The 68555-nt window shown below is 42.5% G+C and overlaps 1 protein-coding gene and 2 pseudogenes across 2 annotated transcripts; all 3 read right to left on the reverse strand.

Annotated features, from left to right (window-relative positions):
* Window positions 1-8417: 8417 nt before the first annotated feature.
* KIR3DL3 (killer cell immunoglobulin like receptor, three Ig domains and long cytoplasmic tail 3) lies at window positions 8418-24407 on the reverse strand. The gene is given in 10 exon segments (XM_087422273.1): window positions 8418-9374; window positions 9377-9443; window positions 9542-9594; window positions 10059-10163; window positions 12837-12887; window positions 13493-13792; window positions 15153-15452; window positions 16687-16971; window positions 24061-24096; window positions 24336-24407. Coding segments are annotated over 10 exon segments (1341 nt in total). The 5' UTR covers window positions 24370-24407; the 3' UTR covers window positions 8418-9264.
* Window positions 24408-39115: 14708 nt separating this feature from the next.
* On the reverse strand, window positions 39116-51313 carry LOC147912717 (leukocyte immunoglobulin-like receptor subfamily A member 6; annotated as a pseudogene).
* A 5098-nt stretch (window positions 51314-56411) lies between these two features.
* Window positions 56412-59644, reverse strand: LOC101408763 (leukocyte immunoglobulin-like receptor subfamily A member 6; annotated as a pseudogene). The gene is made up of 8 exons (XR_015549614.1): window positions 59453-59644; window positions 59290-59325; window positions 58815-59099; window positions 58364-58666; window positions 57848-58136; window positions 57294-57597; window positions 56742-56792; window positions 56412-56595 (listed from the first exon to the last, which is right to left on the reverse strand). The product of XR_015549614.1 is annotated as a leukocyte immunoglobulin-like receptor subfamily A member 6 (transcript).
* Window positions 59645-68555: the final 8911 nt, after the last annotated feature.

A 68555-nucleotide genomic window follows, 5' to 3' on the forward strand; every position in this document is an offset into this window, starting at 1 on the left:
ATTTTTGAGCCACACCGAAGGTCCCACCTGGTTCCCATACCCAAGTGTCTTTCAAAGCCCATGTCTGGACCAACCCTCTAAATCCATAGTGTGGTATTTGTTTATGGGGGTGGTTCAGCAGACAGCAAGTGGATGGGCTTAGGAGTCTTCTAATTGGATCCCCATAATGGTCAACCACCCTGCCATGTTGTGTAGTCTTTGACAAGACACTTAATCTCTTTGAATTTCCCTACTTTGCAAAGTGGAGATAATAAAGAGCTCTGATAAGTTTTACATAAAGATCTGACAAGGAAATATATGTAAAACCATTTCACAAAGTGAGTGCTCAAAGCTGTGAATTCCTGCCATTGCTCCATACAAACTTATCATTTTCATTGTTGTTCACTAAAAATTCTAACTTTGATGCTAACGCTGCATCCACATTATCACTGGACCTGTAGTTCTGGGGAGTCTCCCAAACTGGTGTCTTAATTTCTTGTACTCTTTTGTCCTTCTGGAATCATCCAGATAGATCTACCCATTCCTACTGGATCTCTTTACATTATTACAAACTAAACATATTCCTACTATATGATCCAGCAATCACACTCTTGGGTATTTACCCAAAGAATTTGAAAACTTATGTCTACACAAAATGCTACATATGGGTGTTTATAGCAGTTTGATTCCTAATGGCCAAACCTTGGAAGCAACTAAGATGCCCTTCAGTAGGTGAATAGGTAAATAAACTGTGGTACATCCAAACTGTTAATAGAATATAAATAAAATGCTAAAAAGAAAGGAGCTATCAAGCCATGAAAAGACATGGAGGAGGGTTGGTGTCAAGATGGCAGCATAGGCAGACTCTGAACTCACCTCCTCCCACAGACACAACAAGCTTACAGCTACTCTTGGAAAAATTACCCCTGAGAGAGAACTGAAAACTGGACAAAAAGAACCCCCGGAACAAGAGACAGTCCTGACTGAGGTGGAAGAGGCAGATAGTCCTCTCTGGAGAGAAAAAAGCCACCTTTGCAAGCCGCAGTGCTTCATGGCCACCCAGGAGCAATCCAAAGGTACACAGCTTTCCCTGGAGGAGTGGGGGACCTGAGCAGGGGAGCATTACTGATATAAGCATCTTTTGGTCCCAGCACTACTGAGACAAGTGTCATAATATCTGGCTTTGCTGGCTACTAACTGTGGCAGGGAATACCCCCAGAAAAGCTATCAGACATAAGGAAAGAAAAGCCAGCTTTTAAATGGCCCATGCACAAGTTCACCTGTTTCAGAAAGCAACATAAAATCACCAGAAAGAAAGGTGCACAGTCCTTTGATGAAAAGAGACCCACCTGATAGGTTCTGGGTGCATCTTGGTGAGAGGTGAGACCTCTCCAGGGCCTGAGACATTGGTGGCAGCCATTATTGTGACCTAGTATAGTCATGCTGACACAGATGCTGGCCGATGCCATTGGAGTTCTTCCCCTGGCCTGTTAGCACAGGAGTCTGCCCCACCCACTAGAGCACCAATTTAATCCAGCTCAGCCAGGACAGGCAGCCCATCCTAAGGACTGGCCCTACCCAACAGCAAGCTGTTGGGCAACTGGTGTGTCTGCATAGGCTGGATGCCTGTATGGTCTACAGCCAGGCCAGTGGGTCCACTTCTGCAGGGCAGGGCATGCATGAGGAGTGGGTAGAGTGTGTGGGGCCTCTGCAGTGGGGGGACTGGGTCCACCTCAGGGGGTTGGGGTATGCACACGGGGCAGGACTATGTTGATGGGGTTTGTGGCCCTGTGGGAGGTGGGGCTTGTCAGCTGCAGAAGGCTTGTGCTTCTCAAACAGCCACGTAGGGGATCAGCCCCACCTTCCAAAGCCTGAAGCAATTGGGCACTCCAGTGCCTTGGGCCAGCCCCAGTCAGCTGCAATCCTGAGACAGCTGACAAGAGCCTTATAGGCTGGAGGCCTACAACAATTGCAAGCCCCTGAGCCTAACAACCAGCCATGCTGGGGGCCTACTGACTTAACAGAAAAACCACAGCAGGAATGTGCTATTAGACCTTGCAGCCAACTGTGCTGGGGCCCCCCACACCCAAAAAAGTGACTGAAGGGTGAAATAGCATATGATCTCACTCATAAGTAGAAAATAAACACAACGACAAACAAACACATAGAGACAGAGATTGGACTGGTGGTTACCAGAGGGGAAGGGGGGAGGGAGGAGGGCAAAAGGGATTATTAGGCACATGTGTGTGGTGATGGATTGCGATTAGTATTGGGGTGGTTAACATGATGTAATCTATCAGAAATAGAAATGTAATGATGTACACCTGAAAGGTATATAATGCTATAAACCAATGTTACCGCAATAAAAAAAATAAACAAGCAAAGCAAAATGAATAAATAAATAAATAAAAAAGAACCAATCAGAAATGAAGAATACAATACTGGGAAGGAAAAATTCACTAGAGGGACTCAAAACCAGAGTAGATGATGCAGAATAACGGGGCAGTGAGCTGGATGATAGACTAGAGGAAATTACCCAAGCTGAACAGTTAAAAGAGAAAATAATTAAAAAGAGTGAGAACAGTCTAAGGGACCTCTGGGACGACATCAAGTGAACTAACATCAATTCATAGGTGTCCCAGAAGGAGAAGAATGAGACAAAGGGACAGAGAACCTATTTGAAGAAATAATAACTGAAAACATTACTAACCTAAGGAAGGAAACAGACAACCAGATACAAGAAGCACAGAGACCACAAAAAAGATAAACCCAAAGAGGCCTACACCAAGACACATTATATTTAAAATGTCCAGAATTACAGATAAAGAGACAATCCTAAAAACCACAAGAGAAAGACAAGTTACATACAAAGGAAACCCCATAAGGCTGTCAGCTGACTTCTCAGCAGAAACCTTACAGGTTAGAAGAGAGTGGCATGATATATTTAAAGTTCTAAAAGGAAAAAAAACTAGAAACAGCGAAGAATACTCTAGCTGGTAACGTTATCATTCAGAATGGAAGGAGAGATAAAGAGTTTCCCAGACAAGCAAAAATTAAAGGAGTTTATCACCAAGAAACCAGTCCTACAAGAAATGCTAAAGGGACTTATTTTAGGAGGAAAGAGAAGACCAAAATAGGAGAGAATTATCTATTTCCATAGTAAGAGGGTAACGGATACACATACATAAAGAAAGAGGTTAGATATGATATCAAAAACATAAAATGTGAGGGGCTGGCCTGGTGGCACAGAGGTTAAGTGCGTATGCTCCACTGTGGTGGCCTGAGGTTCGCAGGTCCAGATCCTGGGTGTGCACCAACACATTTCTCGTCTGGCCATGCTGTGGCGGCATCCCATATAAAGTAGATGCAGATGGGCACAGATGTTAGCCCAGGACCAATCGTCCTCAGCAAAAAATGAGGAGGATTGGCATTGGATGTTAGCTCAGGGCCAGTCTTTCTCACAAAAAAGAAAAAAAACCCAATATCATAAAAATGTGGGAGGAGGGGAGAAAAAGAGTAGAGCTTTAAGAAAGAGGTCAAACTAAAAAGACCATCAACTTAATATAGATTGCTATATACATAGGTTATTATATATGAACCTCATGGTAATCACAAACCGGAAACCTATGATAAATATGCAAAAGCTTAAGAGACAGGAACCCAAACATAATACTAAAGAAAGCCATCAAACCATAGGGAAGAGAGCAAGAGAAGAAGAAAGGAACAGAGGAGATCTACTAAAATACTCAGTAAGAAAGTAACAAAATGGGAATAAGTTCAAACTTATCAATAGCTACTTTAAATGTCAACGGACTAAGTGCTCCAATCAAATGGCATACAGTGGCTGGTTGGATAAAAATACAAGACCCATATATATGCTGCATACAAGAGACACACTTCAGACCTAAAGACACTCACAAACTGAAAGTGAAGGGATGGAAAAAGATACTCCATGATAATGGCAATGAAAATAAAGCTGGAGTAGCAATACTCATATCAGACAAAATAGACTTTAAAACAAAAACTGTAACAAGAGACAAAGAAGGGCATAACATAATGATCAAGGGAACAATCCAACAAGAGGGTATAACACATGTAAATATCTATGCACCCAACATAGGAGCACCTAAATATATAAAGCAATTATTAACAGACATAAAAGGAGAAATAGACAGTAACACAATAATAGTAGGTGACTTTAACACACCACTTACACCAATGGATAGATCATCCAAATAGAAGACCAATAAGGAAACATTAGCTTTAAACAACCTTAGACCAGATGGACTTAGTAGATATATACAGAACATTCCACCCAAAAACTGCACAATATACATTATTTTCAAAAGCATATGGAATATTCTCCAGGATGAACACATATTAGGTGACAAAACAAGTCTCAATAAATTTAAGATTCAAATATTAACAAGCATCTTTTCTGACCACAATGGTGTGAAACTAGAAATCAACTACAGGAAGAAAATCAGAAAATCCACAAGTATGTGGAGATTAAACAAAATGCTACTGAACAATGATTGTGTCAGTGAACAAATCAAAGGAGAAATCAAAAAATACCTGGAGACAAATGAAAATGAAAATAAGACATGAGAGAATTTATGAAATACAGCAAGAGCGGTTCTAAGAGGGAAGTGTATAGCAATACAGCCCTACCTCAACAAACAAGAAAAATCTCAAATAAACAATCAAAGAGTGCACCTAAAGGAACTGAAAAAGAAGAACAAACAAAACCCCAAATTAGTAGAAGGAGGAAAATAATAAAAATCAGAACAGAAATAAATGAAATAGAGATTAGAAAAATAATAGAAAAAAATCAATGAAACCAAGAGCTAGTACTTGGAAAAGATAAAGAAAATTGACAAATCTTTAGCTAGACTCACCAAGAAAAAAAGAGAGAAGGCTCAAATAAATAAAATCAGAAATGAAAGAGGAGAAATTACAACAGACATCTCAGAAATACGAAAGATCATAAGAGAAGTCTATGAAAAGCTATCCAATAAATTGGATAATCTAGAAGAAATGGATAAGTTCTTAGAACCTCACAACCTTCCAAAACTGAAGCAAGAATAAATAGAGAATTTGAATATACCAATCACCAGTAAGGAGATCAAAACAGTAATCAAAAATCTGCCAAAAAATAAAAGTCCAGGACCAGATGGCTTCCCTGGAGAATTCTACCAAACATTCAAAGAAAACTTAATACCTATCCTTCTCAAATTCATCCAAAAAATTGAAGAGGAGGGGAAGCTTCCTGACTCATTCTACAAAGCCAACATTACCCCAATACCAAAACTAGACAAGGACAACACATAAAAAGAAAACTACAGGCCAATATCTCTGATGAACATCAATGCAAAAATCCTCAGGAACATATTAGGTAATTGAATATAACAATACATTAAAAAGATCATACACATGATCAAGTGGGATTTATTCCAGGTATGCAGGGATGGTTCAACACCCACAGATCAATCAATGTGATACACCACATTAACAAAATGAAGAAGAAAAATCACATGATCATCTCAATAGATGCAGAGAAAGCATTTGACAGCATCCATTTATGGTAAAAACTCTGAATAAAATGGACATAGAAGGAAAGTACCTCAACCTAATAAAGGCCATATATGACAAACCCACAGCTAATATCATTCTCAATGGTGAAAAACTGAAAACTATCCCTCTAAGAACGGGAACCAGACAAGGATGCCCACTCTCACCACTCCTATTTAACATAGTATTAGAAGTCCTAGCCGGAGCAATCATGCAACAAAAAGAAATAAAAGGGATCCAAATTGGACAGCAAGAAGTGAAACTGTCACTATTTGCAGATTATATGATTTTATATATAGAAAACCCTAAAGAATCCACCAGAAGACTTTCAGAAATAATAAATGTGTATGGCAAAGTTGCAGGATACAAAATCAACATAAAAAAATCACTTGCATTTCTATACACTCACAATGAAGTAGCAGAAAGAGAAATTAAGAATACAATCCCACTTACAACTACAACAAAAAGAATAAAATACCTACAGATAAGCTTAACTAAAGAGGTGAAAGATCTGTACACTGAAAACTATAAAACAACGTTGAAAAAAATTGAAGAAGACACAAAGAAATGGAAAGATATTCCATGCTCTTGGATTGGAAGAATTAACATAGTTAAAATGTCTGTACTTCCTAAAGCAATCTATAGATTCAGTGCAATCCCTATCAAAGTTCCAACAACATTTTTCACAGAAATAGAACAAAGAATCCTAAAATGTATATGGAACAACAAAAGACTCTGAATAGTCAGAGGACTCCTGAGAAAAAAGAACAAAGCTGGAGGCATCACACTCCCTGATTTCAAAATATACTACAAATCTATAGTAACCAAAACAGCATGGTACTGGCACAAGAACAGACACACAGATCAATGGAATAGAATCAAAAGCCCAGAAATAAACCCACACATCTATGGACAGCTAAAGCTCGACAAAGGAGCCAAGAACATACAATAGAGAAAGGAAAGTCTCTTCAATAAATGGTGTTGGGAAAACTGGACAGCCATATGAAAAAAAATGAAAGTAGATCGTTATCTTACACTATACACAAAAATTACCTCAAAACAGATTAAAAGCTTGACTGTAAGACCTGAAACCATGAAACTTCTAGAAAAAAACACAGGCAGTATGCTCTTCGACGTTGGTCTTGGCAACATATTTTCAAGTACCATGTCTGACAGGCAAGGGAAACAATAGAAAAATAAACAAATGGGACTACATAAAACTAAAAAGCTTCTACACAGCAAAGGAAACCATAAACAAAATGAAAAGACAACCTAACAATTGGGAGAAGATATTTGCAAACCATATATCTGATAAGAAGTTAATCTCCCAAATACATAAAGAACTCATACATCTCAACAACAAAAACTAACAACCTAATTTAAAAATGGGCAAAAGATCTGAACAGACTTTTCTCCAAACAAGATATAGAGATGGCCAACAGGCACATGAAAAAATGTTCAACATCATTTACTATCAGAGAAATGCAAATCAAAACTACAATGAGATATCACTTCACTCCTGTCAGAATGGCTATAATTAACCAGACAGGAAACAACAAGTGTTGGAGAGGATGTGGAGTGAAGGGAACTCTCATATACTGCTGGTGGGAGTGCAAACTGGTGCAGCCACTGTGGAAAACAGTACGGAGAGTCCTCAAAAAATTAAGGATAGAACTACCATACGATCCAGTTACTCCACTGCTGGGTATTTATCCAAAGAACATCAAAACATGAATGTGTAAAGATACATGCACCCTTATGTTCATTGCAGCATTATTCACAATAGGCAAGACTTGGAAGGAATCTAGGTGCCCATCAAGGGATGAACGGATAATGAAGATGTGGTGTATAAACACAGTGGAATACTATTCAGCCATAAGAAACAATGAAATCCAGCCATTTGCGACAACATGTATAACCTAAGGGCATTATGCTAAGCAAAATAATTCAGAGGGAGAAAGTCAAATACTGTATGATCTCACTCATAAGTAGAAGATAAAAGCAACAACAAACAATCACATAGAGATAGAGGTTGCATTAGTGGTTACCAGAGGGAAAGCGGGGAGGGTGTGGGCTGTGAAAGGGATGATTAGGCACATGTGTGTGATGATGGATTGTAACTGGTCTTTGTGTGGTAACCATGATGTAATTTGTACAGGAATTGAAATATAATGATGTACACCTGAAATTTATATAATGTTATAAACCAGTTACAGCAATAAACAAAAAGAAAAGACATGGAGGAAACAATTGCATATTACTAAGTGAAAAAAGCTGATCTGAAAAGGGTACACACTGTATGAGTCCAACTATATGACATTCTTGAAAATGCAAAACTATGGAGAGAATAAAAAGATCAATGGTTGCCAGGGGTGGGGTGCGGGGAGATGAATAGGCAGAGCACAGAGGATTTTAAGGGCAGTGAAAATACTCTGTATGACACGGTAAATATCATTGTACATTTTTCCAAACCCACAGCATGTACAACTCCAAGAGTGAACAAACCCCAAGGTAAACTATAGACTTGGGGTGCTTATGATGAGTCAATGTAGGTTTATCCTTGGTAAAAATTATACCATTTAGTGAGTGATGTTGATAATGGAGGAGGCTATGTGTGCGTCGGGGCAGGGAGTACATAGGAAATCTCTGTACCTTCCTGTCAATTTTGTTGTAAACCTAAAACTGTTAAAAATAAAGTCTTAACCAAAAAAAAAAAAAAGACACAGTTACTCACTGAAGATGGAATATTTGGCTGCATGAATGAACTAATTTGTTTCTCCACTAACATCATACTATCTTAAAGACATCTAGTAAGAATATTTGGTTATCAGGAAATTTAAAATTTGTTTATTTCTAGGCCTCTAGAGCTCAAGTTGGGACATGAACTCAGACTTGAATAAATTTTTCAGCACTGAGTATTTCAAGCTAGGTTTTAAAGAAAAAAGAACAATTCTCTTATATTTATGGATATATGAGTTACACAGCATGGCTGTAACTTCAAATAGGAATGGAAAGTACAGGCAGTTATGATGTCGAGGCTGGCAAGGGTCAAGTGAAATAGAGAATTGTGGGCTAAGCGTGGCAGTTTGGTTTCTGTCCAATAGACAAGGGAGACCACAGAAACTTGTAAGCAAAAGAGAACCATGCTCAGATTCTTGTTGTGCAGAAATTGCTTGGATAGATTGGCACAAGCAAAAGTGGCCAAATATCATGCAAGGAGGGGACTCTGCATTCCCCTCTCTCCTAGAATTCAATAGTTTGATCTGTTGGCATCTCCCATTAGAACAAGGTCCACAAGAATATGAGTTTTTTTTTACTAATATTTTCTTAAAGTCTTAGGATATACTGTGCCGCCTCTAGAAACTTGTTGGAGGAATTAATTCATTGACTAAATATATCAAAATTTCTAGAATCTCATCAGTAGAATGTCAGAGAAAGTGGTCCAATTATGGTTGGATTTCTAGAAGGCTTAGGTGATTTTGTTGACAATCTTAGAAATGGCTGGATCATCATAATAGCATCCTAGAATGGCTGGGGGGTTTTCTAAGGGGTCCTGAGATTTTAGATATGACACTCTGATGAAGAGTGATGACCCTAGAGATGAAGACCTATGTCTTCAGATTCCAGCTGTTGCTACAATGGAGCTGTCAAGCTGAGTTTGAGAAAAAGCTATGGCATCAATGGATGACCTCCTCAAGGTCTTTCTATGTGTGTTCAGGGAATAGGATTCAATCCTTGATCTGGTCTTAGCTTGTTGCGAATTCCATGTACACACTGGTAACAGTTGAGGCTTTCTTGGGCCTCGGGGAAGTGGGGATGACTCCTTTCTGTGTGAAAATCCAATGATCCAACTGTGCGTATATCACCTCCTGTGAGTCTTCTGCTTCAGGGTCCTGCATAAAAGGGAAATGATGGGTGAGGATGTGCACATATTTGTGGGGACTAGGAAGAAATGGGACTGCATTGAAGAGGGTGGGCTGAGAGGACCTACCTCTCTATTCACCATTCTGTCCGCCTCAGGCTCTTGGTCCATTAGAGCAGCATCTGTAGGGGATAGTAGTCATCTAAACACCTGGGATAGCACTTATGGATCCTCATTTCATATACAGACACCAAGATGCAGAGAGGTGCAGTGGATGCCTGAGATTTCTCACCTGCCCAAAAGCAGAGTCAGAAATTCCACCTCTCTAAAGTTCAAAGATCCATCCTAATAAAGGTTCCCAATTTCCATCCCATTGATTCTCTCTCCTACTTTCTCTCTTATATAGATTCTTCTCCTGGATATCATGGGCTGCACTGGATGTGACGATACACTGGAGAATTAGGCAATGATATACAAACTGAGAGAAGGGGCAGGAGCACCAAAGTTCTCGCTAGAAAGCCCTATCTCTGTGGCTCCTTCCTTGAAGCAGGCATCAGCCTGCAAGTGTGGAACACACACCTTCTAACTGTCATCCTAGCTCCCCAATTTGCCCAGATAGCACTGGCATCTTCTTCCCAAGACTTACTCTTTTTGGCAGGGCACCAGCGATGAATGAGGAAGAAAAGAAGGATAGCAAGGAAGATGATGGCCACCAAGGTCCCAATCAGAACATGCAGGTGTTTGGAGTTACCTGGAGAAAGAAGTGATTCCAATAAGAAGCAAATCATAACAGCTCTCTTTTACTGAGTGTCTCCTGTTTATAGACTGTTGGATAAATTCATAAACATCTCTACTTCCACAGCACCCTTGAATCAAACAAATTAAATTCTCCAATAAAAGGAAAAAAGTGAAAGCAATGTCAAAGTAAGTTGAGTTGCCTTATGTCATATAGTCAGGAAATGCCAACAAGAGGTGTGAGCTTAAGGTTGCAGAATGTGATGTTTACTCTCTGTGGTCTCATGAGGCATATATTAGGTTGATGCTCTGCTAGTGAGGCAGACGGAAAAGACAATCCTTTCTACCAGCTGTTGCTGAACACATTTTGTTGTTGTCCATTCCCTGCCCCCAGAAAACCAGTCCTTTTGGGAAGTAGGAGGAAAGTTGACCAGGAGGAAGTGCTGTCTCCTGTCTCTGAGTCTAATATCTGAACTCACTGAAAACAATATTGGTACTCACCTCCCAGGAATATATCTATATCTCCACATATGATTGGAAGTGGGGGTACAGCAGAGGTTTTGGGGTGATGGGAATGGAAGGGGGCAAGATCTATACCATGCATAGAGCACTTTCTCTGTTCCAGCACCTGTGCTCTGTATGCGTGTGTGTGTGTGTGTGTTTGTGTGTTATGCTTTCGCACTTTCCATCTGACCTCATTCTCCCCGAGAGCCTTAAAATGAAGATATTTAGCCTCATTTTATGGTGGATAAAATAGAGGATCAAAGAGGTAATCATACAGAAGTAGAATAATGATTTGTACGCAAGTGTCTTTATCTTTATGGTATATATTATGATTATAATACGTGCCTTCGCTTGCACCTCCCTCCATAATTTTCCTCTCCTCTGCCAATTATGGATTTAGGTCTTTTGAAAATAAATCTCAGAAAGTAATGTATGAGCCCTAGATCAAGCAACTAGGAAAAATAAGACCCAGCAGAACTTCTCTCCAAATGATTCTACCTCAACAGCAGATCTTATATCCATCAAATTCATTCATTTGGTGTCTCAGTTAGCACCATACTGCCCCAGGAGGTGGCAACTGTCTCCTACACGGTCTCTTGGCTCCAAGTTACGCACATTACAATCCATTCTTTTTGGATAAGTCACTATTAATCATATATGGATTCCTAGTAAACCCTGAGATGACTTCCAATGGCAGTGAACATACAGCACAGTCTCCTGTTTACTTACTTATATCATATAATCTGAGTCTTCTCTATCTTTCTACATTCATCTTGTAATTCTCTCCACCTCACCCACAGCATTACAGGCACGGACTCTTCCTTGAACATAACATTGTTCTCACTTTGGTAACTTCAAGGCTGATAGCTCTTGGAATAGTCTTCCACCAGTCTTCAATGAGTTAAATACTTCTTGTGATTAAGGTCACAAAGTAAATATTGCCTGATGAGTGAGAGATTCTCTACTTCTCATCCTAAATTGTCCACTAAACATTGTCTATCACTTTGTTTTAAATTTCATGCATAGACGTTTCGCAATTGATCATTCATTCATCCATTTGTGCATTCATTCTCTGACCTCCCACTTAACTATACTACAACATCACCTTTCCAAGAGCAGAGGCCAAATTCATCTTGTTTACTATTTGTAGTAGGCAGAAAAATTCATCCTCCTTCCCCAAATGTCCAGGTCCTAATCCCCATAACGTGTGATTATGTTATATTACATGACAAGGAGGAATTAAGGTAGCAAATGCAATTAAGGTTGATAATCAGTTGACTTTAAAATAGGGATATGATCCTGGATTATTTGGATGGGCCCAATGTAATCACAAGGGTCCTTAAAAGAGAAAGAAAGAGGTAGAAGGAGAGAATCAGAGAAAGAGATGTGATGAAGGAAGGAGGGCCAGAGTGATTTGATGCGAGGTAAACTTGACTAACCACTGTTGGTTTTGAAGATAGAGGAAGAGGAGAACAGGCCAAGGAATGTAGGCAGCCTCGAGAAGCTGTACAAGACAAAGAAATGAGTTGTCCCCTAGAGCCTCCAGGAGGAATGCAGCCCAGCTGCCAACTTGATTTTAGCCCAGTGAGGCCCATTTCAGACTTCTGACCTCCAAAACAGTCAGATCGTTTAAAATATGATGGTGTTTTAATCCACTAAGTTGTGGAAATTTGTTGTAGCAGCAACAGGAAATAAACACACACATTGCATATCCAGGACATGGAACAGTGATGAATAAATTAATGAAGAAGTCATATATGTGGGTGAACTCAGTTCTCTTGCTGCAAGACTCTTGCTCTACTTAGTACATCAGGGTTGCATGTTAACAGACAAGAACTCAATTCTCTAAGAACTGACACCCCTACCAGCTGCTTCCTTACATTCCCTCCCTCGAGTCACCATGATTTTCATCTCCAGTTAGGAATGGGGACAGAATAAGCATGGCTTTATTCCTGGGAAGGGGATCAGGTTTATTCTTATCTCAGTGGCAGAAAATGAGAGATTTAAGAGTTCTCATTGATCCTTACATTGACCCAAACCCCTTCTGCTGTTATACTGTCTAGGGATCAGAGAGGGAAGGTGACAAGCCCAAGGTCAGAGAGCTGGAAGGCTGCTGAGTCAACACTCCAACCCAAAGCTTCTCTCTTCCAGGTTTCCACAAATATGAGAGGGATCCTTTACTCACCAGTGTCTAAGCTTGGTTCTATGGGTAGAAGCCAACTACTTGAAGAGTTTCCTAGAAAACAGGACAGGAAAGAGATGAGGAAATGAAGCTGCCCATCTTCTACCCCACTGAAACTCCTTTGCCATCTAATGCTGAGCTTGTGGGAGTCCTGGGATGATCTTCCCATATCCCTGGGGACTTTACTTCCTCCCTTCAAGTTTCAGAGATGGAACAGGAGAAGTTGATGATGAAAGATGCCTATACTCAAGAAGAGGTCTCATACCTTGCATTAAAGGCATCTGTACCACCTGAGAAATCACTCTGAGGGTGAAAGGTCAGGAGGGGCTTCTGGGAAATGGATAATAGGGAGGGGCTGATGCAACCTCTGATCTCCCCAAACTAAGCCTGGCTGCTCCTCTTCCTAGCTCTGCCCTGACCCCTTTCTTCATCTGCCTGGATACACAGACCCCCTCGCCATGTGGGTGTCCATGCAAGATATGAAGGAGGATCTTGGAGGTGCATTCTCAGTCTCTTTTTCCCTTCCTCTTCATTTACCTGTGCTTCTTTCTCTCCAGAATTCCTAAGCATCCCCTCATTATCAGCAGGATGCCTCTCAGATATGGCCTCAAAATTTAGTCTGAGTCACGAGACATGGGGCAGGCTTGGAGCTTCCTCACCTGTGACAGAAAGGCGCAGTGGATCACTTGGGTCTGACCACCCATAGGGAGAGACATTTAAAGAGCCGTAGCATCTATAGGTCTTGTTGTGGGCTGGTGTCACAGGGCCCAGAGGGAAGATGGCCTGGAATGTGCCATTATGGCTCTGTCCTCCAGCAAGCCAGCATTCACGGGCCTCCCCCTCCCTGCATAGATGGTACACATCAAATGAGCTCTCAGAGCTGCAGAACAGGGTCACATTCTCCCCTAACCTCACCACGGGGCTCAGCCCAGCTAAGAGTGAAGGTTTCTTGTATAGTCCTGGAAGAAAAAGAGACAGTTTAGTTAGAGAGGCTCTTCCTTGCTCACAGTGTCCACACCTGAAGGACCTGAACTGAGAATTCACTATCTCTGTTATCTGACTTCTCTCTCTCTCCCCCTCATGTCTCTCTCTATCCTTCTACTTTCTCTGTCTCTTGCTTTCTTTCTCTATGTCTCTGACCTTGCCTCCCTCCTATTTTTTTTCCTTTTGATATATTTTTTACTCTCTCTGCCTCTCCTTGGATTGGTTGGTTTGATATGTATCTTTTCCTTTCATTCTGAGTCTTTCAGTTTCCATCTTGACCCTATCTTTATGCATCTCTCTCTTGCTCTCTTTCTCTCTCCATCTCCATGACTTTCTCTGCTTCTCTGTCTCTCTAGTTCTCTTTTGGAATTTATCATCCACCTCCACATCACCATTTTTCTCTATTTTTGTGCCTCCCACTCACGTCTCTGCTTTTTAGGGCTTTTATCTTCCCTCTCCCATCTTTCTCTCTAATTGTCTATCCTTTTATCTTTTTCTCCACCTCTTTTTTTCTTTTTATGTGTCTCTGAGCCAGTGTCTGTCTGTGTCTCTCTTCCATCCTTCTGGCCCATTCTGTATGTGTGTGTATGTGCATGTGCACCTGCATTTCTATGTCTCTACTCTTCGTTGACTCTGCTTTCTCTCTGACTGCATCTTTCTGTGGTCTTTTGACATCAGCGATCCTACAACAACTGGGAAGACCTTGGAACATGTGCCTGAGAAACAACTTTGGGAACCCATGAAACAGAACATGTAGGGATTGGTGTTTGGCTCCTTCACCCAGGACCATGGTATCTTGGGGCACAATATGGCTCCACCACATGGAATAAATCATGTCAAAGTAAACACAGCATCTATGAGTGCCACATGGGAAGAGGACACAGGATTCATGGGGAATCAGCCTGAGACAGGTCAGCCTGATCCTGTAATGTGGGTCAGATATGTGGTGTGCCTTTGGGTTCTCCTACTAGAGAAGAGACTGTGGAGTTAAAATGGAAACCAAGCTTCTAAACCATCCCAGGTCTCTGAACAGACTCAGAGCAGAAGGTCACCCTCCCTCTGATACATGAATATCTGTCCATATATCTCCCTTCACTCTTTATCTCCATTTCTAACTTTCCTGTCTTTGCCCCTATATCTTTCCTTTATGCTGTAACAAATGGTCTATATTGTTTCTCCTCTTACATCGTCTCTCTTGGTATAGCTGTCACCAAGTATGCCTCTTTTCGTAAGAACTCTATGTTCTTCTCTTTCATCACTACTTGGAGCTTCCAAGTCCTAGAACATCCCATCTACATCGCAAAGAGGACAGCGGGCAGGTCTGGACACTCTCACCTGTGACCATGATGTGCAGGGGGTCACTGGGGGTCGACCACTCATGGGAGGAGTAATTGATAGAACCGAAGCATCTGTAGGTCCCTGCATAGGCAGTTGTCATGGGACCCACGGAGAAGTTGGCATGGAAGCCCCCATCATGGGGCTGTCCAATAATGTGCAAGGGGTTCTCCATTACCCCCTCTCTGTGCAGAATGAAGCTGTCAAACACGATCTCTGAGCAACACTGCAGGGTCACATATCGTCCCAATTGCACCAGGGGACCTGGCTGGGCCAAGATGGAAGGTTTTCTGTAGACTCCTAAGAACATAGATGTTGTGAGTTTAGAAGGAGCCACCCTTCCTCACCCCATTCCATGGGACTTGGAATGAGTGAGGATTTCTTCTCATGTCTGCCTTTCTCCTTCCTCTCTGTGTCCTTTTCTATCTGAATGACCCCTTCTGTCTCTCTCTCTCTCCTTTTCTCTGTCTCTCTGTCTCTCGCATCACCAGACTCCATTCCCACTGTGCTGTCTTTGGCACTTTTGCTGTTGTATCCATTTCCCGCAGACCCCTTTCCTGTTTTCTGTGGTGGGGGTGGGAGAGTGACTACTGCAGGATGCATGTCCAGGCTCTCTTATGAGCCCAGCCATGCTGTTTTTGATTAATTGTAAATTCCTGGTAGAAGGTAAGAGTTAAGCAGTAAGGTAGGTACCACTGTACCTCCCAATGTCCAGCCAAGCTGTGCCTTGAGGGGAGGGGCACATCTCCTGTCATGTCTGTGCCTTCTTCATGGTCCCAGCTTCCATAGAGTGGCCTCTGAGGCTGGCTGTATGAACACTGACCTCTCCCTGTGTCACTGCAATCTAGTGGTGGCATCAGCATCCTATCCTTACCTATCGCTTAGGTAGCCTCCCTTCCCCTGTTGGGCTTCCTAATTTATCCTTCACCTGGGTATCTGTATTGGTTACTTATAGTTCTGGATGTCAGAAACCCAACACAGGTCTCACTGGGCTAAAATCAAGGTGTCTATAGGGCTGTGTTCCCTATGGAAGATCAAGGGGTGAATTTATTCCTGTACATTTTATGGCTTACAGGGGCAACCTGAATGCCTCGTTGCCTTCCTCCAACCTCAAAGCCAGCAATGTCTGGTGGAGTCATCTCATGCTGCATGACTCTGATGCTCACTCTCCTGCTTCCTTTGTTCTCTTATACGGACACTTGTAATGACCCCGAGCCCACCCAGATAATCCAGGATGATCTCCCCATCTCAAGGTCACCTGATTAACAACCCTAACTCCATCATCAATGTTAATTGGTCTTGGATTGCAACATAACATATTGGTAAATTTGGAGTATTAATATGTAGATCATCTAGTGGTTGTTATTCTGTCCATCACAGTACCCTATTCCCTGTATTAAATCCTATTTTACCTAAAATACTTGGAGTGGTTCCTGTAGTTCTGACTGGAGCCTGACTGACATTCCTACAAGAAAATTCTGGACTTAGGAAGATTGGGACAGTGAATAGCCACTCTGGATAAGAGCTCTCTGACCTGTGACCACAATGACCAGGGGGTCACTGGGTGCTGACCACACAGAGGGGGAGTGTCTGTAAGAACCATGACATCTGTAGGTCCCCGCATGTGCTGGGGTCACAGGGCCCAGGAGGAAGCTGTTCTGGAATATTAGGTCCCGGAGCTCAGTGATGTGGGCTCCATCATCCTTGTCCAGTCTGAATCTGTCAAACCCAAGATGGGAGTGACACCGAAGATTCACATGCTGTCCTTGCAGAACTACAGGGCTTGGCCAGGCAGATAAGGAGGGCTTGTCCTGACCACCTAGCGGAGAAGGAAACACAGCTTTAGAGGAGAAAATGGGGATGCCATCCCCTCCACGTGCTCAGAGGTTCCTCCTTCCCATGATTCTAAGGCTCCTTTCCAAACCTGGGGGTACTCAGGGCTACATGAAGACTCCGCAGCACCACATAGACATGGCATCTTCCTGCAACAAGTATTGACAGAGAATTTTGAGCAAGTAATGAATGACAGACTCTTACTAGATGTTGAAGATGAAAAAATGGTAATATAAAACAAGACAAAATAGACACTGTATAGGAGAATAATGGTGTGATGTCACCAACATGGCGAAGTGAGCTGTTCCCTTTGTGTCTCCCCTTTTTGAACTACAACTCAATGGACATTCATTGACCAACAGAAGAAGCCTACAGAGCACAACAGGATGCCTGAGATACACATGCAGCTATGCATCTGAGGGTGGATGGACTGACCCTCTGGGAAGTGTTGGAGATGGGTGAGCACTCCCTCCCCTCCCCTGGATGCCCTGTGCACACACAGGCTATCTTTCCAGCCTGGCACGAACATCTGAAAATGGGAACGTGCCCCAGGCTGACAGTAGGAAGAGGCAGTGGCAACCCTTAGCCCGCTGTGCCCCTGTGGCTGCAAGGAGAGGCCCTGGCTGGGTCCCCATGTGAAGTCCTGCCCATGAAACACAGCAGCCTGTGGGTCTGCAAGCAGAGTCTCTGGCAGAGCCAAGTGTGCTGGGGCAAGCAAACTCTAGGCCTGTGCTAGTCCCCACAGTACAGCTGAGTGAAAGGGGCAGTGTGCCCCAGGGCGACTGCAGAAAATGATGGTGGCCTCCCATAACCCACTTGTAATCACTTTCCAGGTGGGGTGGAGCCCACCATGCCCCTGTGGCCCCAAGGAGTGGCCCTGGCTGGGTCCAGACTGAAGCCCCATCCACCAGGCACAGTCCACACAAGTGCCTGAACACTCTCCAGGCTGCTGGTGCAAGCACCTGCAGTACCCACACAACATCCAGCAGACAGAGTGCAGCCAGAAACTCTGCTCCTGCTTTCCCTAGTGGTAGCAGGTGGAATCTGTCACCTAATACCAGCACAAATGCCCTGACAAAAGATTAGTTCATCAAACACCAGGAAAAACCACAGCAACAGTTCAAACCAGGAGGAAAATGAAAATTCTCCAGAAACCAACCCTGAAGGCACAGAAATTTACAATCTAGATGACATAGAATTCAAAATGGCTGTCATAAAGAAACTCAATGAGTTATAAAAGAACACAGAAAAATAATTCTGTGAGCTCAGGAATGATTGAAACTATAAAAAAAAGAACCAAGTAGAAATTCTGGATTTGAAAAACATAATCAATGAAATAAAAAATAATCTAGAATCCTTAAAGAATAGAGCTGATGTTATGGAATAAAGGATTAGCAATTTAGAGGATAAAAATACAGAAATATTACAAGTGGAGGAGGACACAGAAATAAGATTAAAAAAATGAAGCGATTCTTTGAGAAATACCCAATTCAATTAGGAAAAGCAATATAAGGATTATAGGTATTCCGGAGGGAGAAGAGTGGAAGAAAGGAGCAGAGAGCTTGTTAAAAGAAATGATAGCTGAGAACTTCCCAAACCTGGAGAAGGAATCAGATTTACAAATACATGAAGCTAATAGAACACCTAATTACATCAAGGCTAAATGACCTTCCCCAAGGCATATAACGGTAAAACTGGCAAAAGTCAATGACAAAGAAAAAATATTAAGGGCAGCTAAACAAAAGAAAATAACATACAAAGGAGCCCCTATGAAGTTTTCACTGGATTTCTCAGCAGAAACTCTACAGGCTAGGAGAGAATGGAATGATATATTCAAAACACTGAAAGACAAAAATTTTCAGCCAAGAATACTCTATCCAGTGAAACTTTCCTTCAACGATGGAGAAATAAAGGCTTTCCCAGATAAAAGCTGAGGGAATTCATTGCCACTAGACCTCCTGTACAAGAAATAACTGAAGATGTGCTCACGTTGCAAACCAAAAGACAAAGGACTACAAATCTTTGAGCAAGGAGATAATTATACAGAGAAAATCAGAAAACTGAAGCTCTCTATCAGAACAGGGAAACAAATACTCAGTTATAACCTAATGATGAAGGGAAGGAAAGCATCAAAAGTAACTATAAATACTTCAACTTAGTCACAAACTCACTGCATTAAAGACAGAATAATTTGTAGCAACAATAACTCAGACGGGGAAGAGGAAAGGGATGGAATCTTCTTAGGTTAATGGAGATAAGAGGCTATGAGAAAATGGACTATTTCATCTATGAGATCTTTAATACAAACCTCATGGTAACCACTAAACAAAAAATCAGAGCAGACTCACAATTCCCAAAAAACAGAAAACTGAGAAAACATCCTCAGAAAACCACCAAAATGAAATGGCAGTCAGAAATACAAAGGAAGAGAAACAATGGAAAAATAGATCAACCAGAAAACAAGAGATAAAATAACAGTATTAAGCCCTCATATATCAATAATCACTCTAAATGTAAATGGATTGAACTCTCCAATCAAAAGACAGAGAGTAGCTGGATGGATTAAAAAACAAGATCCAACAATATGCTGCCTTCAGGAAACACATCCCAGCTCTAAAGACAAACATAGGCTCAGAGTTAAGGGATGGAAGACGATACTCCAAGCTAATGGCAAACAAAATAAAGTAGGTGTTGCCATACTTATATCAGACAAAACAGACTTCAAGTTAAAAAAGACAATGAGAGACAAAGAGGGGCAGTATATAATGATAAAAGGGACATTCCACCAAGAGGACATAACACATATTCATATATATGCACCTAACGCAGGGACACCAAAGTAAATAAAGCAACTATTAACAGGCCAAAAGGGACAAATTAACAGCAACACAATAATAGTAGGGCATCTCAACACCCCACTTACATCTATGGACAGATTATCTAGACAAAAAGTGAACAAGGAAATGGTAGATTTAAAAGAATCACTTGATCAGATGGACTTCATAGACATACACAGAGCATTCTATCTAGGAACAGCAGAATACGCATTCTTCTCAAGTGCACATGGATCATTCTCAAGGATAGATCATATGTTTGGAAACAAGGTAAACCTCAATAAATTTAAGAAGATTGACATCGTCCCAAGGATTTCTTCTGACCACAGTGATATGACACTAGAAATCAACTACAAGAAAAAACTGTGAAAGTCAGAAATATGTGGACACTAAACAATGTTCTACTGAATAACCATTGGATCAATGAAGAAATCAAAGGAGCAATTAAAAAATACCTGGAGACAAAAGAAAATGAAAATACAACATACTACCTCCAATGGGATACAGCAAAAGAGATCATAAGACGGAAATTAATAGCAATACAGGCCCACCTCAACAAACAAGAAAAATCTCAAATAAGTTACCTTAAACTGCACCTAACAGAACTAGAAAAAGAAGAACAAACAAAACCCAAAGTCAGCAGAAGGAGGGAAATAATAAAAACCAGATTGGCAATAAATGAAATAGAAACTAAAAAGACAGTAGAAAAGATTAATGAAACTAAGAGTTGGTTCTTTGAGAAGATAAACAAAATTGACAAACCCTTGGCCAGGCTCAACAAGAAAAAAAGAGAGAAGGCTCAAATAAAATTAAGAATAAAATTAGAAATGAAAGAGGAGAAATTACAACAGACTCTGCAGAAATACAAAGGATTATAAGACAATGCTATGAAAACTATGCATCAACAAATTGGATAACTTAGAAGAAATGGATAAATTCTTAGACTCATACAACCTACCAAGACAGAATCAAGAAGAAATAGAGAACCTGAAGAGACCAATCACAAGTAAATAGATTGAAACAGGAATCAAAACCTCCCAACAAACAAAAGTCCAGGACCAGATGGCTTCTCTGGAGAATTCTACCAAACATTCAAAGAAGATTTAGTACCTATCCTTCTCAAACTATTCCAAAAATTTGAAGAAGATGGAATGCCTCCTAACTCATTCTATGAGGCCAACATTACCCTAATACCAAAACCAGAGAAGGACAACACAAAGAAGGAAAATTATAGGCTAATATTGCTACTGAACATAGATGCAAAAATCCTCAACAAAATATCGGCAAACCGAATACGGCAATTCATTAAAAGGATCATACACCATGATCAAGTGGGGTTTATTCCAGATTCACAGGGATGGTTCAATATTTGCAAATCAATCAATGTTATATACCACATTAACAGAATGAGAAATGAAAACCACATGATCATCTCAAGAGATGCAGAGAAAGCATTTGACAAGATCCAACATCCATTTATGATAAAAACTCTCAACAAAAGAGGTATAGAAGGAAAGTACCTCAACAAAATAAAGGCCATATATGACAAATCCACAGACAACATCATACTTAATGGTGAAAAACTGAAAGCCATCCCTCTGAGAACAGGAACAAGACAAGGGTGCCCCCTCTCGTCACTCCTATTCAACATGGTACTGGAGGTTTTGGTCAGAGCCATTAGGCAAGAAAAAGAAATAAAAGAAATCCAATTTGAAAAGGAAGAAGTGAAACTCTCACTGTTTGCAGATGACATGATTCTATATATAGAAAACCCCAAAGAATCCATAAGAAAACCTTAGGAATAATCAACAACTACAGAAAAGTTGCAGGGTACAAAATCAACTTACAAAAATCAGTTGCATTTCTATACACTAACAATGAACTAGCAGAAAGAGAAATCAAGACTACAATCCCATTTAAAATCACAACAACAGCAAAAATAAAGTATTTAGGAATAAACTTAACCAAAGAGGTGACAGACCTATACACTGAAAACTATAAGACATTATTGAAAGAAATTGGAGAAGCATGAAGAAATGGAAAAATATTCCGTGCACATGGGTCAGAAGAATCAAAGTAGTTAAAATGTCCATACCACCTAAAGCAATCTACAGATTCAACACAATCCCAATTAGAATCTCAATGACATTCTTCATGGAAATTTAACAAAGAATCCTAAAACTTAAATGGAACAACAGAAGACCCTGAATAGCCAAAGCAATCCTGAGAAAAAAGAACAAAGCTGGAGGCATCACAATATTTGACTTCAAAATATACTACAAAGCTGTAGTAACCAAAACAGCATGGTACTGGCACAAAAACAGACACACAGATCAATGGAACAAAATTGAAAGCACAGAAATAAAATCACACATCTACAGGCAGTTAATCTTTGACAAAGTAGCCAAGAACATACCATGGACAAAGGAAAGTCTCTTGAATAAATGGTGTTGGGAAAACAGGACAGCCACAAGCAAAAGAATGAAAGTAGACCATTATCTTGCTCCATAAACAAAAATTAACACAAAATGCATTAAAGACTTGAATGTAAGACCTGAAACTATAAAAGTGCTAGAAGAAAATATAGGCAGCACACTATTTGACATTGATCTGAGCAGAATCTTTTCAAATATCATGTCTGACCAGGCAAGGGAAACAAAAGAAAAAGTTAACAAACGGGACTACATCAGACCAAAAAGCCTCTGCAAAGCAACGGAAACCATGAATAAAATGAAAAGACAACCCACCAACTGAGAGAAAATATTTGCAAATCACTTATCCGACAAGAGGTTGATCTCCAAACTATATAAAGAACCCACACAACTCAACAACAACAAAAAAACAAACCCAATAAAAAATGGGCAGAGGTTATGAACAGGCATTATTCCAAAGAAGATATACAGATGGCCAACAAACATGTGAAATGATGTTCAACATCACTACTTATTAGGGAAATGCAAATCAAAACAACAGTGAGATATCACCTCACACCTGTAAGAGTGGCTATAATTAGCAAGACAAAATGAACAAATGTTGGCGAGGCTATGGAGAAATGGGAACCCTAATGCACTGCTGGTGGGAATGCAAACTGGTGCAGCCACTACAGAGAACAGTATGGAGATTTCTCAAAAAATTAAACATAGAAAACCATACGATCCAGCTATCCCACTACTGGGTATTTATCCAGAAGAACTTGAAATCAATGATCCAAAGAGATCTATGCACCCATATGTTCATTGCACCATTATTCACAATAGCGAAGATGTGGAAGCCACTCAAGTGCCCATCAACTGATGAATGGATAAAGAAGATATGGTATAAATATATACAATAGAATACTTCTCAGCCATAAAAACGATACAATTGTCCCATTTGCAACAACATGGATGGACCTTGAGGGTATGATGTTAAGTGAAATAAGCCAGACAGAGAAAGAAAAATACTGCACGATTTCACTCATATGTGGAATATAACAAATACATCAATAAAGGGAACAGATCAGTGGTTACCAGATGAGAAGGGGGTTGAGGGGTGAGTGAAAAGGGGAAAGGGACACATATGTGCGGTGACAGACAATAATTTGACTACTTGGGGTGACCACGATGAAGTCTACTCAGAAATTGATAAACGATAATGTACACCAGAAATTGTACAGTGTTGTAAACCATTATGATCTCAATAAAGTTACTGGAAAAGAAAAAAAGAAGAAGAATAACCTACTTGAATGAAGTCACATCAGCTAACATGTGAAACACATTAAACCATTGAGCCTGCATCAGAAAGTTCTGGAATTTCAGGGGGTCATGGCATAATTTTCTCCCACCCCTTTGTATAGAAGAATGGCAGTACCACTCTGCAGCTCTGCATTTCCCTCATGGAAATGGGGGAGAACTTGAGTTATCTTGTCCTCAGAGGGTCTGTTTTTCCTGGCACTGCTTCCTTCCCTTGCTCTACAGACAACACCATTTCCTCCCCACACACCCCAGCCCTCAGCACCACAGTCTCCTCCAGGTGCCCATGGAGCCTGGGTCACCCAACGTGAAGAGTCTGAGGAGAGTCTCTAGACCGGAACTGGGGGATAGATTTCCCAGGGACCCCATTTTCTGGTTCACAAGAGATTCACCCATAGGCTTACAGAAATCAATGCATCACCCAACCTCCTGTGTCACCTGCCCTCCTGTTACAGGAAAATACTCTTATTTGGGATAGACAGCAACCCAAGATTTGGAGAAAGGACTCACCCACTTGTGCCCAGATCCTCTGGACCAGGGAGAACTCTGGAAAGAAAGACTCATAATGGATGATCCACCTCCAGACAAGACCTGGCCTCCCACTCCTGTCCCCGCCTGGCCTATAAGCCTCACCAGTGAGGCCTGTGCTCAGCTGAAGATAAACTCAGCCGTCAAGGCTCACCTCACCCCACGTACACAGGGTGCTCTACTGTGGAGACACCAGCCTTCCAGGCCAATATTTCCACCATAGTGTTCCCGCCCCTTCATTCCCTTCCAGGACTCACCAAGACACACCAGGCTGATGATCGTGGGTGACATGGCGCCCCTTCTGCTGAACAGGAGACTGAGACCCAGCAAAGTTGATGCATACACAGGATGTTGTTAGAAGAGCCTAAGTCAGGTAGTTTATAAGTTTGACCACAGTGTGGAAGGATGACGCACATAGGCTCTTCTGATCCTACATATGGCGGATGTGGGGGCCTGGCCAAGGGCGGAATCGGGCTTCCTGGAAAATTTTCAGACTAGAGCTGTCGCTTCAGGGCATTTACTAGGGTCAGACTTGAAATACAATCTGGGACCCAATCCCTCCTAGGCCGAATGATCAAATTCTGTACTCACATTAAAGGCCTTTGATGTATTTTTTGTTGTTTTTATGTGAGCTTCAAACTCTTCTTCATGTGTGTTCGATACCTAATAGATATTATTATTATAACATATCTAATTGATATCATTAATATTATACCAATTGTAACATATAAATCAAAATGTATTTCCACACTGATATTTCTAGTATTGAAGCAGTACCAGTTAAAAATATTTGAATTTCCCAGTAGAAGGTTTATGCACTTATTTGGAATCATAGAGATTCACTTTGTTTGTAATAAACAAAACAAGTAAATTCTGGATACTGTAGTTTTATCTGGAATTCATCTTATGACCCAAGAATCCAAACTCATTGTTCTCTCTCTCTCTCTCTCTTTTTCTCTAACTTTAAATTATATATGAATATATAAATATCCTTTAACATAATGCTATAGAAAAGAAACTTTCCAACAGCCAATTGTGAATGTTAGAAAAAAAATAACTTCAGAACATTTCTAGAAAAAAAACACCTGATAATATATGCCAACTTGAAAACCATTGCAATAACCAAACAATCAAATCTACCAATGTATTTTTGCCTTCATTCTGTTCCTTGTTTGACTCTTACAGCTTCTGAAATTTGCATAAACTTTTCCATTACGTATTGTAAATAGAGTTCTATAACATTTCTATATATGTGTAAAACTTGTAATTTTTATAAATTATGTGTGTGTGTTTGTACACATGCACCTATCTACCCACCTGCGTAGTTGTTACAAATGAAAAAAATATAAACTTTGAATCATACTATTTTATTTTCACATTTATATTGCAGACACATATATTGATTTTTGTAGCCCCGTTTCACTCTTTTGGATTTCTGTATACTGTTCCTTACATGACTATATCAACATAGACTTATCCATTCTTCTTATGGGCAATTTTGTTGTTTCTAGGTTTTCTCTGTTATGACCCACAGCTTTTTGATGATTTGTGTATTTAATCCCTTGTATGTATATACATGATTAATTGGCATATGTTGCTAGAAGTGAAATTATTGGGTTTTGGAGCAAGTGGATGTTCAGCTTTAATAGTGCAAAATACTTCCAACATGACCAAAAGTCACCGGGAGAACAATGTTTATCAATTTCATTGCTTTTTGCAAGGAACAACCTTTTGATTTCATATATCTTTCTCTGTCATGTCTGTATGTATGCATGCATGTGTATATGTATGTACGTATTTTTGCTTATTATAATTTATGTCTTTACTTCAAATTACTTTGGAATTCATTTACTCTTTTTTAAAGTGTCTTAAAGTGAGATTCAGATCTCTATTTAAACTTTTTTTCATCTCAACACAAACATTTGAAGCTTCATGTCCCTTAAAGCACTGTTTTATCTGGATCACTCATCACTTGATACGGCAAGTGCTCATTTTCATTAAGTATGAAATATTTTCTACTCTCCTTTGCCATGTTTTTCTTTAATGCATTGGTTATTTAGATGCGTGTTCATTAATTTCCAAATATCCGATGACTTTTCAGCTATCTCTTGGTCATATATTTCTATTTTAATTCAGCTGTTGCTGTAAATCATTCTCTATGATTCAATATTTTAAAATTGATCTTCCTGAATGTTCCAAGGGCACTAGAAAGGACTGTGGATTAGGACATTTTGGGGTGGAAGGGTTTCTAAATGTCAGTCAGGTAAAAATGATTAAATTGTTTTTCGTGTTTTTTATATCCTTACTGATTTTCTGTCTACTTGGTCTCTCAACATCCTATAGGGGAGTGCTGATATCTCTAGCTGTAATTTGGATGTGACCAATTCTGCTTTCAATTATGTCTTTGTTTTAATGTATTTTGAGGTTGCAAATTCAGGTCTATACGCATTTGGAAGGGTTGTGTCATTTTTTTTGAATCTGCCTCAATCATTATGAAGCACTACTTTTCACAGCTCCATTCTTCCTGGTTTTAGAGTTTGTATGGATAAACGTTTTTTGAGGTATATGTTACATACAAAATTAACCTGTTTTACAAATACAGGTCACTGACTGTTAGTACTATATTTAGATTTGGGCATCATCACCACAACCTAATGCCATTCGTTTATACTTGACTTATCAACCTCTTCTTAATTGAAGTAGACTTCATGCAGACAGCACGTGGTTGGGTGTTGATAAAACATATTTCACAATTTCACACGTATTTACTCCTCTGGCACTCTAATTTTTTTGAAATTTAAGTTTCCAACAGTATCATCAAGCTTCTAACTCAATAACTTAATTTAAAATTTATTGTAGAACAAAGCTTCTAGGAACAATTTTCTTAATCTTTAGTTGACTGAGAAAGTTTTAATTTCATCTTTATTGTTGAAACCTGTTTTTTGGGGTTATAGAACTCTTGGTTGAAATATTTTCTTTCAGTAATTAAAAAATTTTGATCCATTGACTTCCCACTTCCATAGTTTCCAATGGAAAGTATGCTATAGTTCTTAGTTTCTTACTTTACATATAATGTGATTTCCCCTCACCGTTGGCTGCTTTTAAGATCTTCTCATAGTCATTGTTTTTCAGCCTTTGAGTGAGATTTATTTTAGGAAGTGTTTTTTTTTGTGTTTTTACTTCTTAGGTGTCATCATGAAACTGGATAAGTTAGTTTACATTTGTTATCAAATATGAATAAATTTGGGCCATTATATCTTCAGATATTTTTATGTCCTCTCCTATCATTCTACACATATGTAACATGAATTCAATTGCACATATATAACATCACATACCTATAGCCCATATGTCACTGTGGCTCTGTTCATTTGTTCCAATACTTTTTTTCTATCTGTCTTTCATTTTGCAGAATTTCTATTGCTATATTTTCAAGTTTACTAAACATTTTTTCTGCAATATCTAATCTGCTATTAATGTGATGTGCTGAATCATTTTGTTTTTTTCATTTTTGATATCCTTTCCATAGAATTTCCTAGTTGTTTCTTTCTTATATTTTAAAAATTTCTTTTGAAACATTATATTGTATTTTCTCCTTAATGATGAAACATATTCATAGTATCTACAATGAAATTTCTGTATTGAAATGACCAGTTTCATGATTTTTTTAATTTATGGATTTTCTGATATTGTATCATCTTTCTCCTGCATATGTACACATTTCCAAGTTCCCCGAACTTCCAGCCATTTTTTATTGGAATGGGAAGGTTATGAATGTGATGTTATTGAGTACTAGATTTTGACGTCTTCTTCTGAAGAGTGTCACATACTTCTGGCATGCAGTCAGATACCCTGCAGAGCAGCTTCAGTTCTTGGAAGTCTTTGAATTTCCAGTTCCCAGATATTGTTTGCCCAGACATGTAGATTTTCACTCCGTGCTAGTGTGGCTTAGTATTTGGAAAGAGACTCAATTGGAACCTTATGCAGGTATCTGGAAGCTCCGCTTCCAGTGTTATCGTTATAAAATTCTATATTCTTCAGCTGTCCTGAACTCTGAACTCCATCTCTTCTACACAGGAGACCTCTATATCCTGTTTGAGATTCTCCTCCTACACTGTAGTCTGGAACTGCATCCAGACACATGGCCTGTACTCACTTCATTTGTCTTCCTTCTCTGGGTCTCATACTCAAGTCCTGGCAGTTGTCTTACATCCAAAATTCAGAGCTTCAGGGGCAGGCTCAGGGTGGGAAGTAGAAGATTCTCTTGTCCTCATCCAGCATCAATTTTAGGCAGTATCTACATGCCTGGGCCTTGAGGGTAGGGCTCACTCAGTGTTTCTCTCCCTCTTCCCCCTGGCAGCCAAACTCAACCTTGTGTGTTTGGTTGGTTTGGGGCAAGAAATTCCTATTCCTCAGTCAGAAGTCGCAAATCTCTAACGATATTTGTGTAGGAGCCTGTGTCCTACAGTCCCCCTAGAGGAAGAGGGATTTTAAAAATTTACCCTTCTGAGAGAAGTCAAGATGGCAGCATAAGCAGACTCTGAACTCACCTCCTCCCACGGACACTGCCAATTTACAACTACTTGTGGAAAAATTACCCCTGAGACAGAACTGAAAACTGGATAAGAGGAACTCCTGCAACAAAGGACAATGCTAATTGAGGTGGAAGAGGCAGAAATTCCCTTCTGGAGAGGAAAAACACCACCTTCACAAGCCTCAGCACCTCATGGCCACCCGGGAGCAACCCAAAGGTACACAGCCCTCCCTGGAGGAGCAGGGCCCCGAGTCAGGGAGCGCTCCCGCTGTGGGCATTTTGTGGACCCAGCACAATCAAGATGAGTGGCATAATATCTGACTTTGTCTGCTACTAAAACATTGGGGAGTTACCCTAGAAAAGCTGGTTCACAAAGAAATTAAAACTGGCTCTTAAAGGGCCCATGCAGAAACACACCTGTCTCAGAAGCAACCTAAATTACCAGAGAGAAAGGTGCACAGTGCTTTGGTGTAAAGAGACTCACCTGAAGGCCCTGAGTGCATCTCGGTGAGATGTGAGATCTCTCCAGGGACTGGGACATTGGCAGCGGACATTGTTGTGGCCTGGTGTGGGCGTGCTGACACAGAGGTCATTGGAGCTCTCCCTGGGGCCTGCTAGCCCAGGTCTGCCCCACCCACTAGAGCACCGATTTAATCCAGTTTAGCTAGGGCAGGCAGCCCACACTAAAGACTGGCTCCACCCAACAACAAGCCTTCAGGCAACTTGTGGGCCTGCATAGATTGATGACCAGATTCTCTGAAGCCTGGCAACTGAGCCCACTTCAGTGTGGCAGGGCGTGCACAAGGAGTGGGTGGAGAGTGTGGGGTGGTGGAGTGTGTGGGGCTCCCGCTGTGGAGAGACTGGGTCCACTTCAAGAGGTTGGGGCACTCACACGGGGCAGGACTGTGTTGACTGTGTGTGTGGACCTGTGAGCGGCAGGGCTTGTCAGCTGCAGAAGACTTGTGCTTCTCAAAGACCCACATAGGGGGTTTGCCCCACCTTCCAAAGCCTGAAACAATTGGGTGCTCCTATACCTGAGGCCAGCCCCACCCAGCTGCAATCCTCAGAGAGCTTACAAGAGACCTAAAGGCTGGAGGCTCATAGCAATTGTAAGCCCCTGAGCCTAACAACCTGCCACTCTGGGGGCCTACTCACTTAAATACTGCAACACAAATGTGTTATTAGAACTTGCAGCAAACTGTGCTGGGATTCCCCACCCCTGATAAAGAGACTGAAGGGCCCACAACAACTACAAGCAGCTGAGCACTACAACAGCTGAACAGGAGCATAACTCGGCATCCCTGGACACCTACAGGGAGAGCAAACAGGCCACAACAGAAGGACACACGTATCCCACACAGGGGTAACCCCTGGAACATTGAGAACTGAGGGAAGGACACTGCAGACCTCCTAAGGGATCACTTACATAAGGTCACCTATCCAAGAGCAGGAGACGTAGCTGACCTACCTAATACGTAGACACAACCACAGGGAAAGAGGCTAAATGAGGAGACAAAGGAATACATTCCAAGTAAGGGAAAAGGAAAAAACCCCAGAAGAGGAACTAAATGAAACAGAAATGAGCAACCTACCCAAAAGAGAGTTCAAACAAAGAGTCTTAAGTATGCTCACTGATCTGGGGAGAAGAATAGATGAACTCAGTGAGAATGTCAACAAAGAAATGGAAGATATAAAAAGAAACCAATGAAAATGAAGAATACTATACTGCAAATGAAAAATTCACCAGAGGGACTCAAAAGCAGAGTAGAGCATACAGAAGAACGGCTCTGCGAGCTGGACGAAAGACTAGAAGAAATTACCCAAGCTGAACAGGTAAAAGAGAAAAGAATTAAAGAGACTGAGGACAGTCTAAGGGACCTCTGGGATGACATCAAGCACACTAACATCTGTGTTATAGGTGTCCCGGAAGGAGAAGAGCTAGACAAAGGGGCAGAGAATCTATTTCAAGAAATAATAGATGAAAACTTCCCTAACCTAAAGAAGGAAACAGCCATCCAGGGACACGAAGCACAGAAAGCCCCAAACAAGATAAACCCACAGAGGCCCACATCAAGACACATCATAATCAAAATGTCCAGAATTAAAGATAAAGAGAGGATCCTAAAAGCCGCCAGAGAAAGACAAGTTACATACAAAGGAAACCCCATAAGGCTATCAGCTGACTTCTCAGCAGAAACTTTATAGGCTAGAAGAGAGTGGCATGATATATTTAAAGTGCTAAAAGGAAAAAACTTACAGCCAAGAATACTCTACCCAGCAAGGTTATCATTCAAAATGGAAGAAGAGATCACAAGTTTCCCAGACAAGCAAAAATTAAAGGAGTTCGTCACCAAGAAACCAGTGCTACAAGAAATGTTAAAGGGACTGATTTAAGGGGAAAAGAGAAGACCACAAATAGGAAAACTTATCTATTTCCATGATAAGAGGGTAATGGATACAAATGCACAAAAGAGAGGTTAGATATAATATCAAAAACATAGAAGGAGGGAGAAGGGGAGTTAAAGAGTAGAGCTTTCAGACAGAGGTCAAACTAAAGAGACCATGAATTCTGTATAAAAGGAGAAAGGAACAGAGAAGGACTACTAAAACACGGAGGAAAAAAAGTTAAAAATGGCAGCAAGTACATACTTATCAATAGCTATTTTAAACGTCAATGGACTAAATGCAGCAATTAAAAGGCATAGGATGGCTGATTAGATAAAACAACAAGACCCGTATATATGCTGCATACAAGAGACACACTTCAGACCTAAAGACACTCACAAATTGAAAGTGAAGGGATGGAAAAAGATACTCCACGCAAATGGCAATAAAAAGAAAGCTGGGGTAGCAGTGCTGATATCAGACAAAGTAGACTTTAAAACAAAAACTGTAACAAGAGACAAAGAAGGGCATTACATAATGATAAAGGGAACAATCCAACAAGAGGATATAACACTTGTAAATATCTATGCACCCAATGTAGGTGCACCTAAATATATAAAGCAATTATTAACAGACATAAAAAGAGAAATAGACAGTAACAAAATAATAGTAGGGGACTTGAACACTCCACTTACACCAATGGATAAATCATCCAAACAGAAGATCAATAAGGAAACATTGGCCTTAAATGACACACTAGGGCAGATGGACCTAGTAGATATATACAGAACATTCCATCCAAAAACCGAAGAATACACGTTCTTTTCAAATGCACATGGAACATTCGCCAGGACTGTTCACATATTAAGCCACAAAACAAGTCTCCATAAATTTAAGAAGATTGAAATAATACCAAGCATCTTTTCTGAACACAACGGCATGAAACTCGAAATCAACTATAGGAAGAAAATCAGAAAAGCCACAAGTACGTGGAGATTAAACAAAATGCTACTGAACAACGACTGGGTCAATGAAGAAATCAAAGAAGAAATAAAAAAATACCTGGAGACAAATGAAAATGAAAATACGACATGCCAGAATTTATGTGATATGGCAAAAGCGGTTCTAAGAGGGAAGTTTATAGCAACACAGGCCTATCTCAACAAACAAGAAAAATCTCAAATAAACAATCTAACAATGCACCTAAAGGAACTGGAAAAAAAGAATAAACAAAGGCCAAAATCAGTAGAAGAAGAGAATTAATAAAAATCAGAGCAGAAATAAATGAAATGGAGACTAAAAAAACAATAGAAAAATTAATAAAACCAAGAGCTGGTTCTTTCAAAAGATAAACAAAATTGACAAACCTTTAGCTAGACTAACCAAGAAAAAAAGAGAGAAGGCACAAATAAGTAAAATCAGAAATGAAAGAGGGGAAATTACAGCAGACACCTCAGAAATACAAAAGATTATAAGAGAATACTATGAAAAGCTATATGCCAACCAATTCGACAATCGGGAAGAAATGGATAAATTCTTACAATCATATAATCTTGCAAAAGCAGATCAAGAAGAAGTAGAGAATTTGAATAGACCAATCACCAGTAAGGAGATCGAAACTGAAATCAAAAACCTCCTCAAAAATAAAAGTCCAGGACCAGATGGCTTCCCTGCTGAATTCTACCAAACATTCAAAGACTTAATACCTATCCTTCTCAAACTCTTCCAAAAAATTGAGTAGGGGGGGAAGCTCCCTACCTCATTCTACGAAGCCGATATTACCCTGATACCAAAACCAGACAAAGACAACACAAAAAAAGAAAACTACAGGCCAATATCACTAATGAACATCGGTGCAAAAATCCTCAACAAAATACTAGCAAATCACATACTACAATACATCAAAAAGATTATACACCATGATCAAGTGGGATTTATTCCAGGTATGGAGGGATGGTTCAACATTTGCAAATCAATCAACGTAATACATCACATTAATAAAATGAAGAATAAAAATCACATGATCATTTCAATACATGCAGAGAAAGCATTTGACAAGATACAGCATCCATTTATGATAAAAATTCTGAATAAAATGGTTATAGAAGGAAAGTACCTCAACCTAATAAAGGCCACATATGACAAACCCACAACTAATATCATCCTCAATGGTGAAAAACTGAAATCTATCCCTCTAAGAACTGGAACCAGACAAGGATGCCCACTCTCACCACTCCTATTTAACATGGTACGGGAAGGCTTAGCCAGAGCAATCAGGCAAGAAAAAGAAATAAAAGGGATCCAAATTGGAAAGGAAGAAGTGAAAGTGTCACTATTTGCAGATGACATGATTTTATATGTAGAAAACCCTAAAGAATCCACCAGAAAACTTTCAAAAGTAATAAATGAATATGGTGTAGTTGCAGGATACAAAATCAACATACAAAAATCAGTTGCATTTCTATACACTAACAACGAAGTAACAGAAAGAGAAATTAAGAATACAATCACATTTACAATTGCAACAAAAAGAATAAAATACCTAGGAATAAACTTAACCACAGAGGTGAAAGATCTGTACACCGAAAACTATAAAACATTTCTGAAAGAAATTGAAGAAAACACAAAGAAATGAAAAGATATTCCATGCTCTTGGATTGGAAGAATTAACATAGTTAAGATGTCCATACTTCCTAAAGCAATCTATAGATTCAATGCAATCCCTATCAAAGTTCCAACAACATTTTTCACAGAAATAGAACAAAGAATCCTAAAATTTATATGGAACAACAAAAGACCCCGAATAGCTAAAGGAATCCTGAGAAAAGAGAACAAAGCTGGAGGTATCACACTCTCTGATTTCAAAATATACTACAAAGCTGTAGTAACCAAAACAGCATGGTACTGGCACAAAAACAGACATATAGGTCAATGGAATAGAATCAAAAGCCCAGAAATAAACCCACACATCTATGGAGAGCTAATGTTTGACAAAGGAGCCAAGAACATACAATGGGGAAAGGAAAGTCTCTTCAACAAATGGTGTTGGGAAAACTGGACAGCCACATGCAAAAAAATGAAAGTAGACCCTTACCTTACACCATACACAAAAATTAACTCCAAATGGATTAAAGACTTGAATGTAAGACCTGAAACTGTGAAACTTCTAGAAGAAAACATAGGCAGTACGCTCTTCGACATCGGTCTTAGCAACATCTTTTCAAACACAATGTCCGACCGGGCAAGAGAAACAATAAAAAAAATAAACAAATGGGACTACATCAAATTAAAAAGCTTCTGCACAGCAAAGGAAACCATCAACAAAACGAAAAGACAACCTAACAATTGGGAGAAGATATTTGCAAACCATACATCTGATAAGGGCCTAATCTCCAAAATATATAAAGAACTGATGCATCTCAACAACAAAAAAACTACCAACCCAATTAAAAAATGGGCAAAAGACCTGAACAGACATTTCTCCAAAGAAGATATACAGATGGCCAACAGGCACATGAAAAGATGTTCAAAATCACTAACTATCAGGGAAATGCAAATCAAAACTGCAATGAGATATCACTTCATGCCCGTCAGAATGGCTATAATTAACAAGACAGGAAACAACATGTGTTGGAGAGGATTTGGAGAGAAGGGAACTCTCATACACTGCTGGTGGGAGTGCAAACTGGTGCAGCCACTGTGGAAAACAGTATGGAGATTCCTCAAAAAATCAACGATAGAACTACCATATGATCCAGCTGTTCCACTGTTGGGTATTTATCCAAAGAACTTGAAAACACCAATTTGCAAAGGTACATGCACCCCTGTGTTCATTGCAGCGTTATTCACAATAGCCAAGACTTGGAAGCAACCTAAGTGCCCATCAAGGACGAATGGATAAAGAAGATATGGTATATATACACAATGGAATACGACTCAGCCATAAGAAACGATGAAATCCAGCCATTTGTGACAATATGGATGGATATTGAGGGTATAATGCAAAGTGAAATAAGTCAGAGGGAGAAGGTCAAATACCGTATGATTTCCTTCATTAAGTAATAGATAATAACAACAATAAACAAGCACATAGGGACAGAGATTGGCTTGGTGGTTACCAGAGGGGAAGGGGGGAGGGAGGAGGGTGAAAGGGATAATTTGGCACATGTGTGTGGTGATGGGTTGTAATTAGTATTTTGGTGGTGAACATGATGTAATCTATGCAGAAATAGAAGTATAATGATGTACACCTGAAATTTTTACAATGTTATAAACCAATGTTACTGCAATAAACAAAAAATTAAAAAAAAAAAAAGAAATACAATGCATAACCTCCCAACTTGGTGATGTCATTATATAATACAAATAAATCTTTTTCAAACCAAAAGCAGCCTGGAAATTCAAAATCAAAGTTAACAGAATGCAGGATATCGTAATCCATAATGAACCCACACTTAAATAAAATGGAGGTCATAATTTTAAATTTCTCATTTCTCACCAAACATTAAAAAATCAATTGGCCAACTCCAGAACTGGATCAAAGCAGGTCCCCTATAAATAGACAGATATATATATACATATATTTATGTATATATATATAAAACAATAAAATCTCATCTAAAACAAGATCATTAAAAAGTTTTTTAAATCAATAAAGTATGTACTATTCTTACTGAATAAAATTAGCTGATAGCTGTAAATATACAAAAAAATTAAATGAAAGACAAAAATATTTTTATGGCAACAATTCATTTTATCTTTTTAAATAATATATTCACTCAAAAACAACATTCTAATCACTCTTCATGCAATACATAAAGCATGAGTAAATACATAATTGGAGATTGAAACAAACATTTATAAGATAGATTAAGTGGTTGAACAGAAATTTTTTATAGAGTAAATGACACGCTGAAATGCTTGGTCTAATGTGTATAAATAGTGTAAAGTTATTGTTTTATATAAATATGCATGAAATGATTTGTGATATATATGTGAAAAAATAAGTAAATAAATAAATGAAATATGGTGTTATGAATACAGCAAGAAGGAGGGCCTGCACATAGTTAAGACCCATAATTTAGCTAAAATATTAAGCAGTTATTAGACAAAAGAGCAAATATCTCTAATTCTTTTCATATTTCTAGAGTATATAATATATTCCCTGAATATGCTGCAATTTAATTAGTAATCAACCAAAGGAAGATATAACAACATCCAACACTGCATGAAGTTAGTAAAATACTAAGACATGAAACGTTTGTTTAAATTTATGAAATACTAAGAAAAAGGGATGATAAAATTGCATCATATAAAACCTTGGAGAACATCAGAATAAAAAAAGCAGACATACAGAGAGCTGTCAGCAGGATGGCAGAATGAGTTCCTACCATCATGCCCCCACAGAACAATGACTTTTTCTATTTTATTGAGGTCATATTGGTTTATAACATTGTGTAATTTCAAGTGTACATTATTATATATCAATTTCTGTATAGACTGCATTGTGCTCACCACCAATAGTCTAGGTTTTATCCGTCACCATACATATGTTCCCCTTTTCCCCTTTCACCCATGCCCCAACTCTCTTCCCCTCTGGTAACCACTAATCTGTTCTCTCTATCCCTGTGTTTGATTACCTTCCCCATATGAGTGAAATCATATGGTGTTTGTCTTTCTCTGTTTGGCTTGTTTTGCTTAACATAATACCCTCAAGGTCCATCTGTGTTGCTGCAAAAGGGACAATTTGTATTTTTTATGGCTGAATAGTATTCCGTTGTAGATATATACCACTTCTTCTTTATCCATTCATCAATTGATGGGCACTTGGGTTGCCTCCACGTCTTGGTTATTGTGAATAATGCTGCAATGAACATAGGGGTGCATAAATCTTTTTGTATTGTTGATTTCATGTTCTTTGAATAATACTCAGCAGTGGGATAGCTGGATCCTATGGTGTATCTATGTTTAATTTTTTGAGAAATCTCCATACTGTTTTCCATAGTGGCTGCACCAGTTTGCATTCCCAGCAGCAATGTATGAGAGTTCCCTTTTCTCCACATCCTCTCCAACATTGCTATTTTTTGTCTTGTTATTTATTGCCATCCTGACAGGTGTAAGGTGATATCTCATTGCAGTTTTGATTTGCATTTCCCTAGTAATTAGTGATGTTGAACCTCTTTTCATGTGCCTCTTGGTCATCTGTATATATTCTTTGAAAAAATGTTTGTTCATACCCCCTGCCCATTTTTTGATCAGATTGTTTGTTTTTTGTTGTTGTTGAGCTGTGTGAGTTCTTGATATATTTTGGAAATTAACCCCTTGTTGGATATATGATTTGCAAATATTTTCTCCCAGTTGGTGGGTTGTCTTTTCTTTTTGTTGATGGTTTCCTTTGCCTTGCAGAAGCTCTTTAGTCTGATGCAGTCACATTTGTTTATTTCTTCTTTTGTTTCCCTTGCCTGAGTAGACATGGTGTTTGAAAAGATGCTGCTAAGACTGATGTCAAGGAGTGTACTGTCTATATTTTCTTCTGGGAGTTTTATGGTTTCAGGTCTTACATTCAAATTTTAGTCCACTTTGAGTTAATTTTTCTGTATGGTGTAAGATAATGGTCTACTTTCATTCTTTTGCACATGGCTGTCCAAGTTCTCCGACTCCATTTATTGAAGAGACTTTCCTTTCTCCATTGTATGATCTTGTCTGCTTTGTTAAAGATTAGCTGTGCATAGATGTGTGGTTTTATTCCTGGGTTTTTGATGCTATTCCATTGAACTGTGTGTCTGTTTTTGTGCTGTTTTTATTACTAAAGCTTTGTAGAGTATTTTGAAATCAGGGATTGTGATGCCTCTAACTTTGTTCTTTTTTCACAGGATTGCTTTGACTATTCAGGGTCTTTTGTTTTTCCATATAAATTTTAGGATTCTTTGTTCTATTTCTGTGAAGAATGTCAGTGATTTTGACAACCAAAATCAAAGATAGGTGAACCCCATCTCTGAAATAACCCCTAGTCCGTAAGGATGACCTCCATCTCAATTCAGATTCATGGGGCATTGGGGTTCAGAAATGCACAGGAACTCATTTTTAATTCCTCATCACATACCCTGTGATATTGCACAATGTGTTTGTTCAGAGACCCAATTTTTCACCTGTTTCTAGGCTCATTGTTTGAGTAGAGTCAGATGAGTTTGAAAGGTAGATGGTGATCATGTTTTGAGGAAACCTCAAAGCCAATATGTGAAGTATTTGCTATAACATATCAAGAGCAACTTTGGTTGTTATTTAGTGTATCGTGAAGGCTATGGCGTTCTCCATTCTACTTCAGTCTTACCTCACTAAATATTATGCAATATAAACATAAGCTATAAGTAGAAATGTGTTATTTACCAAAAACAACAAATAAACTTATGAGTCAACAAATGAAAGTCAAGAAGAATATTGTCAGTGTTCCAGAAGATCCTGTGGCTTCCATCTTCAAAAAAATGATCCAACTTCTCTTTATAATATACCAACATTTTTGATAATTATTTGTTCAGAGAGCTGAAATTTACAAGTACACCACCTGACTTTCACTTCAAACATCAGTGTGCTCATTCAAACTGATGGTATTTCTGGAGAAATTATACCAGGTATCATCTGATGAGGAAAATAGGGCTTAATGGTTCCAGAGAGGGTTTGGGGGAATTATTTTGGATTTACCTATTCTAATCTGAAATGAATTTTCACCCATTTATTCAGTTATTTAAAACAGGTTCTGTGTTCTGATCTGAAGAGATGCAAACATCAGGGAATGTGGTAAATAAAAATAGAGAAAAATTTACTACATGAAAGTGGACCAGAACACGAAGGTGAGTATAGGTGTGGACCCAAAACTGCCATGTGGAGGTAGCATCATGTCACAGGGGTGAGAAAAGAAGGGCAATCCATAGTGGTATGGAGGGAAATTACCACAGTCTCGTTACCAAAAAAGCCTCTACAAGAACAACCCAGACATTCTCCTGCATTTGAACCATTTTGACATTCTCAATATTCTCAGCAGACAGTTCCCCCAATTTACGCTCCATATTTTATTGCAGAAACCCTTGGTATCATCAGATTTATACTTAAGATTCTACCTCACTAAATGGTGGGTTTGTTATCTCTTGTGTTTATCTCCTGGCTGCAACTTTGAGCTGTTCTCTGACTGCGCTGAGCTTGAAACGGCAGCGCCCTGAGAGCCACCATGATGAAGGCAGACATGCCCATCTGGATGAGATTCTCCACTGTGTAATCTTGGTTGTTTGAGGCTAGAGATTGAGGGCAAAGAGATCACAGTCATCAGAGCAGACTGAAATCACCCCAAGATCCCTGCAAGTCCTTCCTTCTGTTGACAGGATTTGACCTTCTGTATCCAGACCCATACTGAGAATCTCTCCTTACTCATCCCTCTTGGGGTCTGACTTATTTTGTGATGGTCTGAAGGTATCAGCTATTCCCGAGAGCCAAAAATAGAGAATGTGGGTAAGGAGACTTAGAAATGCTTAGGTAATCTCTTTTCTGATCTTCAGTGATTCTCAAAAACCAGCTAATGCCAATCTCAATTCCTTGTGGTGAGCATCTCCAGTGTCTCGTCCTGTGTCTAATTGGGAAAGAAAGATGAACATTTGGGGCTTTGTTTTGTTCAGAGATTCAGAAATACAGAGGAGTGAAGGACTGGGTTTACCTTTTGTTTCCTCCACATCAGCCAGCTCTTTTTGTCTCTGGCTCAGGATTATACATTTCACATCATTTTCCTTTCTTCTCTCTATCAATCTATGCTTTTAGAAAATAAATGATGCAATATTTATGACACATCAGGCAACTTTTCTTGAAGCAAAATTAATAACCACAGTTAACATAACTTCTACTTATCTCAGTTTGGAGTCTAGTTAGGGAGATTGATAAGAAGCAAGTAGAAGAGATAAATGATAGAAAATATTTAGATGAATACATGGACAAAAATACAGATATCTATAGATATAAGATAGGCTATGATAATTTGATAAAAGCAATACCAAGGAATACCAGGTGACCCTGGGAGGCAGGAAGGGAATACTAAGCATGAGTTCTTATGGGACATGTTTTGAAGGATGACCTGATCTGGATGACAACCTGGCGCTCACAGATACTGGGCAGAAATCCTGCCTCTCTTCTTTCGCCTCACATAATGACAGTGGTTCCTGGTGGAGACTTGACATGTTCATAGTGGATGGATTTCAGAGCAGACTGAAACCACTCTAAGATCCCTGCAAGTCCTTCCTTCTGTTGACAGGATTTGACCTTCTGCATCCAGCTCCATACTGAGAATCTCTCCTTACTCATCCCTCTTGGGGTCTGACTTATTTTGTGATGGTCTGAAGGTATCAGCTATTCCTGAGAGCCAAAAATAGAGAATGTGGGTAAGTCCCCAGAGAAGGATTTATGGACATTCTTCCACAGAAATTCCCTGGTAGAGATCTTCAGAACTAATTCAGCCTTTTGAAATCCTGGATAGGATTCTACTTTTGAATGATAAGAGAATAAGTTTCAGGTATGGAAAGGATTTTGTCAACATCTCAACCAAGAGTGGTTGAGCCAATTCAGCTTCAGCTTATGACTTTCAGTGAATCCCTCAACCTGCTCGTCCTGAAATTGAGAGACTATCTTTACTCTTCCAAAGGTGCCATGATGACTCTTTTTCAATCCCTAGAAATCAGCACCACGGAGAGAGACAGAGTCAGCTCTTTACTTCCCAACTCAGCTGAGGGTTTTCCCCTTCATGCAATTCCTCTCATACTGACCACACACGTTCCTTTCTGATGCCACCACAGGACCTGGATGGGTTGTGTGGGAGGTTGCACTCTACACTTCTGAGAAAGAAGGAGGGAGCTTGTTAAAGGGGGGGGATCATCATCCCACATTCCCCAGCTGGGGACTGTGAGTGTTGACAGCACCTGAGGCTGCACTGCATTCCTTCTGCCTGTGAGGAGGAGATGACAATGGAGAGGGGAGAAGGCTCCTCCCTCTTACCTATAACTGCAAGGGGCAGGAGGTCACTCTACTTTCATGAGCCCTTCCTATTGATGTGATATGCACACTGATATAGTCCTGCAGTGTGGGAGTTCATAGATTCAATGAAGAAACCAGTCCTTTTGCTGGAGTTGTGTTGGACCTCTGTTTCCCAGTGTTTAGAAACCTTCTCTTTATACAGATGGTAGACATCAGCCTACAGAGCCCTCCAACTCCAGATCATCACAGGACACCCTGGGGTGACCATGGGCCTTGTGTCAGCCCAGATAGAGGGTTTAGGGGGGACCCTTGGCAAGGAATCAGACCTGAAGTGTCAGAGGGGACCTTCTTAACCTCAGTTCCCCAGCTGTCACTCCATGGGCCCTCCAAGACTGGTCACCATCAGCCCGGGCCCTCTGAGCTACTCCAAGATGACCAAGGGTTTCATTGGTCTAAAGCAGGGGTGTAGGGGAGGAGTTACCCATCTATTCCCATTCCCATGGGCCCCAACACATCCCTGGAAGTGAGTTTCCTGTGAGAGCGCATCCTCTCACGCACACATACAAGCTGCAAGCCTGGTCTGGGCCCCTTACTTCTGGGGTCAGATCTCAGGGTGAGCACATCTCTTCTCCCCCCAGAATTTTCTGCCCACAAGTGATCCTTCTGAGTCCTGGGGTCTCAGGAACCAGGACCTGGGAGGGGAGTGGAGGGGACCCATCCCTTGATTTTCCAAAAAACTCGCTGAGGCAGAGAAGGGCAATGAGGGTTGGAGTCCTCGTACTGCCTCCCATGGTCCCCAGTGGTGCATACAGCTTATATAGACCACAGAGCCTGGCAGGCAGACAGAGACACAGGGTGTGACAAGGTCCAGGCCATGTATGACACGTCACAGTTTCTTTATCAGGAGGCTTTGTGGGAAGAGGAACAGCCCCTCTGAGGGCCTTCTCTGGTCTCCCTTGAGGATGGTGACAAAGAGACAGCAGGTCTGTGGGCATTCCGGATGATCTGAATCTCACCAGACCCCACACGCTCTGCCTCCACTTCATGCCAAACTCAATCCCAGAGAGTCACTCTTGTCCCAGAAAGTGAGGGTAGAGGATGCAGGGCAGGGCCTAGAAGCCAGCCCATTTCAGTTCAAATTCTGACTCTGCCTTTTACAGAACATCTGCGACCTGAGGTAAATCACCTCCCTTTCCTGAGACTCCATAAATGCAAATTTTCTTCCTTTCATCCACCATCCAGGCACCAACCAGTGTTTATTGAGCAGTTGTCATGCCCAGGAATGAGATTCAGTGGTGAAGCTGACCAATTCCTTTCCTGGACTCATGGAGCTCTGAGTAGTGACAACAGGCAACACAGATATTTAGACAATGGATCCTTTGGCTTAGTTTTGGTAGGTTGTAGAGAAAAAGAAAAACTTAGAACGGAGAGACTCAATAACAGGTGGGTGTCTAGCAACCTTAGTGATGGGAGAGTGGGGACCTTCTGGAGAAGGAGAGACCAAGACAAGGTAGGGTTATCACAAGTGTGGTGAGGGGTCAGCGTCCTCGACCAGGAAGAAGGTGAACTAGTCTGAGAACTGTGAGGAATCAGGTAACGCTGCTTTCTGGTCACAAGGGTCTTTTGTACCTTGCAAGTTTCTTGGATTTTATCTTTCAAGTAACAGGAAAATTATCAGTAAAGGAACATATGAAGAGATTGCTATTTTGCGAAGAGCACCATTCTGTAGGGACTGTTCTGCAGGAGGACTGTACTGACCGTAAACAGTGGTAAAAATATATCATTAATCTAGTGATGAGTCAATCAGTATTCTAAGTGTTTTATAAGGATTTCTTGTGTAATTCTCACACAAATCCTGCAACAGAAATACATTCACAGTTGAGTGGGATGAGGCAGGAAGAAGTTTTCATCGTTATCATGATCTACAAGGTTTGAAAAGGAATATGCTACATTCAAACTGGATCAGGGAGCTGCCCATGAGAAGCCACAAATGTGGTAATTACTCAGGTTGTGTGTGTGTCTGGGGAGGGGAGCTGGTCAGCTGGGATGAGTTTGGTTTGTAGCGAGGAGCCTGCTTTGTTGGCACTGGAGTTTAGCTCAGCCTGATCATCAACCTCATGGAATGTCAAGTGCAGACGGCTGGAATTTACTTGAAGGAAGGAGGAGACCTGTGGAAGGGTTTCGTGCAGTGTAGGGTCAGTGACAGGAAAATTTGGGGCCATGAGAATAAAACACCTCATCAGGGAGTGAGGGCTTGGGGCTGAGGGGCAGGAAGGAGGTTGACAAGAGGGCAACAGCAAGACGTCTTGAGTCTTCAACTGAGCTTGACTGTGGTGATGCACCAAGGTCATGGAAAGAAGGGCTTGGTAGCAGAACTGTTGAATTTGTTCATTTTATGTGATGTAGAAGAGAGTGAAGAATTGAGGACTATTCTACTCTCTGTCTTGGTTGGTTAGAGGAACCAATGGGGCTATCACAGGATGGGTGACCCCAAGAGGAGAAGGAGGCTTGGGGACATGTTTATAATACTGTCAACTGACTCACAGTGGGAACCACCACCTCCCTCCTGGTCTGAGTCTGTGGTTTTGTTTCTCCCAAACACTTCCTCTCTCTGACTTTCTTGTTTCTATAAGCGGCAGCACCTTCTCTTCATCACTCTCCATCAAAGCCTCTGAGTCATTTCTGCCCCCTCACCAGCTATTGTCCTCCAGACAATAGCTCTTCATCTGATATTGTGGATTCTGCCTCCACGCTTTGGGAAATGCACTAGCTGGAGACAATTCGCAGGTTTTATTGTTCTTTTTCCATAATCAGTTGATGGACATTAGGGCTATTGTCATTTTTTGTCTATTGTAAACAGTTCTTCTATGAACACACTTGCATAAGTGTTTGTTTGAATATCTGTTTGCAGTTGTTTTTCTTTTATTTTCTTTATTGTGGTAAGAGCACTTAACATGAGATCTACCTTCTCTACAAATTTTCATGCACAGTACGGTATTCTTAATTATAGGCACGTAGTTGTGTGGCAGATCTCTATAATTTATTAGTCTTGCATAACTGAAACTTACACCTGGAAGGAGATTTTCTACATCATATGGTAATTTTGGGTTACTCTGTGACTGCCAAACTGCTTTCCACAGTTATTGAACCATTTCACATACCCACCAGCTGTGTATGTGGGTTCAGATTTCTCCACTTCCTCATCAACACTTGTTATTTTTTTTCAAACTATGGCCAATACAGTGGATGTGAAGTAGTATCTCATTGTGGTTTTTTTTGCATTTCCCTAACGACTAACGGGGTACCATCTTTCATAAGTTTGTTGTCCACTTGTATGTCTTTATTGTAGAAAGGTCTATTCAAGCCATTGGACTATTTTTCTATTAGATTAATTTTTATTGTTGAGTTAAATGAATTCTTTATATATTGTGGATACTAAGCCCTTATTAGATATATGATTTGCAAATACATTTTCCTATTTTTTAAGTTTTGTTTTACATATTTGATCATGTTTTTTAATGCACGTATGTTTGAAACTTTGATGTAGTTCTAGTTATGTATTTTTTTCATTTTCATCTTGTCCTTTTAGTGTCATTTCTAAAAACTATTGCTAAGTCTCAATTTATGAAGATTTACTCTACATTTTTTCACATTGACACCTTGAAATTCACCATGAAGGGAGTATACACACCAGAGAAAACTGGAAAATGCCTTGAATCAGTGTTTTAAATATGGGTTTTTCACGGGAAGTATGATCTGTGCTATCACTTCAAACAGCAATGTCTTGATTACAACTGATGATATTTCTGAAGAAAGTGTATCTGATGAAAAGTGAAGGAAGATAAGACATTTAATTTTATGTTTGAAATATTTCATGCTAAAATGCTGGGTAGGAAAGTGGATTGCAAGAATATGTGAACTTCCCAGCTTGTTTGAAATTAAAATCACGTAATGGTTAATTGCACTCAATAGACACTAAATAAATGGATTAGAACAAAGATAACCTTTACCCTCTCCATATCTTATATCCACTACCAAAGAAGTCCACCATTCTGGTCTTCAAAGCCTTAGAGAATAGAGAAAATCAATGGTATTGTAAAATTGGGTAAGCACAAAAAATATGTAATCCTGGAAATCTATTTTAACATAAAAATATGAAAAAAGCCCCAAATTGTAGATCAATTATAATTATACATCTCCATGTAAAAATTCTGAATATGCTTATACAAGTCAGAAAGTATGAATGAATAATAAACATCATACAGTGGGGTTGATGTCCAAGTGTTTGATACTAAGAAGTCTTTTAAATGTATCTCACCATGGTTAAAATTAAAGAGAAAAAATTCAGGAGAGGTACAAAAATCCAGAAAATTTCCTAATTTCTATTGAGAAAATAATATATTTTTTCCTAACAAAACTCGAATGTAACAGAAAAATGGGCTGACATGAGTAGGCCAATAGAATTAGACATAAAAAATGTATAGATTTTGATGTGTTGGTCTTAAAATAATTTGGGCTAAAAATGAAGATTTTTTTAAAGTGACACTCAGATACATCTTAATATTTTAATTTGTCATCATTATCATATGGTATTGATGATATAATATGGTATTGATTTGTTGATGCAAATAAAATCGATACACAATGTGGAAATAAAGAAGTGAAATTTTAATTTCCTTGAGGTTGATATAAAGATTATCAGTAAATCAGAGGTCAATTGAAAAACAATTGAAAGGTGGATAATCTGTAGTATGTTAATAGGATATAAACTTAATATAACCAAACCAGTGTCATTGCTATCTATCTTAACCAATATTTAGAAATTATAAAGAAATCAAAGATTTTCCTTATAATTTAATAAAGTAGTTGAACAATTCTTAAGTTGTGAGTGTAGACATTTTATGAATAAAACTTCAATATGCTTCTGGTCATTAATAAACCTCCTTTTTAAGCATGTTTTATAACAAAACTTCCTATTAATAAGAAATTATTCTCCATAATTATTGTATAAATTTAATCTAATCCCAATGGAAATAGAAGTAGAGTTCCAATTTTTCAGCCGTGAATCTTTATAATTTAAATTTGTAAATTTACATATGCAAGTACTGCTATGAAATTTCTCAGAGAAAGAGAGAGCAATCATAGAGAAGTGTGCACAGGAAATGCAGAGTAGACGTGAACTTCACACAGATGTGTTGTGCAGTAATCCACTAAATGATTTCAGTGAGCCGTGCATGTTCCCTCCTTAGTCTCAGGTGTGCACTGAGTGGCTGGAGGCCCCCAGGTGAGCATGGGAGGGCCGTGCAGAGCAGTACCAATGGGCTGGGTGCTTCACTTTATAAGAAAGTGTCTGGTGTGGGGTTCACCGGCGCCCACAGCAGATCCCACCTTGGCCCAAGCAGCCTCCTGTCCTTGTCTGAGAGGGCTCAGAGACATCCTACAGGTGTAGGTGAGGGGCTCCATCTAAGCGTCTCTTAGAAATGAGAAATAGGAGTTGCCAAATGAATGTCTGTCTGTCCTGTCTCCAGCTCTCCCAGCCTGTCCTCCTCCATCAATCCAGCATCTACCCTTGATTCCAAGTCAGGCCTGGACACCAAATGCTCAAACCTGCCCCTCTCCTTTTTTTTTTTTTTCGTCTGGAAGATGGGCCCTGAGCTAACATCTGCCAATCCTCCTCTTTTTGCTGAGGAAGACTGCCCCTGGGCTAACATCCATGCCCATCTTCCTCTACTTTATATGGGACACAGCCACAGCATGGCTTGACAAGCGGTGCATCGGTGCGCATCCAGGATCCGAACCGCGAACCCCAGGCCGCCACAGCAGAGCGCGCGCACCCAACTGCTTGCGCCACCTGGCTGGCCCCAACCACCCCTCTCCTTCTACTCCAGGTGTCCTCCAAAACTGGTCAGGGTCCTGGGAGTAAGGTGATCTGACAAGGGGGAGTGGCTTTCAATAGAAATTCCCACAATTTTTCTGTGGGACAGGGAGGGTTGAGACACTAAATCAATGCGGATTCCAAATCTTTGCGATCTCCACAGTATTGTGGCTTCCTTTTGCTAAGCTGAGACTCCAGGCCTGATGGATAAAAATCACATGCACCTGCCCCCTGTCTCCCTCAGCTTTTTAATCCTGACAAGGTCAGAGTTACTGGGAGCAGCAGGACAGGCCCAGAGAGGGCTGGACCAGGAGCAGGTCTATGATGAGCCACTTCCCTGATGCCCCAGAAGGTCAGAAATGAAAGGGCCTCTGGAGGTCACGGCCATGCAGCTCTCCCTTATTCAGCTGGAGAAAGGCTTTCTCAGAAGTTCACCCTCCAAGGAAAGCTGAGCCCACACAGCCTCAGCCCCACCTCCCGGCTGCCTCTGGGGGTTCTCCACCTGCTCCTGGTGTTTAGGGAACTTTCTGGTGATTCTGACACCAGAAATTCAGCGGGTGGGCTCCTCTGTCTTGAAACTTCAGTGTAATCTCATTTCCTCCAATAAATGAGAAATGAGAAATCTCAAATCCTCCTCATTTCACTGAGTCACATCCCATCCATCTCCCTTCCTCAGCCCTGTCAGAGACTGCAGGGGTGGGGTGTCCCAGGGGTGGGACACCCCCTCTCATGGGCTGACTCTTGTCTGTAGAACATCCCCTGTGTTCCCACTATTTCCACCATGTCTCAGACTTTCCTGTGGATGGGGCTCAGAGGAGACCTTCTGAGCTCAGAGAAGACATGGTCGGGTGTTCCCCACCTGAGACCAGGAGCTCTGGGATGGGACCTTTTGAAAAATCACCATCTCCAGGAACAGTGAGACCACCACAGTGGATTCCACCCCATATATCATAAACTAAGTTTGGGGGAGGTGAGGGTGTGGGGCTGCTTCTCCCCAATTCAGCCTGGCTGCCCTTCCTCCAGGATGGGCCCCAACATCTCCCTCTGCCATGACTGCCCCACCCATCATCTTCCAGCCTCAGAGCCCCTGTAGCCCTGTGGTCCTGGCACTTCTGCCCAACTTCTCTGTCCCCTGGGTGACAAGCCTGTCCTTGAGTATCTGAGGGGGCATCACATCATCTGAGAGACTCTCAGAACTGCTCTGGGTGGTCTGTGATCCCTATGAGCAAAGGGGCTTCAGTGACTCACTAGTTGTTGAGATGGGCCCTGTGGTTGGGGGGCTGGAGTCCTCATAGGGTCCTGGGTCTTAGGAAAGGAAATGGGGTGAGGGGCTGGGGCTGACCCTGGAGTCCCCACCTCACTCAATCTCTTCTCCTACATCTGCACTGTGGCTGCCACAAGATCATCTTTCTGCATACCTGGCACCATCTAGATCCAGGTGAGGGGGAAGAGGGTGGACAGGGGTGAGAGGGACTCTGAGGGGCAGATCCCCTTCTGGATGACCCTTTCTCAGAGCCCCCTCACTCCCATCCCAGCCCAGATATCTCTTGAGGAAGGGCCCCAAATAGATCATAGGGACAGGAGACATGCCTGGGGCCCCTCACCTGAGACCAGGAGCTCCAGGGAGTCACTGGGGAGTGAAAACAGGTAGGGGTCGGTGCTGTCTGAGCTGTAGCAACTATAGGTCCCCTTGTGGTCTGAGGTCACAGGACTGATGGTGAAGTGGGCCTGAAAGGGTGCAGCTGCATCCTGTAGATAAAGGTGCTGGGGAGGAGCAGGTGTCCCCTCCTTGGACAGATGGAAGGTATCCAACCAGATCCCAGAGCTGCACTGCAGGGTCACCTTCTCTCCTCTAGACACTGAGGGCCCCAGCTGGGCAGACAGGTGGTGTTTCTCATACATTCCTGGGGGAGAGAAAGGTTGTGATTTGTAGACAGCAGTGACCTCCCCACAGGCCCTTGACCCTGTTCTGAGGGACCACCGTCCTCTGTCCAGGGACTCTGTCTGTGACCCCCTCTCAGCTCCTTTCAGTCCCTCTCAGTGAACATCTTTAATCTCCTTGCCTCTCACTCCCCCCTTTCTCCTTCCCTCTCCATCAAGCACTGCCCCATCTCAGCCTCTGCTCCAGGATCCTCTCCTTGGACCACATCATCGCCAGGGGTGACCCTGGGCCCAGGGCCCTGAGCAGACAATCAGGACATGGGGCTCCTCACCCACGATCAGGATGTCTGGGGGGGGTTCGGGGGCAACCACACATAGGAGAGGTTGTGTCCACTGTAGCATCTGTACTGGCCCCCGTGGGTGTGGTTCACATGGCCCAGGGGGAAGTCGGGGCTCTGCTGCCCATGAAGACACTGGAGGGTGTGAGCCCCTCGTTCTTGGTCAGAGCGAATCTGTCAAAACCAGCCTCTGAGCAACACTGGAGTGTCATGTTGTCTCCAGAGAGCACCAGTGAACCCGGCTGGGTTGAGGGAGACGGCTCCTTGTACAGGCCTGGAGAGAAGGGACAGTGGAATTGAAGGGGATGCACACCCCGTATAGCCCAATGGGGCCTGCAGTGAGAGTTCCCCTTGTTCCCTTCCCAAATATCCTGCTCTGTGGTTAGGCCCCAGGAGGCCGTGTCACCAACCCCCGTCACCCACAGGGCTTTACCGGGCACCCATCTTAGGTCAGTCATTTTGGGGTCCCAGGAAAGAGATGTCCCTCACCTGTGACCTTGAGATGCAGAGAGTCACTGGGGTGTGACCACACATACGGGTAGGCTCTGGAGGAACCATAGCATCTGTAGGATCTCCATGGGAGGTGTTCACGGGGCCCACAGGGAAGAGGGCCTGCCCCCTCCTATGACATGTCCTCGATTCCATGTGTCGGGGCCGGTCAGCTCCTCCCTCCTTCAGCAGATGTAAAATGTCCAATGTGAACTCTGAGCTGCAGGAGAGGGACACGTTCCCTCCTGATTCCACCAAAGGTCCTGGGTGGGCTGAGAGGGTGGGTGGACTATACACTACTGAGGGACAAGTAGGGAGCTGTGTTAAAGGGGGGAACATCAGCCCACATACTGCAGGTATGGACTGTGAGGGCTGAGGTCCCCTGAGTCCACACTCTGTTCCCTTCTGCTTGTGAGGAGGAGCCCACAGTGGGAGGGGACCTGGCTCCTCCTCCTTATCTGTCACCACCAGGGGCAGGGAGTCACTGCGCTCTGACCAGCCATTCCTGCTGGTGTTATATGTACAGTGATACAGCCCTGCTGTGTATTGGCTCATAGATCAATGGAGAAACTGGTCTTGTTGCTGGAGTCCTGTAGGGCCTCTGTATCCAGGGTTTAGAGTCTCTGTCTTTATACAGATGGTAGACATCAGCCTGCAGAGAACCCTGACAGCTGATGGTGACAGGGCTCCCTGTGGTGACCATCGGGACTGGGTCAGCCCAGATGGAGGGTTTGGGGGGGGGGCTCCTGGAAAGGAATCAGACCTAAAGTGTCAAGGGAGCCCTTCTCAACCTCAAGTGTCCCAGCTCTCACTCCAAGGCTCCTCCCAGACAGGTCACCATCAGCTCAGACCCTCTGTGTACCACCCAGATGCCCAAGGGGGTTCATTGGTCTAAAGCAGGATTTGTGGCGGAGGATTCTTCCCAAGTTCCATGGGACCTGATGCAGCCCTGGAAAAGAATTCCCTGTGAGAGTGTGTACCCCCCAACAAACACACACAGAAGCTCCAGGTCTGGTCTGGCTCCCTTAGTGCTGGGGTCAGATCTCGGGCTGAGCACATCTCTCCTCCAGCCGGAAGTTCTGCCCCCACTGAGCCTCCTGAGTCCTGGGGTCTCAGGGACCAGGACTTGTGAGGGGAGGGGACCCCATCCTCTGCTTTTCCAAAACCTCATGGATGCAGAGGAGGGCAATGAGTTTTGGGGTCCTGGTACTGCCTCCCATGGTCCCCAGCAGTGCAGACCACTTATAAAGATCACAGAGCCAGGCAGGCAGACAGACAAATGGAGTGGACAAGGTCCAGGCTGCATGTGACAGGTCTTGGATTTCTTATCCGTGGCTTCACAGGAAGAGGAACAGCCTCTCCCAGGGACTTGCTCTGGTCTCCCTGAAGCTTTGGGCTGAAGAGTCAGCAGGGCCTGTGGACCTTCCAGACGGTCTGAGTCTCACCAGACCCTGCACACTCTGTCTCCACTTCATGCCAAACCCAAATCTAGAGAGTGACACTTGTCTCAGAACATGAGGGTAGAGGATGCAAGTTCCAGTTCTGACTCTGCCTTGTATAGAACCTCTGTGACCTGAGGTAAATCACCTCCCTTTCCTGGGAGTCTGTAAACACAAATTTTCTTCCTTCCTTCCACCATCCAGGCATCAACCAGCATTGATTGAGCAGTTACCATGACAAGGCATGAGATTTGTGGGTGAAGCTGACCAATTCCTTCCCTGGAGCCATGGAGCTCTGAGTAGTGACAACAGACAATACAGACATTTAGACAATGGAGCATTTGGCTACAGTTTTGGTAAGTTACAGAAAAGGAGGAAAACAGAAAATAGAGAGACTCAATAACAGGTGGACGTCTAGCAACCTTAGTGATGTGAGTGTGGGGACCTTCTGGAGAAGGAGAGACGAAGACAAGGTAGGGTTATCACAAATGTGATGTGGGGCCAGCATCCTCGACCTGGAAGAGGTTGAACTAGTCTAAGAACTGTGAGTAACCAGGTAACACTGCCCCCTCGTCATATAGGGTCTTGTGCAACCTGCAAGTATTCTTGGATTTTATCTTTCATGCAACAGGAAAATTTTCAGTAAAGAAACGGATGAACAGGGCCGGCTCCGTGGCTTAGCGGTCAAGTGCGCACGCTCTGATGCTGGCGGCCCGGGTTCGGATCCTGGGCGCGCCCCAAGGCACCACTTCTCCGTCCAGCGCGAGGCCGAGTCCCACGTACAGCAACTAGAAGGATGTGAACCTATGACATACAACTATCTGCTGGGGCTTTGGGGGGAAGAAAATGAATAAATAAAATCTTTAAAAAAAAAAAAAAAAAAAAAAAGAAACGGATGAACAGACTGCTGTTTTGAGCAGAGCACCACTCTGCAGGAGGACACTTCTGTAGGAAGACTGTATTGATATAAACAGTGAAAATATCCAATATTAATCCAACCTCTACACGACATGTGATCAGTGTTCTAACTAGTTTTTGAGGATTTTTCACCCTTAGAAATCCCACAACAAAAATACATTCATAGCTGGATGAGATGAAGCAGGAAGAGTTATTTGTCATTATCATGGTCTAGGAGGGTTGGAGAGGAGTCTGCTATGTTCAAATTGGATCATGGAGCTGCCCAAGAGAAGACACGAATGTGATAACTACTCAGGTTCTATGCCTGTTGGGGAGGGCTGCTGGTCAACTGGGATAGGTTTGGTTTGTATGGAGGACCTGGCTTTGCTTCAGCTGGAGTTTAGCTCAGCCTGATCATCAACCTCATGGATGGTCAAGTGCACTTGGCTGGAATTTACTTGAAGGAAGGAGGAGACCTGTGGAAAGGATTTGTGCAGGGTAGGGTCAGTGACAGGTAAGTTTGGGGCCATGAGAAGAAAACATTTCATCAGGGAGTGAGGGCCAGGGCTTGGGGGCAGGAAGGAGGCTGATGGGGTGGCACCAACAAGACGTCTTGAGTCTTGAAGTGAGCTTGACTGTGGTGATGGACAAGAGTCGTGGATGAAGGGCTCAGGGACAGAAGTACTTGTTTGTTGTTGTTGTTGTATTGAGGTAGAAGATAGTGAAGAATTGAGGGCTCCTTCACTCTCTACTTTCCTTGACTAGTGGAGCCAATGGGGCTATCACAGGAGGGATGACCCCAAGAGGAGAAGGAGGCGTGGGGAGATCTTTGTAATACTGTCCACTGACTCACAGAGGAAGCACCATCTCCCTCCTGGCCTGGGGCTGTGGTTTTGTTTCTCCGAAGCACTTCCTCTCTGTTCCTCATTTATATAAGCAGTAGCACCTTCCCTTCACCACTCTCCATCAAACCCCTGAGTCATTGTTGCCTCCTCACCACCTCTTGCCCCCAGACAATAACTCTTCATCTGAGTCTGTGGGTTCTGTCTCCATGCTTTTGGCAAATGCGCTAGTTGGAGACAATTCACAGGTTTGTTGTTTTCCATTTAACAGTTGATGGATATATGGGCTGTTATCGCTTTCTGTCTATTGTGAATAGTTCTATGAACACGCTTGCATAAGTGTTTGTTCAACTGCTTGTTTGCAATTATTTTTCTTTTCTTTATTGTGGTAAGAGGGCTTAACATGTGATCTACCCTCTTTACAAATGTTGGTGCCCAATATGGTGTTGTTAAGTATAGCCACACAGTTGTACAGCAGATCTTTAGAATTCATTAGTTTTGCATAACTGAAACTTAGACCTAGAAGGGGAATTTCTAGTTCAGATGGTAATTCTGGGTTTAACTTTTTAAGGAACTGCCAAACTGCTTTCCACAGTGGCTGAATCATTTTATATTCCCACCAGCAGTGTATGTGGGTTCAGATTTCTTCACATTCTCATCATCACTTATTATGTTTTTACAAATTATGGCCAACGTAGTGGTGTGAAGGGGTATCTAGGTCTGGTTTTATTTGCATTTCCCTAATCACTAATGAATTGAAAATCTGTCATATTCTTGCTGTTCACTTGTATTTCTTTGTTGTAGAAATGTCTATCTAAGCCATTGGACTATTTTTTAATTCGATTGCTTTTTGTTGTTAAGGTATCCTTTATATATTGTGGATACTAGCCCCTTGTTAGATATATGATTTGCAAATATTATTTTCTAATTTTTACGTTGCCTTTAAACACTTGATAGCACTTGCTGGTGCACATGTATTTTAAATTTTGATGACACTCAATCAATCTACTTGTTTTCTTTTTTGTTTGTCCTTTAATGTCATATCTAAGAAACTATTGTCAAGTCCAAAGTTATGAAGATTTACTCTATGTTTTTCTCTAAGAGTTTTACAGTTTTAGCTCTTCTATTGATCCATTTTGAGCTAATTTTTGCATATGGTGTGTGTAAGGGTCTAGCGTCCCTCTCTTGCATGTGGATATTCAGTTTTCCCAATGCAATTTGTTGAAGAGACTATTCTTCCCCCTTTGAGTGGTCTTGGCCATTTCATCAAAATCAACTGCTCATATGTATGGGTTTATATCTCATCCTTCAATTTTATTCCATGCAGCTATCTGTTTGTTCTTATGCCAGCACCTCACTGTTGTGATTACAAGGACTTTCTAGTAAGGCTGAAATCAGGAAGTGTGAGTTATCCAACTTTCTTCTTCTTTTTCAAGATATTTTGACTATTGTGGCTTTTTTACAATTATCTTCAGTTAGAGAAATGGCTTTTTACTTTCTGCAGAAATGGCATTTAAGATTTTGACAGGGATTTCATTGATTCTTAGATTGCCATGGACAGTATTGTCATCTTTACAACATGAAATATTCTAAGCCATAATCCTGGAATGTCTTACCATTGATTTAGGTCTTTTCAAATTTCCTTCAGCAGATTTAAAAAAACAAAACACTACAGTGTATAAGTGTTGCGTTTCCTTTGATAAATTCATTCCTGGTGCATGTTTTATTTTGGGTGCTGTTATGAGTTGAATTGTGTCACCTAAAATAATGTGTTGAAGTCCTCAGCACCAGGACCTGTGAATGTGGAAATAGGTCCTTTGCAGATTTAATCAAGTTAAAATAATATACTGATTTAGGGTGAGTCCTCATCCAATATTTCAGTTGTCCTTATCAGAAACAGAAAATAGGTACATAAGGAGAAAGTCATTGAAGACGGGCACACTTGTGGAGGTGTCAGCTGTGTGAAGATGGAGGCAGAGACTGTAGTTACGTTGCCACAAGCCTAAGGGTACCTGGGGACAATGAGAGCTAATATGAGGCAAGAAGGATTTTTCCTTAGAGCCTGCATGGCGAGCATGGGCTTGCTGACACCTTGATTGTGGACTTTTAGTCTCCAGACTTGTAAGAGAATAACTTTCTGTTTTTATATGCCACCAAATTGGTATTAATTTGTTACAAAAGACCTGGGACACTAATACAAGGTGGAAGTATATAGTGTTTGCAAGACTGGGCTCTGGTATCTGGCAGCCTGAGCTCATTTCTGGGTCTTCCACTCTTTGGCTCTGTGACTCTGAGCATGCTGCGTGATCTCTGAACTTCTACTTCCTCATTTTGAAAATGTTGATAATGTTACTAACATCCTCTTCAGGTTTATGTGAGGACCAAATTATTTATTACATTGAAAAACTTTACAAAACTACAGGTCGCCTTGTTATCTGAAGACCATTGAACATCATTATAGAGTTTTCTATGGCGATACTGTGACACTCCTCAGCACCATGACGCAGGTCAGGTCCCTACAGCACCGCATGGGGACTGGGTACAGCTGGGCTCTGTGTGGGGACACAAGCCCATGTCCAGCCTGAGGACAGAAGCAGAGAGTGGGGGAGTGGGATATGGAGGCCACTGACCTGTCACCACCACCTCCAGGGACACTTTCTGTTGGGGGCATTTGCAACGCCTGCAGTCATGGTGTAAATGCAGTGATTGGGGACTGCTCTCTTGTCCTGGGATCTCAATGTGCCTGGTTATCCTGGAGCTCAGAGCATCCCTCTTCTCCAGGCATGGATGGCCACATGCTCATTGCTGTGGAAAGGAGCCTGGAAAATCTTGGATCTTGGTGCAGGGAAGCCCTTATCATGATGTTTAAAATAGAAGGAAGCATTTGTCACATGGGGCTATTGGTGAGGTGAGCTGCCTCTGGCTCCTCCTCACCTGCAAAAGACAATTCTATTCATTACTTCCCAATTCTGCATTCAGTGTTTTCACACCGACAGCTTGAAATTGGCCGTGAAAGGATTATTACACTAAATAAATAGAAAAATGCCGCAAATAAGGGTTTTTATAAAAATGAAGTTTGTTTAGAACTGAATTACTGACACACCACCTGGCTGTCACTTCAAACACCAGTTTTCTTATCCTAACTGATGATATTTCTAGAGAAACTATACCAGGTATCATCTGATGGGGAGAGAAGGGCTTGACAGGTCCAGAGAGAGTTTTAGTAAATGGTTTTGGATTTATCTGTTCCAAATTGGACCTGATTTTAACTCATTTACTCAGTTATCTAAAGCATATTCAGTGTTCTGAGCTGAAGAGATGGAGGTCAACAGCACACATCAGCAAATGTGGCGATTAAAAATAAGAAAAATGTGTTACAAGAAAATGGACTAGACCATGAAGTTGTGTAAAGTTGTGGGATGTACCCTCATGTCATAGGGGTGAGAAAATATGGGGGGCAGTCAAGGAGACTCAACAATGGTAGGGAGAGAAAGTATCACAGTTTAATAAAGGAGGAATCCCAGACTGGGAACACCCAGACGTTCTCCTGCACCCGAACCATGTTTACTCCCTCGAGGCTCTCAGCAGACAGTTCAACCAACATGTGCTGTAGATTTTCCTCCAGAACCTCCTGGGCAGGTTAGATTTCTACCAAGGCTCTGCTGCTCTGAATGGTGCATTGTTCCCTCTTGGGTTGACCTTCTGGCTGCACCTTGGGTCCTTCTCTGGTTGTGTCGAGCCAGTATCAGCAGCACCCCGATGGCCACCAGGATCAAGCCAGCCATGCCGATTCGGATGAGATTATCCCGTGTGTAGTCTGGGGAGTGTGAGGATAAGAATTGTGGTCAAAAAGTTCACAGTGGTCAGGGCAGAGCCAATTCACCCCAGGATCCCTGGGGGTCCACAGGGCATCCACCTCTCCTGGACAGGACATGACCCTCTGCACAAGCCCCACAACTGAGAACTTCTCCTGCTCAACACTCTTAGGGTCTGACTTCATTTCTGATGGGCTGATGGTCTCATCTGATTCTGAGAGTCATACAATGAGAGGGTGAGTGAGGAATGGGGGAAACATTGTGCTCTCATATGCCCCCAGTTCTCATACCATGACTTGTCCACAGTCCCTTAATGAGCAGTTTCTCTCCCCTCACCAGGTTCCCTCTCGTTTCCTCACTGGATTCGCTCAGCCTCCCTGTGTTCTTTGCTCTCAGAACCTGAGTCACTTTGGAACAGTGTAGCTGTGCCCCAAGAGCTAAGGATTAGGTCTCCCAACACAGAAGTAATTGAGTGCTGTGTGTTCCGTGTTCAGTTGTAGATGCAAGAATCCATAATCTTATCCCCTACAGCTGTGAGTCCCCCTATTCCGCAGCTAAGGACTCAGGGTCCACGGGTGAGGGGTTGGAGTCATGAGCTACTAATGCCCCTCTGTGGAGCTTCCCCCTGTGCCCTCATTTATTCCTGTCTCAGATTTCCTGAGGACAGAGCCCTGAGCTGACTGAGCTCGGACAAGACAGGGTCAGGGCCCCTCACCTGAGACCATGAGCTCCAGGGTGTCACTGGGGTGTGACAACAGGTAGGAGCTGGTATTGAGTGAGCTGCAGCACCTGTAGGTCCCCTCCTTGGGCTAAGGTCACAGGTGTCATGGAGAATTGGGCCTGGTAATGCTTAGATTGGTACTTTGATCTAAGACGCAGCGGGGGATCGGCTGCCCCCTCCTTGGACAGACGGAAAGTGTCCCTCAGGCTCTATGACTGACACAGCAGGGTCACATTCTCTCCTGAGGCCACCGTGGGGCCCGGCTGCACTGAGAGGGAGGGTGTGTCAGGGAGCTGTCCTAGAGAGAAGAAGGGTGGGTGAAGGGCTGCCTGCCCGTCTTGTTCTGAACTGAGTCCCTAGGCCTCTCTCTGAGGACCTTCCTTTCAGTCTGTCTTGTTTTCTCTGATTCTCTCCCCAACCATCCCCTTTATCTCTGTCTCTCTCCCTCCCTGGGGCTCTACGCTCCTAATTCTGGCATCACCACCTGGGGCTCCCCCAGCAGGGCCTGTGCCGAATCTGGTTCCCTGACTGACCCACTGGCTCCTGACCTACCCCCAAGATGTCCAGGGTTCAGTGGGGGCCGACCACTCAGAAGACAGATTGTGTCCACTGTAGCATCTGTACCAGCCCCTGTGGGAGGGTCTCAAAGGGTCCAGGAGGAAGTTGGCCTGAGAGAGCCCAGCCTGGGGCTGCAGGGCAATATCATGTGGGAGGTCATGTTCCCCCTCCTTGGACAGAGCGAATCTGTCATAGTCAACAACAGAGAGACTGTCAGGATCTGTTCAGAGGCCACGACAGGGCCCTGCTGGGTCAGGTGGGAGGGCTTCCCAGACCCACCTGAGAGAAAGACCACCTGTGGATTGCAGGGGCTGATTCTTCCCATAACCCTCCTTCTCCATCTTGGACCCCAGGTTCCCTGTCTCTCTCTCCCTCTGTATCTCGGGCTCAGGAGCCCATGCTCCCCTCACCTCACACTCTCATCTGGGACTCCACTGGGAGTAAAGACCAAAACAACTTGTCTGTTGTCTCAAAACATGGATGGGGCCAGGATGGGACTTTCTCACCTGATACCAGGAGCTCCACTGGGTTACTAGGGTGTGACCACTCCTGGAATTTGTTCAGGTAACAGCCATAGCATCTGAACGTCCACCTGTGACTGGGGGTCACGGGCCCCACAGGGAACAAAGAGTGGAACTTCCCGTTGGGGTGTTGCTGTGAGTCCAGGGCCCAGGAGGTCTTATGTTCTCCTTCCTTAGTCAGAATGAACCTGTCAAATCTTAGCTGTGAGCCACACTGGAGGGTCACGTTCCCTCCTGAGGGCACCACAGGCCTCGGCAGGGCTGAGAGGGTGGGTTTGCTGTAGAATCCTAGGAGAGGAGGAGGCAGTGTGTTAAATGGGGCTCACACCTCCCTCATATCACCCAAGGCTGGACTGTGAGAGGGGAGACATCCCTAAGAGCAGACCCCCTTCCTGAGGGCAGAGCCTGAGGCTGGGACCCCTGAGTGTCCTCTCACCTGTCACCACCAGCTCCAGGGGGTCACTGAGCTCCGACGAGGATGTGATGTTGTGATAGTAACAGTAATATCTCCCTGCCTCTTGCTCTGTCATGTGTGGGATGGAGAACTTGGCCTTGCCCCCAAGCTGCAGTAAGTTTGCTGTATCCCAGGGCCCTAAGCTTCGCTCTTTTTCCAGTTGGTACTGCAGCGGCCCCAGGGCCCCCTGACACCAGATGGTCACAGGCCTCCCCCAGGGGATCACAGAGCCTGGCTCAGCCCAGACGGTGGGTTTGGGGAGGGTCCCTGAAAGGAAATCAGAGGCCGGGTCACACGACATCCCCAAACCCAGTAATCCAGCTCTCAGCCCCAGTAGCCTCCCAGAAGTCCCCCATCTCTCAGCCCAGAAGTACCACTCTTAATTACCAGCTGCCCTGAGGATGGCCCCTGTCCCCAGTGAGGAGGTGGGACCTGGGACACCTGGAGACAGACTCACCTGCCTTCACTGGGGTCCTCAGCACCACACTCAGCCCTGGAAGAGAGTGCCTTGTGAGTGATTTGCCCCTGGATCTTGAGCAGAACCTCTCCTCCCCTGAGCATCCTGATTCCTGGTGTCTCCTGACAGACCAGGGCTTCCCCTTCCCCTCCTCAGATCTCACCAAGCCAGAGTAGGGCCATGAGGTTGGGAGTCATGGCCTCTTCTCCATCTGGCCCTGGCTGTGCATGTGGAGTAGACAAAGGTGCCGGGCAGGATAGGCTGACATGCAGGGTGTGCACACTTAGATACTGGTCCTCCTCATCACGAGGTTGTCTCGTCAGCAGACGCACAGAAAGGGGAACTGCCTCTTCTTAAGGTCCTGGCTCTTGTTTCTAGGACTAAGCAGCAAATAGACACAGAGATGCCCCTTCCAAGGGAGCATGACCCAGGACATGTCCTTCCCTCTCAGAGCCTCCCCCTGGGGTCTCCTTCGTCCTCATCCCATCCATCAGAATATCCCTCTGGGGTCCTCACCATGGACAGTGGTCATCCAGGTCCTGGAGATGCTTCAGGGAAGACGCAGGATCTTGCTGCACTGCAGAGCTCAGATCAGCAGAGACACACACTCAACATCTAACTGTACAGTTCAGGTCAAGGTCATTGTGACTAAGAGCGCAAAGGAGAAATACAGTGAAATAAGGGAAGGAGACACCTCTTCTCTCCTGGCCCCGGAGTGTGGGCTTTCTTTCTATCACAGCCCCCTTCACGGACTTTTCCTTTTTCTTGCAACAGCGTCCACCCCCACCTCTCTGGGAACAAACTTCTAAGTCGTCCCTGCCTCCTCAGTGCCCTTGTTCCTCAGGAAGAGATCTCCTCCTCATGCTGGGATCATGTCTTAGGTATAGGGGACATTCAATGGGTTAGTGCTATGATTTGGGGGACAGAGGTGATTCTTATGTAAATATCCCTCCATTATCCACTGCCCATGTGACCTTGAGCATCCAATCTCTGAGCCTCGGTTTCCTCATCTGCAGCATGCTGTCAGGAACCCCACTCCTCAGAGTGGTTGTGGGATTAGTGGTCCCAGGACGTGGGAGGGATCAATCATGTTAACTTCCAGACCTGATAATAATGTGTGGGGTTTGAGACATGAGAGAATCAAGGTGTCAGACTCGATAGTCAGGGTGGATGATTGATGTGCCCGCTCAGGAGCCCCCATCTGCTCCTAACACTGAGAAGTGCTGTTTATGATATTTCTGAAATCTGTAGCCACAGTCAACTGAAGAAAAAGAGAAATGAAAGTTTTCAAAATTGAGACAGAACCACAACAGATAAAAGAGGACAAGGCGGAGTGGCCACAGGTGCCTGGGACCATCAAGCGGTCATTTAGAGCGGAGGTTTCCACCTCTGTGTGGACAGGAGAGGGACCCCCAATTCTTCACATGCAAGGAGGGGAGCAGAGCTCAAGCTGAAACTTGGAAGCTGTGTGCCCCTCCCCAACATTTTAGATGGGCACTGGAATATCTCTGTCCACTGACTCAGGACTATGGTCAGCTCTGAGCTATGTCCAGTATTTGTGTAGCGTTACATGTGTGAGTGTGGGGCTCATGATGGAGCTGTCCCTGCTGGGCACATCCCTAGACAGATGCTAAGTTTGGGAGAGAGGATGCCATGGGCCAGCTGCAACAATCCACCCCTTTCAGCCCTGAAGGTCAGGAAAGCCCTGGGAGAAACTCTATGGAAAATCAGGTGTGTGGGAGGTGAGCATCCATAAGGAATGAACATCAAAGAGAAACCCTAATAGTGATAAATAGTGCTATGAAAGACAGTCTACAGTACAGGTAATGGGGGCTGTCATATCCAAAGGAATAGAATACTGGAGTATATGAAACTCATTTTAATGTAAGTGTCTTTAAATATCTGAAAAAGTAAAGGAGGAAATTGAATTCCTGAAAAACAACATAAGCTGTATTGTGGAAGAATATAGACCTTTAGAAATGAAATAGGCAAATACTTAGAGATAAAACATAAGACTTTCATTTAACACACTCAAAATTTTCTTTTCATCAAGTAGATGGTACAGCTGAAGATCCAGTCATGAAGCTAGAACGTAATAGTGAGGAAATTTCTGGTTGCAGCACAGAGAGATTGGAATGAGGAAATTAAGATGCATGGGGAACATAAAGAGAAGGACAATGTACGTTGTGAGTTTCAGGAGGAAGCAGTGAGAATGATGTCTACAGCAGTTCTGGAGGGAAATGGCGGGCGTTTAACAGAGATGTAGAAGGAACGTGTAACTGCTGGGTGCATGGATATATCAGTGACATCTGAGTCTTGATATTTCATGGCAAAGTGAAGGGAATTGTTGGAGAAAAGACATTTCAAACAATGGCAAACGATATGGGAAAAGTACATTCAAAGAATTAATTGTGAATGAAGAATTCTATACTCACTCAAATTACTATTAAGGGGCAAAGGTGAAAGGGTCAGCAGGGAAGAAATATGTAAGTACAAGGAGACCTGGGGCACATCTGACACGTTTGGACTCATGTCTCACATGTTAAATCCACCATCTCAGGCTTCATCTTCATGAGGGATGAAGAGGGTGTTTGGGGCAGATCTTTGACCATCAGATGTATTTTCCCCTCCTTGCAGTTGGATCATATCCTTTACTTAAGATAATGTATTGAAGTATCTGAATTAAAGAAAGAGTGAAGATAAGGCATTTCAAGATATACAAGATTTTAGACATTTTACTGTTTACATGCTCACTAAAGCAAAACTAATATATGTAATTAAACCAAAAGGACTATTTACACAAAATAGAGAAACTGAGACGCAAAAGTGAGAAAAAGACGGCAAAACAAATAAACATTTGGGAAACTATGTTTTTATATACAGGCACATATACGTTTATACTTAAGGAAGCTGAAAGAAAATATTTGGGGGGTGTGTGCGTGTAAGAGAGAGAGCGATTTGCAAGAAAATAAGTACTAACAGTTCAGCTAATGTGAAATGTCCTTTTCATTCCTGAAGCAGAGGACAAATAAAAAAACTGGGCAAAATTATAAATGTAAATACCAATAGGAACAATGGGAATAACTACCTAAAGTTAGAAATACAATATATAACCTCCAAACTGGTTGATGTTAATTATACACAAAAAAAATCTTGGTGACGTCAGCAACATGGGGGGTGGTGAGCTGTTCCCTTTGTCTCTCCCCCTTTTGAACTACAACTAAGTGGACATTCATTGACCAGAGACGAAGCCTACACAGCACCACAGCCCGCCTGAGAGACGCACACAGCTATTGTCTGAGGGTGGGTGGACTGACCCTCCGGGAAGTGGTGGAGATGGGTGAGCACTCCCTACCCTTCCCCACACCCCTGGGCGCACGCAGGATCGCTGTCCAGCCTGCTGCCGGCAACCCGAAAGTGGGAACGTGCCCCGGGGCGACTGTAGGAAGAGGCAGTGGCAGCCCTTCGCCCACTGGTGATCACTTTCCCGGCGGCGGGGGTGGGGAGCCACCATGCCCCTGCAGCCCAGCCCTGACCAGTCCATACGGGAAGCCCCGCCCACCAAGCACAGCGGCGGGACTGCAGGCAGAGTCTGCAGCACAACTAAGTGCACTGAGGCAAATACACGCCAGTCCCCACGAGCACCCATAGCACAGCTGAGCCTTGAAAGAGGAAGTGGGCCCCGGGGCGACTGTTGGAAGAGGTGGCGGCCGCCCTTAACGCACTCATGATTGCTTTCCTGGCAGGTTGGGGAGCCCATCATGCCCCTGTGGCCAAAAGGAGTGGCCCTGGCTGGGTTCCCATGAGAAGCCCCGAGTACGTGAACCCTCTGCAGGCTGGTGCAAGCTCCCGCAGTTCCCACACAACTTCCAGCAGACGGGGTGGGGCCAGAAACTCTGCTCCTGCTCCCCCTAGCGGTAGCAGGTGGAATCTGTGAGCTAACACTGCCACAAATGCCCCAGCAAAAGATTAGTCCATCAAACACCGTGAGAAACCATAGCAACAGTTCAGACCAGAAGGAACACGACAATTCTCCAGAAACCAACCCTGAAGGCCCAGAAATTTACAGTCTAAATGACAGAGAATTCAAAATGGCTGTCATAAAGAAACTCAATGAGATACAAGAGAACACAAAAAACAGTTCAGTGAGCTCAGGAATAAAATGAACCTCTTCACCCAAGAGATTGAAACTATAAAAAAAAAATCAAGCAGAAATTATGTATATGAAAAATATAATCAATGAAATAAAAAATAGTCTAAAATCTTTAAAGAATAGAGCTGAAGTTATGGAAAGAATTAGTGATTTAGAGGATAAAATATAGAAATGCTACAGGTGGAGGAGGAGACAGAATTCTTTGAGAAATACCTGATTCAATTAGGAAAAACAACTTAAGGATCATAGGTATTCCAGAGGGAGAAGGGAGGTAGATAGGAGCAGAGAGCTTGTTCAAAGAAACAATAGCTGAGAACTTCCCTGCCTTTCTTCCTTCCCCCCACATAATGACAGTGGTTCCTGGTGGAGACAGGACATGTTCATAGTGGACAGAAGTCCCCAGAGAAGGATTTCTGGACATTCTACCACAGAAATTCACTGGCAGAGAGCTTCAGAACTAATTCAGCATTTTGAAATCCAGGGTAGGATTCTACTTTTGATAAACGCGAGAATAAGTTTCAGATATGGACCTGGAGTGTGGACTTTCTGTCACAGCCACCTTCACAGACTTCTCTTTTTTGTTGCAAAATCTTCTACCCCCACCTCTCTGGGAAGAGATGTCTGAGTTTCCTGCCTCCTCAGATCCCCTGTTCCCTTGGACAGAGCTCTCTTCCTCAGCCTGGGGTCCAGTTGGGGACAGTGAGTGGATTAGTGCTCTGATTTCGGGGACAAGGCTTATTTTTATTTAAATATACCTCCGTCATCTGCTGCTCATGTGACCTTCCTCTGCAGAATGTTGTCAGGAACCCCACTCAGAGTGGTTGTGGGATCAGTGGTGCTGGGTTCACAGGAGCGATCAATCATTGTTAACTTTCAGACCTGATTAAGACGTGCAGGTGTGGGACTCCACAGTCGGGATGGTTGATTAACATGGCCACTCAGGAGACCCCCATCTGCTCCTAACACTGAGAAATGCTGTTTATTAAACAGTTTTGAAATCTGTATCCATAGACTACTGGCTAGTATCTGCTGAACCAGCCGTCCTGTCCCCTTGGTTGTTAAGGACCTTGTCTACAGTGGGGCTCTCTGGGGACATTAATATCTGACTCAAACATCCAGTGCTTTGCGCCCACTCCTATACATCTGTCCATGCACATCGCTCCTTCCTGGATATCCTTGTTTCCTCCGTTCAATTTTGCTCCTTCATGTCCCCTGACCAGAGTGGCAAGGTATTTGCTACTATCCTGGAGGCTGTGTACACCTTTACATGCAGATGGTTCTCTTTCCACAAAAAGTGCATTATCCTTTTCATTACCCAAATGTCTGCCCACTGAAGGCATTTTCTCTCCTCAGATTCACCAGATGGAGGCTGTAGAGCAATGCTACCCCAAAACATCCCACCACCCAAGCATGGCCCAGGGCACAGAACCACAGATGACAGCTGAGGAGAGGCACCATTGTGACGGGTATGGGTGTAGTGTCATGTTCTATCCTACATGTTTGTGCGACTCACCCTTGTCCTCTGGACCTGTCCACGGCCCCAGGTGTACCAATCTCGTCCAACAATGGATTGAAACCTTATGACTTGGTGGGAATGACAACAGCCGGCTCATCATAGATGGTTCCTGTTGCATAGACACTTGATGTCTTCTTGTTAGTCATTCAGTTTCTCTTGGGAACCAGCAGCACGTCAGGAGCAGCTTTTTAAATGGCGTCTACTCTCTATTTCAGGTAATGTGATGGCAGGAACACAAGGGGCCTGAACTTCAAATCTACCATTGAGGCTGGGCAGGGAATTCACACAGCATCCCAGTACACATGAGCACTTACAGTGCCAGGGGACAAGGCAGATCACATGGCCATGGCTGCAGGGTCTTGGTACTGCAGAGCCCTGTCTCCCTCTGTGATCTGCTCAAACCCGCAGCCTTCTCAGTCACCTGATAAGGGAGAAATCTGTTTTCTCAAGTATGGTATATGCTGCTTCCCCCATCCAAAGCGTCATACCCAAAGTTGCGTCTCCTTCTTAGTGTCAGGTGTTGCAAGGTGTAATACAGGGTGTGTTTTGGCAGGCCTGAGAGAGCAGCACCTCTATAAAGTTCACAGCTTTGGCAGATCCTGACTCTTTGGATTTCTTTTTTCTTTAAAATCTCCCACCATCTGGAGTACATACCAGGGCAACCAGAGTACTCACCACCCTTTACTCATCAGGTCAAATTAACACGATGTCACCAATATTGTGGACAAATGTGATGTTCTGCCCGATGTCGAGATGCTGAGGGTCCCTTTGGACGATGCTGTGAAAGGGGGAGAGTTGGTTTATCCCTGGACACTGTGAACATGTACTGCAGTCCATCCCAGGGGAAGAAGAGCTGCTTCTGTTACCAGATCCACAGCTGCACAAAAGTGACCAGAGGCTGCATAATTCTGTCCTAGGAAATGCATCCATCCCGCAGAGCAGCTGCCAGGAGTCAGTACTTGGGGAGGTCTGCGGCCCTTCACCATCCACCACCCAGGATCCACCCAGTTTTTCAGGGGCCAGGCTGGTGTGTTAAGCAGGGATATGGTGGCCCCACCTCTGCCTCCTTTAAGTCTCTGAGGGTGGCACTAACCCCTGCTAGTCCACCTGAGTGCAGGGTTGTTTGTGATGACTCTGCCAGGCACTATGGAAGTTACACTGTTGAGTACACAGATTCCGTTTCCTTTCTGTAAAGAGTATGTAACTATGTTTTGGAAGTCGATTCAAGGACTTGGTTCACCTTTTGCTTTCAAGGCTTTAACAACAGTCTGTCTTTAGGCGTGTGCTGCAGCTCCTTTGGCTAACTAGGCCTGGCTCCTCTGGGGTGCTTGATTGGTTCCTAGTGCTGCACGGGATCCAAACATCTCCCACCACTGTGTGAGCTCCGGGAATTCAATAGAACCTTTACTTATCCTTGTTTCCAAAAATATTAGTAGGTTAAGAAAGGATACAAACATCATTGCATGATAAGGCGTGTGTGCTTGTTTTTGCTGCCTCAAAATTTGAAAATAACGTGAGGCGAGTGCTCATGGAGGAAAAGTAACTGGGCAGTTCTGACTCTCTGTCCTCTGCACTGTCCCAGTGTCCACGTGTTTGCTTCCCATTCTTCTGTCTTCCTTCCTCATGTGCCAAGATTCCTCCCTTGGTCAGGTCCTTTCTGGGTCAGGAACTTCCTTTTCCATTCATTTAGGGGAGGCCTGCTTGTGACAATCCTCTTAGCTTCCTTCACCTGAGAGTGTTTTTATTTCCCTTTCCTTCCTGAAGGATAATTTCACCCTCTGTAGAATTTGGGATCGACAGTTCTTTTCTTTCTGCACCTGAAATGTCGTTCCTCTTGCTTCCTGCCTTCACGGTTTCTGACGGGAAGCCCGTTGTCATCTGAGTGGTTTCCCTCTATGGTCAGGTGGCATTTCTGTCTCACTGCATTCAAGGAGCTTGTCTTTTGTTTCCCTTCCTTGGGTCATGATGCGTCTTGGCATGGATTTCTGTGGGCTTCTCCTGTTTGGGGTTCACTGAGTTTCATGAATATGTAGCTTTATGACTTTTGCCAAGTTTGGGGAAATTCCAGCCATGATTCTTGAATAGTTTTCAGTCTCATCTTCTTTCTCCTCTGCTTCTAGGACTCAGATCACATGGATGTGAGATCTCTTGTTAGAATCCCACAGGTCCTGAGGCTCTGTTCGTGTTCTTTTCCAGTTCATTTGCTCCCTGTTGTTCAGACTGAGTAATTTCTGCTGTTCTGTCTTTATGTTCGTTATTTCCTCTGTCCTCTCCATTCTGCTGTCGAGCCCATCCGTGGAGCCTTTATTTTGAATGTCGTATTTTTCAAGTCTAAAGTTTCCTTTAGTTTCTTCTTTGTATCTTCTGTTTCTTCGGTTAGACTTTCTTTTTTTTAAATTTATTTTAAGCTTGCATGTAATTGCCCATCAAAGCATTTTTATTATGGCTGCTCCACAGACCTTATCAGATAATTCCAACCTCTGTGTCACCTCAGTGTCATCACCTGTTGACAATGGCTTTCATCACTCAAGGTGAGATTTCCCTGCTTTTTGTTATGAACTGGACATTATGGATTTGATGTTGTGAGTGTCTGGACCTTACTTAAATCTTCTGTTACAGAAGGCCTTTTCTGACACATGGCCAGGGTCCTGACTCATTACTGCCAGGTGGAGGGTACAGTCCAGGTCCCCACGTGGTTCCTTTGACACCCACTGTGTCGCTCCTAGATCCTAACAGTCTTAGCCCGTCTGCTGCCTTCTCTGCACTTTCTGAAGTATTCTCGATGTTTGTTGTATACACAAGGTCCAGGAGTTTTCTGTGCCTTATGGGTGGTTAGGGAAACAAACCTCTACTTCCTCTTGGTCCAAAACTGGAATTCTGAAATGTAATTGATTTTATATATTGATGATGTATCCAGTGACAGTGGATCAATCCTTCTCAAATTAGAATAATAGATGTTTCAATTATTTGCGGTTGCCATGGACACAATTTTGTAATCTGTGAGTAATACCATTTTATTGCATCCATTCAGTGCTTATCATACTTTTTTTTGCTTTATTATTTGATCATTCTTCCAGTGCCCTGCTGAATAGAAGAGGTCATAGTGAACATTCTTGTGTCATTCTCAGTCACAGGTGGAAATATTGCAAGTTTTTACCTTTAAAAAGTATTGCTGATGTAGAATTTTAAAGACACTTTGATAAATGATAGGAAATTCCATTTTATTTCTGAGAGTTTTTCTCATTATAAATTGGTGATATATTTTATCAGAAGTCTTGAATCTGTTTTTTTTTAATTTTTTATTTATTGCAGTAACATTGGTATATAACATTGTATAAATTTCAGGTGTACATCATTATACTTCTATTTCTGCATAGATTACATCATGTTCACCACCCAAATACTAATTACAACCCATCACCACACACATGTGCCAAATTATCCCTTTTGCCCTCCCCCCTCCCCACTTCCCCTCTGGTAATATGATCATTTTTATATTTCTTCTTTTTTTGTTTTTGATTTTTTTTGTGTGTGTGAGGGAAATCAGCTTTGAGCTAACATCCGATGCTGATCCTCCTCTTTTTTGCTGAGGAAGAT

Source organism: Ceratotherium simum, chromosome 33 (genome assembly GCF_057802395.1).
Source record: "Ceratotherium simum simum isolate JZ-2026a chromosome 33, ASM5780239v1, whole genome shotgun sequence".
Lineage (NCBI taxonomy): Eukaryota > Metazoa > Chordata > Mammalia > Perissodactyla > Rhinocerotidae > Ceratotherium > Ceratotherium simum.